Source organism: Thalassophryne amazonica, chromosome 19 (assembly GCF_902500255.1).
Source record: "Thalassophryne amazonica chromosome 19, fThaAma1.1, whole genome shotgun sequence".
In the NCBI taxonomy this organism is placed as follows: Eukaryota; Metazoa; Chordata; class Actinopteri; order Batrachoidiformes; family Batrachoididae; genus Thalassophryne; species Thalassophryne amazonica.
In genome coordinates this window covers 65,495,140-65,567,228 of record NC_047121.1, presented here as the reverse complement: position 1 = coordinate 65,567,228, position 72,089 = coordinate 65,495,140, and the positions used below count along the sequence as shown (strand labels likewise).

The following is a 72,089-nucleotide window of genomic DNA, read 5'->3' as shown; positions in this document are numbered from 1 at the left end:
CAGGCCGACGACGGCGCCTGAAAGCGCTGCGCGACGTCCCGCTCCATGGGAAGTCCTTACACCAACAGAAACACCCCATAATCTCTCATCAGCCGTTAAACTTTTCACCGAAAACCATCTTCCAATCAACCATCAACCAATTTCTTGAATAGTGTCCACTCGGATATTCCTCACAGGTCCAGAAAAAATTTTGATAAAGCAATGCGCGCCGTCTCGAGCAGCGTGTGAAACAAAGGAATTCAGCCCAGAGGGCGGGACCACATCTCACTCAAGGCCTGACCACAGGGAAATGACGTCACTGACACGCGTCAAAAAACTCACGCATGCGCACGAGGGTTCAAGCATGATTGGTGTAATCGCACATCATTCAAATCCATATAGTTAAAAAAAAAATAAAAGTGTCGGTTTCTTATCTAATAGACCTCGTACATGCAAACAAAGTGAAACTGCAAAGAAAAATTGACGATGTGGTGGAAAGTGGACATGTGGTCTGTTTATGACCTGGAGCACAAACGTGTCGAGGCAGTTGTGTAGGTGAGAGAACGCGGCTACTCTCGTTAGCCGTGTAGACTAACACTCACTGACACAACGTCTCCAATTTACCTCATCTTTGCTTCTTCACTGTGAACTGAAAAAACTGCACTTTTCACGACTGCTTCGGTGATTGCAGCCAAAAACAAAACAGTACACCATTTTCCCGTGTGAAGTTATGCTGTGTATATGTTACACAACGTGAGCTCAGGTCCCCATAAGTGGTCAAATCCCGTGATATCACATAGGGTTCAAACGAGAACGCGCTGCCCTACTGCACTGAAAACATACCAAAATGTGATTTTGTGTGTCTGTATCATTACACTATTACATTTTTGATATGTCTTTTTGCAACATAAACCATAGGATGTCCCAAAGTAGACACCCCCCCACCCACCCACCACCTGTGAGCCATCAGGTGGCTGGATTATCTTGACAAAGGCGACATGCTCGCAGATTTTAGCAAATACGCGAGCAAAATCCAACAGAAATAAACCATTTGTGTGCGTAGAAGAATGCTTTAGTATTTTCTTTCAACTCATAGAAAGTGGGAGTGAAAGTAAAAGTGATGCATTTTTATTTCAGTTGGGTGTAGTTAAACTGTGCATCTATGATGTCTCTGTAGATTAAAACTGCAGTGTAATCTACAAAAAAAAAAAATACTACATAATCTGGGTTAACGTTGCTTAATTTCCTCACAGTGACGCCATGCATTCATGCAGCCCAGTGTGCATGAGCATCGATTCACATGTGATTGGTCACATAATTCATAGTCTCAGAGGGCATTTCATCGCTGACAGACGAGCTAATCTAAAATCCCCCAATTTACAAATGAAAATCCCACCATCCAATTGAGCTAATAGAGGGACTTGAATGGGATAATAAGATGTGGTGTAATACTGTGTAAAAAGCCTGTAATGTTGTGTTGGTGTAAGACTGTGTGACTGGATGTTTGACTGTTTGCAGTGATTATGGGGGCCCGCGGGCCTGGCGGCGGCTCCACAGCTGGGACGGGCAGCTTCTCCCTGGGCGAGAGGAGATACGACTGTCTGCCCCTTCTGCTGGAGCTACAGGGACCCGGGAACTCGGGAGAGCGAGGGCTCCCTGTGTGCTCTCCTTCCCCGCTCAGCGGCTGCACTGTTGCAGTGCTTGCAGATGTGCACAAACAAGGGAGGATTAAAGCAAAACGAATCTAAACAGACAAATGGAATTAGAGTGATGGGTGTTGGTGGGCTGGTTCACAGTGATAAACATAATGATGCTCTCTGAATGTGTGTGTGTGTGTGTGTGTGTGTGTGTGTGTGTGTGTGTGTGTGTGTGTGTGTGTGTGTGTGTGTGTGTGTTGTGTCTGGGGGATTATCAGTGGTTAGGTGTACGGTGTGTACAGCTGGGTGACTGCTTCTGGGTGTCTCTGTGTGTTTGCGTATCTTTGTTTTTGTAATTATGTGAATCTATATTTACTCGTTCTCAACTTGCATGTGTGATAAATGTGTTATTGCATATTGCTTTGCAAAAAAAAAAAACAAAAACAAACAAACAAAAAAACCCTCAGCACTGTAGCCTGTGCATGTACAGTGACTGTCCACTTCATTAGGTACCCTTTGTGAGTACTGGATTGTACTCCCTTTTCCCTTCAGGACTGCTTGAATTCTTTGGAGATTAGACTTAACAAAGACTGAGGTTTTGTTCCATTCGGAGGTGATTGAATCACCTCTCCACCATTACACCATCAGCGGCTGAACTCATGAGCTGTTGGGAGTGAGGTTTACTAACTACATATGCACAGTGACACCTGCTGGCCACTCACCCCCCTAAACTCACTCTCATCCGGGTCACGGCACCAATGTAGCAGCTGCACTCTGTGTTGTGTTCTTACAACTCCGCCCATTTGCTGCCCTTGGGGCGCGAACTCACGAGCTGTTGGGAGTGAAGTTTACTAACTACATTTTCACAGCGACACCTGCTGGCCTCTGTTACACGAGGCAGGATGGAACCTTTGTTTTAGCAAAACCTGAGCAATTGAGACTTTTCAGACCAGGCATCTGCTTTACACACTTCCATTCTGTGATTTCTGTGAGTCTGTGCCCACGTGTGGGCTCAGGTTCCTGGTCTTACTGAGGTGGCATCCAGGCATCCAGTTTGGTCTTCAAGCTTCAACTTGTTCTGCTGCAGATTACTTCAAAGCGCGTGATCATTTGGACTTTCTTCTTCTTTTTTGGCAGTTCGGACCAGTCTGCCTGTTCTTTTTTGACCTTTGCCATCAGCAAGGCTTTTTCACCCACAGAACCGCTTTTTACTGGCTTATTTTTGGACCATTTCTTGGAGAAAATCCCTGTAGAATAACTGTTTTTGAAGAACTCAAAGCAATCCATCTGACACAGCAACCATACTATGTTCAAAGTCGTTCATATTAATGTTCTTTGTGCTGTTGTTTGATTCGAAGTTCACCATGTTGGTGGAACCTGTGTTGCATCTGTCCCACACTAGACCCAAACTGGCTAAATCCTCTCACATCTGTTGCTAAATGGATTGTATTTTATTGCACTATTGTGTGTGCACATCAAGAGCAATTAAGGTATGAAGAACTTTGCCCAAGGAACCTTGGTGATTGACCTCCCTGACAGCAAATTGAGCCAAGGATCCACTGGCCTTATACATCTAGACCATCAACACCCCACCTCTCCAGGGCCCGGTTTCATAAAGCACTCTAACCTTCTAGTTTGCTAAATTTACTTAGTCAGCTAAGGTTAGTCACCCAACATTAGCCATCTAATCTCCGTTTCACATCAACAGCTATACTTCTAGATTAGCCGTCCTACGATAGTCGACGATTTTCATGGGTCTAGTGGGCTCACGAGTGCTGTTGCCAAGAAACGCCTCCAATGCGCGAGAGTTTTGTTTACTTCGGGTTCATTGTCTTCTACAACTATGGCCATAAGTGGAGGAAGCTCTCCTTTTGGAGGAATATGAGCAATGTGCCAAACTAACATCCCTCCTTGGAAACGTGGATGGTGTCGCCGATAACCTGCTGAAAGGTCCCACAGGCATAAAACCTCAGCGCAATAAAAACCTGGAGAAGGGCTGGCTGTAAACCTCTCCAATGGATTATCCTGGTCCCGGAACACCCGCTCCCACAGCCATTTTTGAGGTAAGACGCTAAAGTTTTGTCAACAAAAATAAGACTAGCCTACTCTGTACCAGGCTAAAAACTTTAGTCGGGTAACGCAAAACTTTAGCAGACTAAGTGCTTTGTGTAACGACTAACATAAAAAAAAAAAAATATTGTCAACTAAGTGAGTTTATTTGACTAAACAAGATTAGACTGTTTTATGAAACTGGGCCTAGGTGTCAGTAAGTGAGGATTATGCTCCCTTTTGGGTCATGGCACCAGTGTGACCTGACACTGCTTTGTCCTTCACTGGACATGAACTCAGACACACCAACAAGGAGGCTAAAATCAAAAGGCACCTGATACTGTACTGTACTGCATCCTTACATGCATTGATTTTCTTCTACATGATTGGCTAATGTGTGAATATCTTCCCTCTGTGTTGTTTGTCAGAGTTACACATCCTGTATGTAAAGACAACACATTGTTTCTGATTGTTTGTGTGGTCTTGTTTGTGTTGTCGTAGGGTGGTGTGGTGTTTGTTGAAAAGGTTTGGAGTGTGGAGGAGGCAGCAGGGGGCTGGTGATCAACAGTCTGTAGCTTCCCTGCTGAGGAGCTCTGAGATTGTGGCTAAACCCTGCAACGCCAGATGGGCATCTTAAGAACCGCATTCAGCCAACCCTCTCCTCTGCAGAAACTACTGACAATCACTGGTACGCTACTCCGTGTACACTATGAAATCCAAACATCAGCACTCCCACCAGTGGGCCTCAGAGCCCCTTGGAACCTGGGTACTAGAGGTATTTTACAGACTTTAAGTCACACTGGAGTATAAGTTGCACCTACTGGTTGCAACATTGGTGTGCTACACTTGCCACTCACATGCCGGCAATCTCTGGCGTTGACGGCAAGTGCAGGCTTCTGCGCGGCAAGTAACCACTGCTCTTCACATTGTGCAACCCCTGCATGTGCGTGGTGTTCAGTGGTGGTTCCACTTTCTGGCTAATGTTTTATCAACATTCTCTGTTTTCTACCATTTTATCGTTTGGAGTTTCTTTTCTAGTCTGTCACACAGGCAACAGGTGCGTGGGCAGTTAGTGACGTGTATGAAACGACCATGTGACGAGTGAAGTTGAGTGCTGAGTATTTTGAACATGACCAAAACTCTCACCACACTCTTGTGAGGGCTAGTGGCTGTGTGGAACTGTGTGAAGTGTTTGTGGTGGACAATGGAGAGCAGGATGGTGAGTGTAACACACACTTCTAAACAACACCCTCTAAGTGGGAGGGGCTTTTGTCTCAAGAATTCCATTTATACTCCAGAAAGAAAAAAAACCCTTGGTGAAAAGGTTGGCTTGGTGTGGAATAGACGTCTTTATATTTTGAGATGGACTAATTTAAAGATGAAGCTATTGTTAATCTGAGGGATTTTAATCATGATTGTCGGTACGGATCATCACATCCATGATCAAAACTGAAAATGGAGAAGTCTCAGAGTCGGAGATGAAAACAATCACCATGCTGGACTAAATTCTTCAGTCTGACATTTACTACACTGGGGTTTTTTGTTTGTTGGTTTTAAACATTGTAAAACCCAGTGTGTTGTCACGTCATGTAGACATTATAATGTTGAATGATCTCAGGATGATGGCGACAGGAGACACGACTGGTATGAGGATGTCTTCAAAGTGTCATCTTGCGGCCAGAACGGCCAGTCAGCAGGTTCAGCTGTATCAGAAATGAAACTTCCAGGTTGTTTGATGTGCTCGATTTCAGAGCCACAGGCGACAGTGAAACGATTAAGTGTGTGTGCGCATGTGTGCAGCAGTGGCACAGGAATCTACACTTTGATTGCTTCCTATTGGAACTGCCATGCAGCTGCCAGTAAAAGAGAAAATTCGGCAATTTAATTCAGAAATAGTCAAGTCAAAATTTATTCATAGCAACTGCAGGTGACCAAAGTGTTGGACTGATTTAAAATACCAAAACTAAGACAAACAAATGTAAGAATAAAAACACGTAAGATAAGATAAGATAAACTTTATTGATCCCACAGCGGGGAAAATCACTTGTTGCAGCAGCAAGAGGTGTACAGTAGTAAAGAAAAATAAAAATATTGTCATTAAAGAAAGGTGTATAATGTATATTGCAATGTTTCCTGGTGCGTGAATAAATACTGATGTCAATAGATTATGTGAAAAATAGAGTATAGTGAGTATAAGTATGTGTAGATATGGTAAAATTATTGCACAGGTTAAATTGCACAGTTGTGCATGTAATAAAGCACAAAAGGTGGCAGAAGACGTAGTTAATCTTGCAAAACCAGCAGGTAGTTATGGTGCTAAAAACATTTTGAGGTATTATACAGTCTGACTGCTGTTGGAATAAATGACCTGCGGAGGCGTTCTGCCTCACATATTGGACACCAATTTATGCACCTCATTTTTTTTCTAAAATGGACTGTATTTATATAGCGCTTTTCCATCTGCATCAGACACTCAAAGCGCTTTACAATAATGCCTCACATTCACCCCGATGTCAGGGTGCTGCTACACAAGGCAATCACTACACACGGGGAGCAACTCAGGGATTAAGGACCTTGCCTAAGGCCCCTTAGTGATTTTCTGGTCAGGCTGGGGTTTGAATCAAGGATCCTCTGGTCTCAAGCCCGATGCTTAACCACTACACCATCACCTCCCCTTTTCTGATTCAATTATGCCATGATATATGGTTTCTGAATGAAATTTAATTAATTCTGTCCAAAATTCAACCATTTTATCCTGAACTCACACACAACTCTTCCACCGTGTTTAATCCATATTGGACCCAAACTGTTTGATTTACACAGTTTTGATCATTAGTGAGACTTTTCAACGTTGTGTGACCAACAGATCAGTCATGTATAACTTGTTATTAGTCTTTAATACTAACCACATATATATATCTTTAAAGCTACAGTGTGTATTATTTAGGGGTGTTTATTTGCAGAACTGGAATACAGCATTCATAATCATCTGTTCATTAATGTATAATTACCTTTAATAATGAAACAGTCTGTTTTCAAAAATCTTACAATGAGCCATCCATATCTGCATGGCAGCCCTCACGGTGGCTGCCATGTTGCTCTAAAGGGACATACTTAGTCTTTCACATTTTGCAGCACGACTGGAAGACATAAGACGACAGGATAGGAATCAGTGTTTGCTCCCCTATACGCTGTCTACTGGTTGCTAGTGCAGGCTAACAAATTTGAGGACTCCCGTTTTTGTGAAACGTAGGATCGTACATGTTGCGTATCACGAGAGAAGACAAAGAAATGCCAACAAAGAAGCTAAAACATGAAGAGAAACAAAAACATGACCACTGACAGTATAATGCAATCTTCAACTTCACCAATAGATGGCAATAAATTCTACATACTGTAACTTTAACCAGTTCCTCAAACTAGCCATTTTAAATATCCCATGTACTGCATAAGGTCCATATGTGTTTGGACAGTGACACCCCCCCCCCCCCCGCCTTTTTTTTCCTATTTTGCCTCTATGCACCAGCACAATACAGCTGAAATGAGAAAAAATTTGTGTCTTGTGTTGATGTTTAGTGTTAATTCAAAGGATTTAACAAAAATATCACATTGACCATTGAGGAATTACAGCCATTTGTCTGCAAAGTTCCTCCATTTTCAGAGTCTGTGATTTTTTTTTAAATGCAAATCTTCACTTTTACATGCAGTTTTCTTTCAGCAAGTCAGGGGATGGATACTTGAATATTGAAGATATTTTACACATTAATATACAGTGCATCCGGAAGGTATTCAAGCACTTCACTTTCCCCACAATTTGTAATGTTACAGCCTTATTCCAAAATGGACTAAATTAATTTTTTCCCCCAAAATTCTACACACAGCACCCCATAATAACATGTTTTTTTTTGTTTTGTGTTGTTTTTTTTTATTAAAAATCACCCAAGTCTGAGGTCAAAAGTGCTCTGGAGAAGGTTTTCATCCAGGATGTCTCTGCATATTGCGGCATTCATCTTTCCCTCAATCCTGACTAGTCTCCCAGTTCCTGCTACTGAAAAACATCCCCACAGCATGATGCTGTGGGTTGCCATGTGCCTTTTATTAAGGAGTGGCTTCCGTCTGGCCACTCTACCATACAGGCCTGAATGGTGGATTGGTACAGAGATGGTTATCCTTCTGGAAGGTTCTGCTATCTCCACAGAGCAATGCTGGAACTCTGACAGAGTGACCATCGGGTTCTTGGTCACCTCCTTGACTTAGGCCCTTTTTTCTCGTCACATCTCAAAAGTTGACAAGTCGATGCTGCATGCTGAACAGAAGTGGATTTTTCACTTGTACAAAATTTCCTCATGACTGGGCGAAAGCCTTAAGCAACCAAGACTTTCTGTAGAAATACATATAGCTTTTTAATGTGCTATTTTTTTGTGCCACTAGATGTCACACTAGTTCTCCATTTCAGGATTAAAACAAAGCTTCCCACCTCAGCCACTGCTCAGCCTTCCTCCTTTGCATCAAGTAGAAGGAACGCCAGTTGGAGCATTTTAAGAGGTGGATGAGTTTTTCATGTGGGAAAAACCAGATGTATTATGTTGATTTTACAATAAGTACAGTTAAGTCCAATATAGGCTCTGAAGTCTATTCGTGTCAGTGTTCATTTCCAGAGTATTACACAGGATACTTCCCCAACCAGGGTCCAGGTCCACGTATTGGTAGCCCAATGCCTTATCCACTGAGCTGTCTGCATTATCTACAACCCCTGGCAAAAATTATGGAATCACCGGCCTCGGAGGATATTCATTCAGTTGTTTAATTTTGTAGAAAAAAAAAGCAGATCACAGACATGACATTGGACAAGGGGCTATTTTCCATATTTTGTTCTCAATCTCAGGTGATGTCCCTCCAATTTGATTTAGAAGTTGCAGAGTTGGTATCTTGCAGGTCTTTTAGAATATCAGAAGATCCAGTAATAATAAACTAAAACTTACATAAGTTGTTTTACCAACAATCACTGGGCTCGAAAAAATTATTTTCTACAACTGGCTAGGTTTATATGTTAAGTACTGATTGGACTTTCTAAAAACAAATTTGTGAAATACATGATATACTTTATGCCAACATGATGTTTTATGCCCATTAATTCTAGTAAAAACTGTTTATTTCTGTGACTTTAAGAAGTCAAAGCTAATGATTTGGACAGGCTGTGGTGTTTTGCTTTGTATAAAACTCTAAACATGTTGGGTTTGGTTCCTCAAATGGACCCAACATCCGCTGTTGCCCATAGAGTACAGTTTGAGTATTTTTTTTAAACCACTATGAAATCATGTTATTTCAGTCCTGTTACTGGGTAACAAAAGTAAAAGTAAAGTTTTTCATGTGGGAAAAACCAGATGTATTATGTTGATTTTACAATAAGTACAGTTAAGTCCAATATAGGCTCTGAAGTCTATTGGTGTCAGTGTTCATTTCCAGAGTATTACACAGGATACTTCCCCAACCAGGGTCCAGGTCCACGTATTGGTAGCCCAATGCCTTATCCACTGAGCTGTCTGCATTATCTACAACCCCTGGCAAAAATTATGGAATCACCGGCCTCGGAGGATATTCATTCAGTTGTTTAATTTTGTAGGAAAAAAAGCAGATCACAGACATGACACAAAACTAAAGTCATTTCAAATGGCAACTTTCTGGCTTTAAGAAACACTATAAGAAATCAGGAAAAATAATTGTGGCAGTCAGTAATGGTTACTTTTTTAGACCAAGCAGAGGGAAAAAAATATGGAATCACTCAATTCTGAGGAATAAATTATGGAATCACCCTGTAAATTTTCATCCCCAAAACTAACACCTGCATCACACCACTAACACCTGTTAGACCTCACTGCTGCTTTTGATACTGTTGACCATAAAATTTTATTACAGAGATTAGAGCATGCCTTAGGTATAAAAGGCACTGCGCTGCGGTGGTTTGAATCATATTTATCTAATAGATTACAATTTGTTCATGTAAATGGGGAATCTTCTTCACAGACTAAGGTTAATTATGGAGTTCCACAAGGTTCTGTGCTAGGACCAATTTTATTCACTTTATACATGCTTCCCTTAGGCAGTATTATTAGACGGTATTGCTTAAATTTTCATTGTTACGCAGATGATACCCAGCTTTATCTATCCATGAAGCCAGAGGACACACACCAATTAGCTAAACTGCAGGATTGTCTTACAGACATAAAGACATGGATGACCTCTAATTTCCTGCTTTTAAACTCAGATAAAACTGAAGTTATTGTACTTGGCCCCACAAATCTTAGAAACATGGTGTCTAACCAGATCCTTACTCTGGATGGCATTACCCTGACCTCTAGTAATACTGTGAGAAATCTTGGAGTCATTTTTGATCAGGATATGTCATTCAAAGCGCATATTAAACAAATATGTAGGACTGCTTTTTTGCATTTACGCAATATCTCCTCTAGGCTGGACTATTGTAATTCATTATTATCAGGTTGTCCTAAAAGTTCCCTGAAAAGCCTTCAGTTAATTCAAAATGCTGCAGCTAGAGTACTAACGGGGACTAGAAGGAGAGAGCATATCTCACCCATATTGGCCTCTCTTCATTGGCTTCCTGTTAATTCTAGAATAGATATTAAAATTCTTCTTCTTACTTATAAGGTTTTGAATAATCAGGTCCCATCTTATCTTAGGGACCTCATAGTACCATATCACCCCAATAGAGCGCTTCGCTCTCAGACTGCAGGCTTACTTGTAGTTCCTAGGGTTTGTAAGAGTAGAATGGGAGGCAGAGCCTTCAGCTTTCAGGCTCCTCTCCTGTGGAACCAGCTCCCAATTCAGATCAGGGAGACAGACACCCTCTCTACTTTTAAGATTAGGCTTAAAACTTTCCTTTTTGCTAAAGCTTATAGTTAGGGCTGGATCAGGTGACCCTGAACCATCCCTTAGTTATGCTGCTATAGACTTAGACTGCTGGGGGGTTCCCATGATGCACTGAGTGTTTCTTTCTCTTTTTGCTCTGTATGCACCACTCTGCATTTAATCATTAGTGATTGATCTCTGCTCCCCTCCACAGCATGTCTTTTTCCTGGTTCTCTCCCTCAGCCCCAACCAGTCCCAGCAGAAGACTGAGCCTGGTTCTGCTGGAGGTTTCTTCCTGTTAAAAGGGAGTTTTTCCTTCCCACTGTCGCCAAGTGCTTGCTCACAGGGGGTCGTTTTGACCGCTGGGGTTTTTACGTAATTATTGTATGGCCTTGCCTTACAATATAAAGCGCCTTGGGGCAACTGTTTGTTGTGATTTGGCGCTATATAAATAAAATTGATTGAATTGATTGATTAAAAAGGAGTGATCACACCTTGGAGAGCTGTTGCACCAAGTGGACTGACATGAATCATGGCTCCAACACGAGAGATGTCAATTGAAACAAAGGAGAGGATTATCAAACTCTTAAAAGAGGGTAAATCATCACGCAATGTTGCAAAAGATGTTGGTTGTTCACAGTCAGCTGTGTCTAAACTGTGGACCAAATACAAACAACATGGGAAGGTTGTTAAAGGCAAACATACTGGTAGACCAAGGAAGACATCAAAGCGTCAAGACAGAAAACTTAAAGCAATATGTCTCAAAAATTGAAAATGCACAACAAAACAAATGAGAAACGAATGGGAGGAAACTGGAGTCAACGTCTGTGACCGAACTGTAAGAAACCGCCTAAATGAAATGGGATTTACATACAGAAAAGCTAAATGAAAGCCATCATTAACACCTAAACAGAAAAAAACAAGGTTACAATGGGCTAAGGAAAAGCAATCGTGGACTGTGGATGACTGGATGAAAGTCATATTCAGTGATGAATCTCGAATCTGCATTGGGCAAGGTGATGATGCTGGAACTTTTGTTTGGTGCCGTTCCAATGAGATTTATAAAGATGACTGCCTGAAGAGAACATGTAAATTTCCACAGTCATTGATGATATGGGGCTGCATGTCAGGTAAAGGCACTGGGGAGATGGCTGTCATTACATCATCAATAAATGCACAAGTTTACGTTGATATTTTGGACACTTTTCTTATCCCATCAATTGAAAGGATGTTTGGGGATGATGAAATCATTTTTCAAGATGATAATGCATCTTGCTATAGAGCAAAAACTGTGAAAACATTCCTTGCAAAAAGACACATAGGGTCAATGTCATGGCCTGCAAATAGTCCGGATCTTAATCCAATTGAAAGTCTTTGGTGGAAGTTGAAGAAAGTGGTCCATGAAAGGCTCCAACCTGCAAAGCTGATCTGGCAACAGCAATCAGAGAAAGTTGGAGCCAGATTGATGAAGAGTACTGTTTGTCACTCATTAAGTCCATGCCTCAGAGACTGCAAGCTGTTATAAAAGCCAGAGGTGGTGCAACAAAATACTAGTGATGTGTTGGAGCGTTCTTTTGTTTTTCATGATTCCATAATTTTTTCCTCAGAATTGAGTGATTCCATATTTTTTTTTCCCTCTGCTTGGTCTAAAAAAGTAACCGTTACTGACTGCCACAATTATTTTTCCTGATTTCTTATAGTGTTTCTTAAAGCCAGAAAGTTGCCATTTGAAATGACTTTAGTTTTGTGTCATGTCTGTGATCTGCTTTTTTTCTACAAAATTAAACAACTGAATGAATATCCTCCGAGGCCGGTGATTCCATAATTTTTGCCAGGGGTTGTATGTTGATTCTAGGCTGACCGCATTTTTTGGCCAAAGAAAAATGTATTTTTTGGACGAATTTCTGGAAAGTCACTACTGTCTGCCATCGTGAAAAGAAAAATAATGAGGCTGTACCACCGTCTCTTTATAAACGTTAGGAGGAGTAATGATTTCACAATGCGGGTCTTATATGCACTAATTGTGCACGTGTGGCCAGACTGAAAATGTAAATGGGAGAAAAGCTCAGAAAACAACACACAGAGAAGGAGTGTTGCTTCATTCTCTGCACAGAATACCATTAAGCCACTAAATCTTTGCATAGATAGGTAGCTACTACAGTGCACCCAGAAAGTATTCACGGTGCTTTACTTTGCCCACATTTTTTACAAGTTACAGACTTATTCCAAAGTGGATGAAATTAATTTTTTCCTCAAAATTCTACACACAATACCCCATAATGACAATGTGAAATTTTTGTTGAGATTTTTTTCAAATTTATAAAAAAAAAAAAAAATCATAATAATAATAAACTTAAGAAATCACAGGCCAATAAGTATTCAAAGTCTTTGCCATGAAGCTCAAAATTGAGCTCAGGTCATCTTGTTTCCACTGATCATCCCTGAGACGTTTCTACATCTTAATTCAGTTGATTGGACATGATATGGAAAGACACACACCTGTCTACATGTAAGGTCCTACAATTGACAGTACAGACCACAAACCAAGCATGAAGTCAAAGTAATTGTCTGTAGACCACCAAGACAGGATTGTCTTGAGGCATAAATCTGGGGATGGATACAGAAACATTTCTGCTGCTTTGAAGGTCCCAATGAGTACAGTGGCCTCCATTCATCATTCATAAATAGAAGAAATTCGGTCCACCAGGACTCTTCCTAGAGCTGGCTCCCCCTAAACTGACTACACCTGGATGTTGTATCCGTGAGATTCCCAGCATGGCTTTGGGAATCCTCTCCGCATTACTAGAAAGAAGATTACGCGAGACAAGTGTACAAACAAATGAAAGATTACAAGCTGCAAACATGCTTCAGTCGAATGCCCTTTCAACAAGTGGTGCTCGGCACAATGCTTCACTCTCCCGAAGCGAAATTTGGCTTTCCCATATGATGGGAAGGCCTGCTGGCCGGCTGCGTATCCCACCAGAAGCACAACCTCTGGAATGACAGCGTTCCACACGACTGGCCCATCTCCTCCGCTGGTATTAGCTAGGCTTTAGAGTTCAAGTGACTACGGGGTTTAAACACGGATTTTTTAAAAAAAAGGCGAGGGGAAGAAAGACTTGCTGTTGTTCTTGAAAAGCTGTGTTTATCCAGGATTAGAGACACCAACATGTTAATAATTGTTTCTCACAGAACTGCAAAGAAGCACTTTCCTGTAATCCCCTAATCAGGCATTACACCTCTGAGCGAAGCCACAACGCAGGCACGCCACGTCTGTGACGCCGCACGCCCACGCCGTTTAATACGCCCACGTCTTCCCCAATGCCACGCCCTCTGTGTGCAAAAAACATCCACTGCACTTGTCTGCACTCGCCACATCCGTTCACTATCCAATATACAAGTGATTCTACTTCATAATGATACAGCTGCTCCAAATATGTAATAAATAAAATAAATACCACATTGCAAACATTTACAGAAAGGTAGATTAAAAGAGTGCATGCCACAGGATGTGAGTGGCATGCAAATGTTTTGGAACCTCTGGGATTTTGCACATTTAATTTTTTATGTTGTTATTATTTTTTAATAACTAAGGCTTCTCTCCATTAAAATTTCTAAAATGATGATCCTAAAATTTACAGTGAATGCAAATCTCTATCAGTCAAATTAATGGAATGCATATGTATGAGTGCCCTTTAGTGCCCTAGGTTCCAAACCAGGGGTCTGGGAACACCGGGGGGGGGGGGGGGGGGGTCCCCAAAGATCACAGGGAGGGTGGGTGGGATTAAAAGTTATATATGTGTTAATTTTTGCCAAAAACAAACACAAATTGATGGGGGGAGGGGGTCTCCAAGGAAAAAGTTGTGAAGCACTACTTTAGTGTAATGCAACTAAAACATCACTTTTACAGCCATCACTTTCTGCAGACAAGTTAGGAGATGGATACATGAATGCTTCCAAGTCACTGAATATGTCTTGGGCTTCATTTCTATTGATCAAACTGAGTCATGTGCAAATTGGAGACTGGTGAGGGAAGCCACCAAGACACCCAGATATCTTTGAAGGAGTTACAGGTGTCTGGGGCTGGGATTGGAGAATGTTCTTGATAGAGTGACTACGGCTCCTTCCAGCCTGACCCTAGAGCCACCTCTGTTTTAAGTAATTGTTTCTAATTGGACAAGGGGCTATTTTCCATATTTTGTTCTCAATCTCAGGTGATGTCCCTCCAGTTTGATTTAGAAGTTGCAGAGTTGGTATCTTGCAGGTCTTTTAGAATATCAGAAGATCCAGTAATAATAAACTAAAACTTACATAAGTTGTTTTACCAACAATCACTGGGCTCAAAAAAATTATTTTCTACAACTGGCTAGGTTTATATGTTAAGTACTGATTGGACTTTCTAAAAAACAAATTTGTGAAATACATGATATACTTTATGCCAACATGATGTTTTATGCCCATTAATTCTAGTAAAAACTGTTTATTTCTGCGACTTTAAGAAGTCAAAGCTAATGATTTGGACAGGCTGTGGTGTTTTGCTTTGTATAAAACTCTAAACATGTTGGGTTTGGTTCCTCAAATGGACCCAACATCCGCTGTTGCCCATAGAGTACAGTTTGAGTATTTTTTTAAACCACTATGAAATCATGTTATTTCAGTCCTGTTACTGGGTAACAAAAGTAAAAGTAAAGTAAGACTGTTTGGCTGCTCCCTTGTTTTCACTCGGGTTCACCACAGCAGATCCGAGGTGGATCTACATGTAAATTGACACAAGTTCAATAAAGATATATTAATTGACATTAGTTAATGCAGTAATAAGCATTAACAAACAGTTAATTAAGCATTAACTAATGCACTGAGTATGTTTATTAATGGTGTTGAGTATCTTTCTAAATTGTTAAATTTGTAAGTTAACACCTTGGTTAATATGAACACCTTTAATAAATGCACACAGTCAAGTCTGAACTGTTAGTTTATCCTTATTACTGCATTCACTAAGAGTTAATTAAGCATTAACTGTATTTAATAAGTAAGTCCCTTCGGCTGCTTTGTTTTCACTCGGGGTCACCACAGCAGATCCAAGGTGGATCTGCAATTTGAGGTGGATTTGACACTAGTTTTACTTTGGATGCCCTTCGTGTCGCAACACCGTATTATGCGGAGAATGGGCGCACTTAACCGCTTGGCCACTATGCCCATTAACTGTGTTTAGTAATAATTTATTATTGGTGTTCAGCATCTTTATAAACTATTAAATAATGTATAAATTAACACCTTAGTTAACATGAACACCCTGAATAAATGATTACTGAACACAGTGGAGTCTTTTAAGCTTAGTGTTGCATTATTTTTCCCTCATTGTGAAGTGTTACATTTTATTCTTTATGTATTTATTTATTTACATTTTTTTCTATTTGTGGATGGTTTTCCAGGCTGTGCCCTCTGTCTCCTTGCAAGACCCAGTTGCAGAGTGTGATGAGGGGATCGGCTCGGATTAACCCGGAGAATTTAATTACTGGAGCTGTCATCACTGCCCTTAATGTTTCAATCCTGCAGTGCTGAAGCTGAACCTGAGCGGGCCAGGAGTCGGGGTATGTGTGTGTAGAAAGGCGTGGTGTGCAGAGGTGAGGTGCATGTTTAACAAACAGATTAATGAGTTTGTCTGATGGAGGGAAGTAATGGAAAAAAGTGGAAGAGAAAGAGAAATCATAGGCTGGTTTCTAGCCTGTAGTGAGAATTACACATATAACTATCCAGAGGCAGTGCTAGCCAACAGGCAAGATGGGCAACGGCTTGGGGCCCCAGCCCAGTAGGAGGCCCCTGAGGGCTGACAAACTTTAAACTACAGCCACAGGTTAAATATATGCTACGGGTGACAACATAAGGGAGCTTTTTTCTATTTAGTAATGCTATTTTGATACTATTACTGGAGCATTTAATAGTTATTATTCTAAAAAAACAAACAAACATAGAGGTAACAACATGATGACTGATGAAAAGTAATTTAGGCTTCTGTGTATTAATATTTCTAAAACTGTACTCTTTCAATTCACAGTGTAAACAAATCTACATCTGTGTTTCCAAAAGTCTGGGCCCTGGCCCCCTGGTGGGCCATGAAGGTGCTGTATGTGGGTCATGAGACATCAGTAAAAATAAATGTCATTAAAAATAAACAGATAAAGAAACATATTTAATTTTCAATTGTGTTATCAAATGTATATTTGCCCAAAAATATTTGATTATTTTTAAAATGTAATCAAAATGAATAATACAAATACACAGACTATAGATGTAATTTCCTTCTTTAAGAAATTAATTAAATGATTTATATTTTATGTCACAGATGTGTTGTCATTTATAAATAATTTCTTGTGGGCGTGGTGTTATTACTCTGCACGGCTGTGAAGCGGCACAGCGGTGTTGTAATTGGTCCTCTACGTGTGTCTGTTTGTGAATAAGATAACTTAAAAATGGCAGGATGTATTTTCACCAAACGTGGTGGGAATATTATTTGGGCAAATATCTTGAATGAATTTTGGACAGGATCGGGCAAGGTTACAAATCAACAAAAACATGATTTGAAAAACATATTTTCTGCTATATCTCTGTAACCAACAGGGCTACAGAAATGATCTGAAGTTTATATTGATCAGAAAAATATATGTGATGGATTGGTATAAGTTGTGTCATGCTGAAATCAAAAGAAAGTCATAAAAGGAAATTACGTTTTTGAAAAAATACATATCGCAGTGTGCAGAGCGTGCACCGCGCAGCATTTGCATCAGCCCCCTGATACCTTTCATTATATTTTAAATGGGATTATTGTCATCCAGGATCTGTTTTGATGTCTTGTAAATTTTTGTGCTTGTAACCGCACCCTCTGCCACACTGGCGCCGTGGTGCTGCTAGCATGCAGAAGGTTGGAGATGGCGTGAGTGCGATGAACACACACACACACCCCTCCGCTCTCTGGTGCTTGGGGGGGTTGCAAGGGGGCGTGCATGCCCAGCAAATTAAAAAGCTGCTGCAGGAATGTTGCCAACTCCCAACGGAGCAGCCGGAGCCCTCCACCCTCCTCCAGTGATGACCCACTGGTCACCGATGAGTCCCCTGTTTATATTCCACGCACAGCCTCCTGCTCTGGGGAGCCGTCCCAGGAGCCTCCTGTGGGACCGCTGATAATTTAAGTCAAACATTATGTCCCCGCTTGTTTGACACCCATTTAGAGCTTTTCAATCACACGTGTTTGCTGCAGTCCATTGCCTCGGCTTTGAAGACGATCCGTGTCGCACCCTTTTCAAAGACCTCATCAATTTTGTTTGATCGAGCACCTTATGTCACAACAACATGTATCCCATCGACAGGACTGATGATTCAGGATCGGTTTGATTTTAAAATTTGTTTTAAACAATGAACCCAACAGATTTTTAAAGACTTGACACCCCCCCCCCCCCCCCCCCCATCCCCGTTCCCAGTGCACGCTCCTGGTCTGGAGGAGGCACCACTAATTAAGGACTTGTTAGCAAACTGTAGCATCCTTACTGTCCACGAGGTTAGACACAGGAGGGGCGGCTTCAAGGCTGATTGATTTTCAGGGTCAGCTGGTCTTGTGTTTTACTGTTCAGTTGGTGTCCAGATGTTTGAAATCGGACTTTCCTTCTGCTCTCTGATCAGCTTGTAATTGTCACCACTCAGGGTTTCCATGTGTTGTCATATTTTTGCAGTTGTCTTTTAGTACTTCTTCAGGTATTATCCAAGAATAAATTTCATGCTCTTGTAGCTCTACTCATACTAAGTTATTATTCACAATCAGGTCTCTGAGCACTGCAGTCAGCTGTGCCGATTGTTTTGTTTGCGGGAAATACTTAAGAAAAATTTGTTTAGAAATTAATGAACAAGAGTGTGTGGGGAACCTGCAGCAAGAATGGTGCAAGTCTAGCCAACGCTCAAATTAGCAACAAAATAGCAACTTACTTGATAGTGTTTGGCTTGTTACTGGTAGATCCAGCCCAGTCTCACGTTTTTTTTCATCCTCCCATCACAAAATGATTCAAATTTTCGTGACAGGTTTTTTTGTTAACTCACTATTACTAACCCTACTCCTTCCCTAACCTTAATCATAACCACCCCGGACCCCCCGCTGCACTTTTAATTACGTGTACCCATCACGGAATGAATTAGAATAAATTCGTGCTCCCATGATAAAAATTTTGCACTTTTTGTGACAATATGATGAACCAATAGATTGCTGTATATTTCGTGCTGCTGAATCACGACATAGCCGTGAGACTGGGTTAGGTAGATCACAATCAAGTCAGGTCTGGGACAGTGCACTGGTACTGTGCGTCACTGCATCCTCCACACTGTGGGCCATGGATGGCAACCACCCAGGCAGTCAACTGGACCATCACCAGCTCTTACATACAAGTGATGAGCCAGCACTAGTCTCATCCAACGGAAATCTTCTACGACAAAGAGATCCCAGCAGGTAGACATATGGAAAGAGGTGCAACAAAACCTGATACTGTCATCTGGAACAAGCAAGAGAAAACAGTCAAAATTATTGGTATAACAGTCCCCAATGACTATGGCCTAAATAGGGCTGAAAGGGACAAAATCACGAAATACCAAGGCCCTTAAAAATGACTTATAAACAACATGGTCATTGAAAGAAATAGATATAATACCAGTTGTAGTGGGGCAACAGGGATTATGAAGAAGAACCTGAAGAAATAACGAGGCAATCTTTGGTCACCCAAGTGCCCATGAGGTGCAGTTATCCACAGTTAAGGGAATGGTCACCATCTTGAAGAGAGCCCTCAGATACAATGCCAGTAATGTTTGGGTCCATTGCGTGCTATTAACAAGAAATCCAAGAGAAGTGATACTCCTTATGAGTTTCGCTAAGTAACCGTTTGTTTGACACAAAGTCATTCCAGTGGTTCCCAAGGATCCTCCAAACAGACCTAGTGCCAAAGACATCCAGTTGTCACCTTAGGTTACTGGTTAGCACTCCAGTCTCACAACCATACAATAACACAGGAAGCACAAGGACCCAAAAGATTTGAACCTTTGTGCTACTGCAAAGCTATTGACATCGCCAAACCCCTCTGTCCAGTGACTTCATGACGCTATAAGCTCCTCCCACGTCTCTTAATCTGTATGATTGAAGGCACCCAGAGAAAGGAATATCACTGCCGAGATAAGTGACCTGCCTGTCGTACCCACCTGTCTGTTGGTCACGCCCCATCTGGCTATCCAATCACTGCATTTCACACAGTACAGGCCTAGAATTTTTCAAAACCTAGCTTTATTTTGGAAGTAATTGTACAAAACAAGGCCAAATTAATACTCTGCAGTATGCATTTTTAAACTTTAGAAAAAATCAGGTTGAGTTCTACTGTAGGTAGCCTATTTAAAAAAAAAAAAATCTGTGACACGACACAGAATGGTCAAGTTGTGTAGAGAGCTCATAAACTTGGAACTAAATGCGTTTTTAAGATGAATAAACCTGTGGAAAAATGAACCCTAACTTGTCCGTTACATGTTTTCAGTCGTCCGACCAGCAGGTCTCCTCCCTGACCCCCCCTCCCCCTCCCCCAAAAGCTCCAACTGTCCAATTGTTTACTCCATTTTCATGGAAATGAAAACAACACAAATGGTCATGTTTGTCTCCATGAAAGTAGGCCAAACAACCGCTGACAAACAAGAGGGGGAGTTGTAGGTCAGAGCGCCACAAGCCGCGTGTAACCGCGACTGTCGACACGACACGCTGTAGTAAACAACACAGTAACATACAAACACACCAGCTGGAATGATGTCATCAAACACACACACACACACACACACACACACACACACACACACACACACACACACACACACACACACACACACACACACACACACACGTCATTTTGAAAGAAGTACATTGAAGCTCCACAATAACAACTATTTATTTGCTGTTTGTAAATAACGAACCTCAGATACTTATGTTTAACATGATTATTTTTATGATTCATTGATTAGACATTTGAAAGGTTAAAAGAAGTTACCCACCAAAATTGAATGAATTGAATAAATTATAACACTGTGTTGGTTGAATTGCTGTATTTTCTGGAGTATAAGTTATGTTTTTTTTTTTGTTGTTGTTTGTTTGTTTGTTTTTTTACTAGTTTGGGAGGTCCTCCAACTTATACTTAAATGCAACTTATATACACATAAAATAAGCTAATAATAATAATAACAATAGGCTGATAATACAGAGGAAAGGTGCAACTTATATGTTTTTTTTTCTCTTCAAGAGCCAGTCTTTCAACAGGTGCAACTCTGGAAAATACAGTATTATAAAAATGACTTCAAATTGTTTTCTCAAGTTCAGTCAACTTAAAATTTTAAAGCAGCCTGAACAAACTTTTTTTAGTTGAAACTTTTTTTTTTTTTTTTAACAGAATCAGTTTAGAACAGATGATCTCCTGGTGCTCAGGTTCTCCCCAGTCCTGCATAGTTAACATCTTTCCAGGCTCCCTGGCCGTTGATTGGTTGAACACAACCAATCAACGGCCAGGAGGTGCCAGCTTTAACCAATCAGATGTGGGTAGAGCTCAATTTGAGAAACACTGTTTTGTAAAAATGATTAAAAAAAAAAACCCACTTCAAAATTAAATCAGTCTGTCCTTTGTTGTAAAAAACAGTGTTGAACCAAAAATCAAAAATATATGAAAAGTTATTTCTTTATAAACGACATAAGCAACTGACTAATGATTAAAAAAAAATAAATAGTTGATTTTTCATTCATATGTCAAATTAGTTAAATCAAGTCTTTTGGCTTCTCCATTTTCACTTCTGCATGGTTTTATGCTATTTGCCCAGATCCAGATGTTCATGGAGAATGGGCGGGTGTGGTCGTGAACCACTGAGGACCTTCAGCTTTTATTGATTGCCACTTTTAGAAGAAACACATTAATGCATTCATCTCAGGCTGAGGCAGGTGACATCACTTTATGTGGCTGAGATGTGATGGGAGTGCAGGAGAAGAAGGTGCACAAAGTCGTCCAGCGCAGCAGGTTTGGACATGTGATGTGAAGAGAAAATGAATAAGCCAGTGAAAGACAGACGAGACTAGAGGTACAAGAGAACAGAAAGAAGGAAAAGCAAAGTGGAGCTAGATGGATGGATAGAGTAAACAAAGATATGAAGCAAAAGGAGCGAGTGAGAAGAAGGTTCAGGATCATCAGGCCCTGTGCAAAAAAAATCCATCAGATGCATGGACGCCCACAGAGACGAGGGAAAAGATGAAGACAAAGAAGACCTTTGTCATGTAAATAACCATGTATGGTGTCCTGATCACGACAGAGATTCTTCTGATGCCTCAAAAGAAGTTGTCTGTTGGAATCCTGCTCCTCACTCGGGTCGTCTTTCAGTTGGACATGTTGGACACGTTGGACGGGGGACCACCAGCTCCAGCCTTTGTTTGCTGGAACAGTTTGCATTATTTTCTACATTGCTTCATTTTCACTGCTGACCCAGAGGTCAACGTCCTCCCAGGCTGGAGAGACTCGACTTGACCTGACCTTGGTAACCCTTGGTGACCTCACTGACCTGACCATGATGACCCCGCCATATCAACGTGTCACTTCCCGCTGGAGTTCATAAATCACACAGCAGCACAGTCACCAGGAAACTGCCAATCTGAATGACCTAATCATTGTTTGTTTGAACTGATCAATTTTATTGATCTGTAAAGCGATGTGGTTGTGAAAGGACCAATCCAAGAGTTAAACTAGTTGAAGTGTTATAGTATGTTAATTCTGTAGTGCTGCAGCTTGTTACTATGTTATATGATGAAATAATGAAAGGCTGAGTTGGGATGTTTTATACTACATTATGCAGACAACTTACTGCTTTATAAAATCTATTGATCAACACAAAGATGGCTTTTTCCATGAATTACCAGATTTCCAGATCCAGGCCATCATATACTATTTACCAGACAATGGAGTGTTGACAAGTATTAGGACTCCATATTAAAGGAAACTGTTGTGTGGGCCGCCAGAAGAGGAGGTACTGCTGGCCCACCACCAGGGGGCGCCCTGCCTGAAGTGCAGGCTTCAGGCATGAGAGGGCGCTGCCGCCACGGACACAGCCGGGGGTGACAGCTGTCACTCATTATCTCATGACAGCTGTCACCCATCTACACTTCGTCATACTACTCCATAAAACCCGGACGTCATCTCCACCTTGTTGCCGAGATATCATCGACCTGTGAAGGTAATATCCTCAGCCAGAATCTAATTGTGTCTTAGTCTGAATTCATTTTGCAGCTGCTTTCCTGTGGAGTGCCTTATCAGTGAGGTTGGTGTAATCAGCGACGGCTTCGCTTCACACCCCAGCCAGATAAGTGTTGAGACAGGAGCTGCACGAGTGTGTGTGAGAGGTGGAGGTGGAATCTCCACCATTGTTGTTACTGGGTGTACACACACCCACTTCTTATTGTTTCTGCTCCTCGCCAGCAGTACCAGATCCGACATTCGGAAACGGTGGCCACTTGGGGACTCGGGACTTGGCGGCTCCAGTATTCTCCAGGTTCGGTGGCGGAGGAAATCGTGTGGTTCCGGTTCTTCTCAGGACAGACGTCTTCTATCCTTGAGCCTGCCCACACGTCACCTTTGTGGATTGACTGTTTGCAAAATTCTGTATTCCTCTGTATTGTGGTTGTGCTCATTCACAACAGTAAAGTGTTCATATTCGACTCTTTCATTGTCCGTTCATTTGCGCCCCCTGTTGTGGGTCCGTGTCACTACACTTTCCCAACAGAAACACTCACCGTCGCGAGCATTAGCATAAGCATATGTAGTTACACTAACGGCGTCCTTCATTCATCATTAAATACAGTTAGTTTCAACCACTAACGACAACATCAACTGAGGTTGATGTGGGTTAATGTGGCTGCAAATGCTAGCACTAACCCCAGTTAGTGTTTTCTTTGAAGATACTATGAATGATTTCTCTGCCATTGGATAATGTACATAAACAATGCTTCCCTCCTCAGCCACACCTCCTCAACCCTCCCTCCTCTACACTCAGCAGAACAATAAGCAGTTGGAGCCTTTTAACCTCTAACTTCTTAAAAGCCAAATATATGTAGGTTCTAGTATCGCAACATTATTAGCCTGAGGTATTTTTTTTAGCCTTCTAACATTTTTTAAATGTATTTCTGGAAAGTTGTTGCCACCGGTACAGCTATGCATTGAATAATGAGCACTGCCCTCACTTTATAAAGGAGGGGAGGAGCAATGATTCACCACGCAGGACTCACATGCAATAAATATGCATAAAGTCGCTACATTTGAACATGTAACCAGACCAAAAAATTAAAAGGATGATGGAAAAGTTCAGAGCACAGAGGGAGTGTTGATTTTCTTGACTGTTGGATAAGCTGAATGTGTAAATTCCCATTTGTAACACCTTTAATACGGCTATCAATAGCCAAACATCACAGTAGCCTTAAGTTCTATATCTGGAAATCTGTTATTAAAATGCTGGAAAACACAAATTTTTGTCAACAGATTTCAACCTGGTAGTAGTTTGCACAGTAATTGCACTGTTGCTCATATCAGACTTATATATATATATATATATATATATATATATATATATATATATATATATATATATATATATAAAAGATGTTAAATCAAAAAATTGTTATGGCTGTTATAACACAAATGCCCCTTATAATTTTACAGGACCAAAGTGATTTTTTCACGTTGCTTTGTCTGATCCACAATTTAAAGCTATAATGTGTAGGATTTAGGGGCGTTTGTGAGCAGACAGTGAATATAGCGTTCATATCCATCTGTTCATTTGTGTAAGATTTGCATCCAGCAATGAAGCAATGTGTTTTTTGTAAGCTTAGAACTACTCTTTCATATCTACATGGGAGGGATCCCCCTTATGGAGGCCGCCATGCTGCACCACTATGTTGCTGCAGTAGCCCAAAACGGACTTACTCCACATTTTGCAGCACGGCTGGAAAACTGAAGAAAAAACAAGAGGAATCAGTGGTTGCTCCTGTAGCCAATGATTACTGGTTTTTGTGAAATGGAGGATCTCTCTCTCTCACACACACACACACACACACACACACACACACACACACACACACACACACACACACACATATATATATATATATATATATATATATATATATATATATAGCTTATCACAAGAGAAGGCAAAGGAGCCAAAGAAGTGAATCTGCAATGTGCAACCTCACCACTAGATGGCATTAAATCCTACACACTGTAGCTTTAACCCCGTTTTTTTTTTAAAGTATAAACAAATACAAAATGGTTAAAGATAGAAAATTCTTTAATTGGAGGAGTCCACAGTAGTTACCCTTAATATTTTTACTGATAAAATAAGCCACATGGCAAAATAGGTGACACTTATTTCATCAAATTGGTAATTGTTTCAGAACTAGTATAACAAGTTACTAAATATTCCTGTTTGAATCTCATTAGCAGCTGAAGTTGACCTGGTATTAAATTAACTGCAACCTATTCAAGTGTAGACCTCATTTAATTATAATAGATGCGATTGTTTTGAAGTCCCTCCCGCCCATTCTAGCCCCGTCTCTCACACAAACATGCACACCCACACGTCATGTTCTTTGTCCTACATCTGGCATAATACCTCAGGTTAGACACACACACAACAGATGCCCCCTGACGCTCACTCGTATAAGCGGGCACGTGATGGACGGCCCCGAGTCCACGGGCCTGCCAGCCTCACGCCATTGTGCTCCCCTCGGGCAGGCAGCCGGCCTCCCTAAATACCCTTTTGTCTCGGGTGGGATAACAAAGCAGTGGCCAAGCGGCTGGTGTGGCACGCGCACATGCAGCCACTCGTCCCCCTGGTCTGTGACCCAAACAGGTGGATCGGAGGGAAGGGCCGGCTGGGCCAGGAGGCGGGGGGAGGGCTGCATCTGTCCCCACACTCAACGACTCCGCGGCTCCATATGCTCTCCGGAGAGAGGGAGGCGCACAAGCACACCCAGGCTAACAGGTGGAGGGGTAAAGGCGGATTAAGAGAGGTAAAACTGATCAGAGGAGGATAGAGGGATTTTTCAAATTAGCTACATAAGAACATTTGAGATTTGACTATTGCCGGAAGATTTCACTTAAGAGATTCTTTCCCCTTAAACTGTATTAAATATTTGGCCCCACAGTGAGAGTGGCTGTTTATGTGCTCCTGGCTGCCATACTGACTCTCAGGCCCTAAAGCGTTGTTGCCTCAACAGGCAACTGTTGCTGTTGCTGCAGTTTGGCTGCTTTCAAGACAAAAACTCACACGAGACTCTTTTTCGGGTCATTTTTACCGTATACACTAGCAGCACAGCGTACTGTCTGTATGTGTTCTTATCCATCCATTTTCTTCCGCTTTATCCGGAGTCGGGTCGCGGGGGCAGCAGCTCAAGCAAAGCCGCCCAGACCTCCCGATCCACATACACCTCCACCAGCTCCTCCGGGGGAACCCCAAGGCGTTCCCAAGCCAGCCAAGAGATGTAATCCTTCCAGTGTGTCCTGGGTCTTCCCCGGGGCCTCCTCCCAATGGTACGTGCCCGGAACACCTCTCCAGCGAGGCGTCCAGGGGGCATCTGGAAAAGATGCCCGAGCCACCTCAACTGACTCCTTTCGACATGGAGGAGCAGCGGCTCGACTCCGAGCTCCTCCCGAGTGACCGAGCTCCTCACCCTATCTCTAAGGGAGCGCCCAGCCACCCTGCGGAGGAAACTCATCTCGGCCGCTTGTACCCGCAATCTCGTTCTTTCGGTCATGAGCCAAATCTCATGACCATAGGTGAGTATCGGAACGTAGATCGATCGGTAAATCGAGAGCTTTGCCCCCCTACTCAGCTCTCTCTTCACCACGACGGTCCGATACAGCGACCGCATCACTGCAGACGCTGCACCGATCCGTCTATCCGTCTATGTGTTCTTATGTAAAAAACAAACAAACAAACAAAGAAAAAAACCTCAAACAGGTGAGCCCATTTTCACCAAGCTAGGTAGGAATATTTCTTGGGTGAATTTATCTCAGTGATTCGGTTTTAGAGCAGATCCGTCAAAAGTCAAGGGTAAGATAATCCAAATTTTATGCCTGGAAATTGGACCCAAAATGCAGACAACTACACCCTGAAATATGTGATTTTATTTACCAACAGAAAAGACTTGAAGCCCAAAATCTTGGTATGTGTCAAAGCAGCTCAAGGTGAATCGTGTGGGCAGAGGGTCAGCGGGTCTGAAGGCTAGCAGTGGGCAACACAGGCAGCGAGGAGGCTGGGCACAGCCAGCAAAGGAGGTAAGTCAATGAACTAGCGAGGAGTGGATGAATGAGCCGGTCTTTTAAACTGCACTGGAGCAGATGATTGATTGCAAGTCGCAAGCAGGTCAGCCACGCCCAGCCTAAGGTTCACAGGACACACAGACATGCAGGGGGAGGGAAGCACAACAGAGGATACAAACAGAAAAAGGTAAAATCCAAACAATATTGGTCTGAAAATCATTTGTCATTATGTGGTATAAGTGATGATGTCAGATGTTATGTGCATGCAGGATGTGCATCGGCTTTGCAATGAATTCCACTTTTTCTGTGTATAGTGAATTGGCTCTTTTAGTTTTTCCTGTGACAAGAAAAGAGGCACATGTCTCACACATATTCCCAACTTCTAGGTTTTCTGAACAAAATGCAGAAAAATAGCCTGGATGCAGGCTATATATATATATATACTGCCAAATTGGTACTCTTTCAGTGATTTCATGCATGCGCACCATTGCATAACAATATGTAGCATTATGGGTAATGACAAAAATGCTGAATACTGCCTGACATCAATGAAATGTGCCATGCCAGTGGGACACTATCTGTTGTAAAAAGTCATCCAGAAATTGTGGAATTTCTGGAAGACCTTTATCAGTGAGTTTGGGAACACAAACCTTTAGTAATAACTGTCCTCTTGTACAGGACAAACTACAACTGCAAATGCTAAGAGTAAAGCAATATCTTAAATTTAAAAAATGACATTTCTTGAATCAGTTAGTCCTGAACCACGTTATCTTATATTTTCTTTAAAAACATTTCAAACATCATTATTGTTATTACTTTGAATGCGGCACTGCGTGCTGTGTAAATGTTGCTGATTGCCCTGCACAAAATCCTCCTGAATTTTTGCAGCTCTGATATTTAATTGTCCCACAACAGAAACAGTGGCCCTGCTCACTGTGTGGATTAACTTTTTTCTTTAAAGTATTAAACCCACATGCAAAATGTTAGTAATTTTAATGTAAAGGTTTTAAAGTTGCCAGATTTCTCCAAAGTTGCAGTATAGATGAGATCCAATCCAGTCGAAGATGTCCTTGCAAAATTGTGCCATGCACGAGTTTCCCATGTAGGCAGACTGACTACCTGCCACATCAGCTGCAGATTTGTGCACGGCGTGCACTTTGATACCTTTGACCTTTGCTTCCTGACAATACCTGAATAATTTCACCTAAAAATGCCGCCTGCTGCATTGAAAACCTGATCAATGTTGGAACGTAGCGGCGGATTTATAATCTGTGAGATTCCTGTAATGGAAAGCGCTGGCGCGAGAAAAGAGGCTGCGGATGTTGATGTTTCGAGAAGTTGAATGTTTAGGAGTTTGGTGACGGAGGCTCTTGCTTTCATGTGTTCACGCCACACTGGATGAAGGCATAGACTTGCGGGCTGAATTCCAAAGGCTTAGCTTCTGCCCGGCAACACTCTGAAACAGTTCATTGATGTATAACACTCAATGAAATATTGAAATAAGCAAAAAGCAGATGCAGCCTCAGAGCTGATTTGCCTTTTTGTCTGTCTGCAGGGAGTCTCTGAGCTCCGATCTGTTGGATTCTTTCATTCTCGCTTTGGCCGCTGTTTAGTGTTGTAAAGGTGCAGCACCTCATTGTTCTAACGGGGCCTCTTGGCTACAATTCCCTTACCCACTATGGCATTACGGGAATTGGTGGTAACAAAATGCATGAAGGAAAAAAAAAAGGATTGTGTGTTGCCTGTTGTGTTGAATTACACTTCTTTGGCTTTTATGAATGAATTTATTGATGCTGCTGAATGCACATTGCAGTGGATTAACAAGTAACGATTAAATGATGCCTTTGCACTGTACTTCTGCTTTTGGAGATAGAGTGCCGCTGTTTTTTTGATACACCGTTTAGCCTGTGGTGACGACACTCTGGGAAAACGGAGGGCAATTGGCTCCGTTCACCATGAAGTCATTAAATTTGCAAAGCTATTTGTGATCAAAAGGTGTATTTCAGGCTGTTAACTATAGAGTCTGATCTCACTCAAATGTTATGTCAAATGTCAGTTGATCCTGCCATTTTGCCCATTTTAAGCTGTTATCAAAAGCTTTTGGTGCAGGTTTTGCTGAATATTACAGCTGAAGTGTTTTCTTTGTGATCGATGCTTGGTGCTCACAATGCTCCATTTGTGTGCGCTCATTGGATTTTAGAGGTTAAATCCATCGACTCTCAGGCTGTGTGACATGAGAGAACTAAAAATTTAACTGTGCCAGGAGTTCTTGAGTTTAATTACATGCTCTCATGGAAAACCTTGGTGCACAATCTTCCATCCAAAACAGCATGAAGCCCAATGCGTGTTGCGCGCTTCAACAGAAAACAGTTTTTGAGATGTGACCAGAAACATTTTTAGCTTTTTGGAAAAGTGGGATGACAACAGAGAAGTCACCCCAGCGCATAAACGATAGTGTAATGGGAATCGAGCGCAAGTATCCATTCAGCTGCTCCCTCATTTTCTCTTGGGGTCACCACAGCAGATCTAAAGTGGGTCTGCATGTTAGTTTTTGGCACACGTTTTACACCGGATGCCCTTCCTGATGTAACTCCACGTTACATGGAGAAATGTGGCCAGGGTGGGGTTTGAACTGGGAACCTTCTACACAGGAACCAAGTGCACTAACCACTTGTCCGCCACCCCTGCTAATGGGAATCGTACGTACGCGGTTATATTTAGCAATATTCAGTTATTCTCAGATGACAATGGATATAAAATAGTATACAAAAAATGAATGTTTATGAGTACAATAGTAAAAATATTTCATGAGGTGGAAGATGGACTGTTCCATTCAACGATGTGGAGAAAAAGGACTTACATTTTTGCTGTGCGTCACTGGTTCTTTGAGGTCAAAAGATTCCAAACAGTCCAATATGAACTATAAATAGCAATCCACTGCAATCTATTTCAAAACAGTCCTGACGATGTAGTCCACACCTGACGCCGTGCACTTTCTTCATGTACAGACCGCCATCTGCCGTCTCGGTTCAACGAAAAATCGTGACAGAAATATATTGAGCTTTTCATCTGACACCAGTTGTATTTCAGCTACAGACGTCCCAGTGAATACTTCAAATGCCTCCAGACAGTTTACAGCGTACTGATAATAATAATAAGCTCATTCAAATTGTCATCTGTCACCAAAACAAACCCTGCCATGTTTGTTTCTAAGCTAAATGCTGTCACCGCTAGTGTGAGCACGCCCGGTGGTTGTGGCATGCAATAGCACAAAAAGTATAGTACCAAAATTGCACGCTAAATGGAACACAATGGCAAATACTATGAATAATCCATGTCACGTGACATACAAGCCACCAATCACATGACAAGGATCTATTCAAGCGTTATATAATGGATATATGAATTTTCTCTGCTATTTTTAAAAATTGGTCCTGATTTACGGGACAGAAATTGTGGAAAATAATCTGCAATGGGAGACCACCTTAAACCACCAAAAACAGGACTAAACTCCAACACTGCCTAACACTGTATAATAGGGGTCACCAACCCTGTTCCTGGAGGGCACCTACCCTGCATGTTTTCTAACTCTCCCTGGTCCACGCCTAGGCAATTAACTCTATCACGTGTGCTCAGCCAATCAAGAGTTGGAAAACACTTCTTTTAAAAAATCAGGTGTGATTTGAGTAGGTAGACATGGAAAACATGCAGGACAGGTGCCCTTCAGGAACAGGGTTGGTGACCCCTGCTGTATAATGAAGGCAAAACTCAGATGCACCTTACATAAGCTGGTTCACAAGACACTTTCTGTTCACGGCCACTTGCAGTAACATATAAGACCATGAAACTGAACTGAGCACAGCAATTAATAATGAAACATAATTGTAATAACTGATGGGGAAAAAGAGAACGGGGGGGCATTTATTTTTTACAGGGGGTCCAGCCTTTGGGCATGGTTTGAAACAAAACCATAGATCCTGTTAATACACACTGCAGGCTGTATTTTAAAGGAGAAGCCTTGTAATAATCCTTGCTTTGAGACAAACCACATTAGAGACATTAATCATACATAGACCAGAGAAAAGTGCATGTCTGTGCCAAACTGCAGAGTGTGCATAGCAGTGTGCAGGGCAGAAAAAGTTGAGTTTAGGACAGACTGAATGGTTGTTGCACTTACCTTAAACAAAACAGTGCAGGTGAGAGGTGATGCAGGTTTGTGTGTGAGGTCACTTCAGTGGATGAAACTGCTGCACCCTGATCAGTAAACAAAAGCGTCATACATCCAGTAATGGTGGACGTCACCGGTAATCGTACCTGTCACTATCACGGCCTTCTGACTGCTAATTCCACTCGTGCATACTTTCCTCGGCAGTAAACCACTTGCTTCTGCGTTTGTCTTCTGAACAGCAGGGCACCAAGCTCCTGCACGTCTTTGCTGTTAAAGGTGAAGAGAGACAAAAATGTAATTGTTTGATTTTATGATAAATGCCCCTGAATAGTGGGGCTCAATAAACCAGAACCTTTGCACCCTGCACCCTCATTTCTACCTGCCTAAGTAGCCGTGAGCACCTGGACACACCCTAAATGGATTTTCTGAATGTGAGCAACTTATTTTTGCATCATATTTAGTTTGTTATGGGAAGTCTGCATGGTTGCTTTAAAGTTTCACTGCACATATTTAGGAGCTTCAGTGCCATTAGTCAACAGTTATGGAGGGATTTTGTCAGGAGGAGGGCAGAGGTTATGTGGTCATGTGTGTGTCTGTGCAAAGATGCAAATAAATAAATAAAAAAGGTAACACACAAATGAATTAAGTTTATCCAAATTAAATTTACAAGTAATATTTACACCAGTTTGTTCAATTGATTTGGACAAACTTGATTAACCAAACAACAGAACAAGTGTTGAATTAATAACCTCATGTACACACAATGTGAAATGGCGGCTTTACTTAAAAAATGTTGAGTTCCAAGTGTTAACTTATTCCATCTTTTACTTTTAAGTTTATCTGGAGTTAATGATACGTTTTTTCATGTTTCAGAATGATGAATTTTAGATTAAAAACAAACAAACAAACAAACAAAAAAACAGCCTATCTCACAATAAAATAAAGCTAAAATAGAATTTTTCATCGTTTCCCTGATCCAAGAAGCTTCTCTCCACCCTCCGCCCCCCCCAAATCCACCCAGTACATTCTGAGATACACTGATAAATAAATAATAAATAAATAAAAGTGAATTGTTGGAGAAGCCTAAAAACTGCTTCAGTTGGTTTCAAATAATTTGATTAGGTTTGTCCATATAACTTAACAATTAATATTTATGCCACTTTGTTAAATTAAACAAAACAAAGAAAAGAGATTGTGTGTATCCAGTTTAAGCACTTTTTCATTGGTACAGCAATTCATTTTTTAGTGTATCTCAGAAAATCAAAAAGATTGGTGGAGGCATGATTAAACGTTTTGAAGAAGATTCAAAACTAAAAAACAAACAAAAAATTACCAACCCCCCCCCCCCCCCCCCCCAAAAAAAAACCCTTTAAGGTGGGGAGCTTTTCAATAATTTCAATTTAGAATTCTAAAACTGAAAAAATAAATAAATGCTGGGAAATAAAATGCATTTTCACCAAGTAAACTTAGAAGTAAAATCCAAATTAAGTTCATACATTAATTTGCACTTTATGCTGATGGGACTTCGGCATAATCCACTATGAGAATATTTCCATTTGTTTCCCGAGATTTTTTTTAAATTAATATTAAAATATTAGTATGGAACATCCAAGCAGGTTTTTTAAATGCAATTTTAAAGTGGGAGCAACACTTTCAGCGAGTCATCCAGATACGTTTTGTCTGCATTAACAGACATTACAGTTGGTATCCATTATTTCCATAATACTGTTGTGCTGTATCTGTAAAACATTTCAATAGAACAAAATCTTTCAATAACCATTAACTTGACCCATAAGGATAGTAATGATGTTTTTTGACATATGCTGAGAAATCTGGTAATCTTCTTATGAGTTTTGAGTGTATTTTTGAATCACTCTTAATATCTTTATAAAATTTGCCTCAGTAGTGGTCACGTGTCAGACTCCTCCCACCGTGACCTGGTGTGACAACTAACACGTCATCAGGTGACGAATGACCCGTCAGCTTTCTGAACGCTGTCACACATTTATCTCTTGCGCATCTTCTGTCTCATGTTTGCAGGAGAACGAAAACCGCGTTTCATTTTCAAACTTGGCTGGAGCGCTGACGTCACTTCTCCATTTGACCTTTAACCACCAACTTGTATCTTTATCACTTTACATCTGTGTAAATCCATGGATTTGTAACCAGTCTGAAAAATTAAAATACCCCCCCCCCCCCCCCCCCCCCGGCACTTATACTTCAAATCTCTTTAGAATTCATTTTTTTAAAACATCTAAATCTGTTATTATTTAGCCTGTGTACAAAAAACCCTTTTAATTTAATCTTTGACAAGATTATCAAACGCATTGATGATGTCACAAATTTAAATAATTTCTGAGAATGTCTACTAATCCTGGATAAGCACTTTCAAGGGAGTAAGGCTGGATTATCTTTAAAATGTGATTTATTTCTGTTTGTTAGTTTTTGGCATATTTTTGATATAATTTTACAATATCCAGTAAAAATGCACATGCACGTACGTGCGAGGCAGGCTCAAAAACGCTCGTATTAAAAAAAAACAAATTATGGTCAAATAAATGATTACAAAGCCCATTTCTGCAGTTTCAAAGCACTTTCACCTGAATAGAATGGCACTCGGAGAGCGCGTTCCTCTGCCAACACCTGTAGTGCTCGAACACGTATTCTTGTATTTATTTTTTTCAATTGAAATAAATAAATAAAATATTGGATTCCCTGTATTTGTATATGCTTCAGAATTCATCTTTATATATATGTATCGTATATGTATATGATAATATTTGTGATTTTTAAAACTTTCTTTTACATTGTGACAGGGTATTTTTTTAAAACATTTGCGTGAATTTCGCTTGAGATAATTCACGGATCTTTTAGAAAAAAAAGCATGTGCAGAGTGTTAATATCTGACAATGGAAAACATTTGATGCTGATCCAGATAATAATCCAGATTTTACAACTCAAGGTGATCAAATGTTTTTTTCTCCCTCAAAAAAGATCTGTACATTGATTGTCTTTTGAGAAATTCACGAAAATGCATTTTGCAGTGTTAAAAAAGTAAATAAATAAAAATTTCAGGATGATCCACTCCAAACGTTAATGGTTTCTTCACTCGTAAGAAATAAAATGTAGAATTTAAATGATAAAGTTAAGGTAACTTTTTCCACATAACTTTTAGTCTTTTAAGTGCAAAACAATATTGGGATTTAAGTAATAATGTTTCATTTGATTTAATTAATTTCAACTACAATATTGTTGTAGTTGACAATGTTATGTGGAAAAGTAACTTAATTAAATTCAGCGTATTATGCCTAAGAGTATGTTTCATTTCTTGTGTTCTTTAATTGGCCCACATCACACTCTTTCACCAGATTTCACCAAAATGGGTTCAGTAGTTCTGTTTTGTTTTGTTTTGTTTTCCCCACCCTGTAAACAAACAGCAATGATAACATATTCCTCCTTGGCAGAGGCTCCATCCATCCATCCATCCCACTTGCTTCCTTCATGTTCGTTTATGGCGCCCTGCAGTTTGACTTGCTTTAGAAATAAAAATAATAAATGTTCCTGCAGGGTTTTGCTGACGTCATAAAGCACGGGAGTTCCTCTGTCATTATTTGTAAATTAACTGGCATATGTTATTGATATTTCAAATTTGGGCCAAATAACCAACCAGTCTTCATTGTTGCAGCAGGATCCCCTTCAGGCCGACCTGCGCACATCTGAACCAAGCAGACAGCAACCGGAGCGCAGGACCGGGGCCGCCGCCGGGTCCACCAAACGGATTAACGCAGCGTCTGTTGGTCCCATATGTCCTCAGCAGCGCTTTGGTCTTGATTAAAACTAGTCTGAAGCACCGCAGGAGGCCGCACGTCCAGTGTGACCTGTGCGATTTGAAGACTTGAGGCTGCGAGAAGGAGCAGTGACGCGTCTCAGCCACGCGCAGCATGAAAACCAACATTCAATTGTGATTGTGAATTTATGGATTTGGTAGTATGCAAAATATATGACTTATCTTTTTTGTCTTTTTTGTTTTTTTGGAGGGGGAGGGGAGAAATTCTGTGATTTTTCAAGAGGGTTTTTTTTTTTTTTTTTTTTTTTTTTTTTTTACAAATAAATAAGATGGCCAAGAAGATCCTGTCTCTGTTTAGAATGTTTGAATCTGACCTCTCAGTCCAAAACACTTTTCTGTGCTGCACAAATCTCATGATCGTTCGAACTTTTTACAGCTCCAAACTGTTCCAAGTTCAAATGTTTCACCAAAAAACAAAAAAAGTTCCCCAACAGCAATATATTTTTGATGTAATGAAGCTGAGAACTGGCCTGTGTGATAAATCAAAGTCCACCCGTGAACTTTGCAGTAATGATGTTCCCCCACAAACACACGCACGTCCTATTTTGCGCGCGCGCGTGCACAGAGGCGGAGTCTTGTCTTCTGCGCTTCGATTATTTCGAGCGGCGCTTTTAATTAGTGCGCTGCTTTTAGCGGAGACGCCGCTGAAAGGGAGATTATTGGCAATGTCAAGGATGCTAATTGAATGTCGGACTTCGAACAATTAACCCGCAGCAGCACAGCCACGTGCACGGATCGGATTCGCCGTGGGCATCAATTTAAAAGCACATTTACAGGAATATTTCTGCGGGTTTCTCGTTGCTATTTTCGTTCAGAGTTAACAGAAGAAGTGTCATGTTTGCACAAATCCACTATTACACGTCATAAGGAGTAATATCACGCTTTATAAATTAATTTCACCATACTTTTCATTTTCTGCCAACTATAATTTGAAGTGTTTGCACGAACATCTGAATTTTAGGGATATTTTAATTCAAAGTGCAAGCTGTACAGATGTTACAGATGTTAATTTTACTATCACTGCCCCCCCCCCCCCACCACCACCACAACTTTCTGTCAGCCATAACGTTTACATTTTTCTCAAACATCTGTATTTTAGGGATATGTTCTTCAGCAATCAGATCTACTTTACAGGACAAATGGTATTCTGAGAAAAACACGTCATAAAGGTAAGAAAGAATTTGCCTTTACTATTACTGTTTTCCACTTTCTATCAACCCCTTCTTTACAAATATACAGAGTTGTCAAGCATATTCTTTTAAAGGACATTTTCATTCAAATTGCATCTCTTTGTCTAAACAAAAAATGAATTTTGAGCAAAAATAACCTAATAAAAAGTAATACCCCCCCCCCCCCCCCAACTCTTTTTTAATCAGCCATCTTTAAATATTCCTCACTGCATCCTCGAATGAATGACTTATGGATATTTTAGTTCAGTCGTCAGCTCGAATTTAGTGGAAAATTGTAATACTGAGCAAAAATTACGTCATAAAGAGCAACCACCTTTAAAGTTAATCATCACCCCCCCCCCGTTTGTTTTAACTGTAATATTTTAAAAAAAATCACCGACCTCCAAATGTGCTTTTAGCACATTTCTAACCTCCAGTGAAACTTTGTAAAAATTACACACTGTTTTTTCCTCTGAAGTGTGTGAAAGTAAAAAAAAGAAAAAAAGCCTCACTAAAATACATCATTTACTGATTTCTTTGCTGATGGCTGTAGAAAATGTAAAAATTCAAATTCAGATTGTGATTTTTTTTTTTTTTTTTTTGCAAAATCTGGAAATATCCGTTAGAATAAATGACGCGCGAAGAGACAGAAACGTGATCAAGCACAGAGGCAGTAATTATTGATCTAATTATTACCCCTCTCTGTTTGGACTACATGTGGTCTGCAATCCAAATGTATAATAATATAACCTCAATTATAGAGTAAAATCAACCTTGTCACAGCAAAAACTGACTCTTATTGCAGTTGAACATGTTTTAGCACTGTGATACAATTGATTTCAATTTATATCAGTCTATTTTGAGTGGGATCATGAATAAAGTAACCCAGAAATTTGCTGTATATTTTTAGCAGCATAAATATTGTCATTAATTTAAAAAAAACCCACAAACAACAACAGCAAAACTCCTTCGATTTCAACAGACACTAAATCCCCCCAATCCTCCGCCCACTCCCCCCTAAAAAGGACAGATCGTATAAGAATATAAATTTGACACGGGCACGCGCGCGCACACACACAGATTTGATTTCCCAATGAAAGAGTTCGCTCACAGGACCTTTATTCGTCTTTTCACCATCTTTGGAGCCCCCCCAAAAAAGGATCCACAATGGGGGGAGTGTTGGGGGAGGGGGGGGTGAGGAGCTCTCAGCAACCGAGAGTCTTTTTTTTCTTCTTCTTCTTCTTTTTTCTTCCAGTATGGCCTTAACCCCTTTTTAATTTATTAAAACCGCGTGGAGAGTCTTTTCTCTCTTTGTGATGCTTTAACCGTGAGCATCTGTCAAAAAGAAAAGTTAGAAATCTATTAAAATCACAGCAGAGTCTGGTGCGAGGGGGGGTGGGGGGGGGGGGGGGCTCACAAATTGCATACAATACAACATATCACAGTTTGAAGTCTAGCACAGATTAAAAAAAGAAAGCATGTACCATTGATATAAGACACACACTGATTGTCTCTGAGAAACTACATATTGATTCCTTATAAACACTTTTTTATCATCCTTAAATAAAATAGTGCATCCGTGTCCGCACATCGTCACCGGCTCCCGTCCCAAAGGACATTTCATTTTAGTTCCGTGGCTGTTTTTCTTTGCGTTTTCCTCAACAGGTGTTTTTACGCACAGAGGCGAGAATTTCAAATAAATTAAACATCTCCTCGAGTCCTCTAGGACTGAAGACCGTCGTGGCAAAAAGAAAAGTAAGAATACTGAAGGCCCCTGAGAGCCCTGGATGTCTGATGTAATCGTCACTGTCACTTTTATTAATTTATTTTATTTTTCTCTCGCTCTTTGTTCACAGGACCTGGAATTTCCACGAGGGCGTTTGATCCTTATAATCCAAGCAATCGGCATTGAAGTTCAGTTTCCAGGACGCCGCCTGCTCCTTATAATCCAAGCAGTCCGCTGTGGAGTTGAAGCCCAGGCCGGATGTCCCGTAGCCCTGACCGGACAGGGACGCCGGAGACTGGTTCAGATGGCCCGTCACCGCGTTCGTGCTCATCGGACTGAGCGTCGAACCGGGACCCGACAACTGGTGGTGCATGGGGGTGAGGTAAGAGCCGCAGTCCATGCCGCCGAAGTAGGACGTGGAGCCTGCGTAGCTCTGGCTGTAGCCCGAGGCCTGCGTGTAGGTCATGGGGTAGGACCTCTGCATGCACGAGGAGGAGGTAGAGAGCGGGTCCGACAGCGGAGAGATGGACGCGGGGCTCCAGATGGACACCGGGGCGGTGCTGGTGGAGATGGCGGGGACGGTGGTGGTGCTGGTGGGAGGCGTGAACTGTCCGCTGGTCCCGCTCTCCGAGCTCGCCTCTCTGCTCGGAGAACTTTTCTTTTTGGCCGGTCGAACCTTGTTCTGGCCTCCGTTCTGCTGCTGCTGCTGCTGCTGGCGGCACTTTGCCCGTCGGTTCTTAAACCACACCTGGAAGAATCCTTAAATTAATTTCTCTTAAATTACAAGACCAAAATCAAACATGAACATCGTGCAGTGTTTTTTTTAAATTAGAGACGTGTGTTTTTTTCCTTTTCCTTTAAGTGAAAACATGACGCGATTCTTTTAAATTTGTTTCCAAATCACGTTGTTTCTTGACTTTTTTCCCCCTGCTTTAATCAAGTTATACATTTTGGCACAAGCGGTCTGATCCGTATCATTTCATTTTGCGAAAATTTGACTGGAGTTGCCCCCTGGCAAAAGTTTTTCCACTTGATTTAAAGACAAGATGATGAGATACTGCCAGTCACAAGTTAAGGTGATTGTTTTTGCAGTTACCGATTTCAGGAAAATGTTTTCATTTCATGTTCATCATCTCAAAAATTTATTTTGCATCGACTTGAGTATTTAACCATTAAATCAGATGCATAGCGCCAATCTTATTTTGTGGCACCGCCTGCATTGTTTTCCTCAGTTGAAAGATTTTTATGCAAACACTCACCTGCACGCGGGACTCAGGTAGGTTGATTTTCAGCGCAACCTCCTCGCGCATGAATATGTCCGGGTACCGAGTTTTGGCGAATAACGCCTCCAAAACGTCGAGCTGAGCGCGCGTAAAAGTAGTCCTTTCCCGCCTCTGCTTGCGCGGCGTCGCTGCAAAGACAGTGCAAATTCAGAATATGCATTTACAATAAAAACAGCAAATAAAAGATCTAAATTAATAAAGTGAACAGACGTGTGGCTCATGGGGAGTACTTTGTTTTGTGCGTAATTACGCACGGACCCGTGCCAAATTGTAAATTGCAAGACAATTTTTTGATATCAAAATAAGTTTTGGAGGTCATTTGTAAGGAGTCCACACAGGAGGAGAATTCAGGATGAATATCCTCTCTTGGGTAGTGGTAGTTTACACTAGAACATTGGTGAATTTATTTATAAAATGACTCAAATTCACAAATAATATATTCGTCACCTCGCTTTGTCTATTAAAAATCAGATATTTTTTGTCCATTATTATGGCAAACAGTTTTTTTCTTCCCAATTTTAAATCCCGTTATTTTTTCTGCAAAACCCCCACCTGGATAACCCACTGATGGGTGCAGGAGGTCCATCCCTGAAGTGGTTAAACTCAGGCCGTTGACCGTGTAAGGTGGTTGCTTGAGATACGACATCATGCTAATGTTTGTCTGAGGGCTGAAGTTGGGAAAAATTTTGAAAATTAATGAAGCTCCCGAGGTGCACTTAAAGTCCGGTGCGCGTCCTCCGGTCCCTGCTTGACACCTATTAAAAAAAAAGAAAAAAAAAGAAAAAAAAAGAAAAAGAAAATATTAGTGGCTGCGCAGCTTTCTGATCGACGTACACTTCTATTTGTCTAATGGGGGAGGGAAAAAAAACCCTCTCCAAAATGCACTAACCCCATTTGCAGCCAACCTCATGCATCCCCGCCCCACACGCGAAAAAGACAATCATTTACTTGCAACAAGTCACTTAAAAATCACAAACCAGACTAATTGGCTCGTGCCCACGTTTCACAATTAAAAGAAAACCTAAGCCTTTAAATATCACCTAGTAAAACTAAAATAATTGAAACGAACAAATCGGGAGAAGAGAAAAATTATTTTTATTTCATTTTGAGTTTGTTCTGGTCAAAATTTGAAAACAAAAACTGGATTAACACGGTTATAAAACATCATGTTAAAAATAAAGTGAAACCTTCGAAACTCAATGTAAAAAAATATCGAGCATTTTGAGACCAAAGTCATTGATAATATAATAACAATAAAAAAAACTTAATAAGTCCTAGTGTCCTCTTGAAAACCAGTAAACCCTGATGATCGGTAAACGCGTGCTTGGTGTCGGTGACTCTCAGCTTTTATCCCTACACGCGCGTCTTGATTAGTTTCATTTTTTTTCTTCTCCCCAACGGTTTTAACCCCCTCATCCCAATCTGTCACACTTAAAACACACCCGTCTACCAGTTGCTCGATAATAATTATCCCAGGGCAAGAATTAATTATGATAAATATCTTTCTGGTGATGAATTAACGAGTTCATCTGAGTGGCATCTCACTGGAAATGCACTTTGGATTTCTTACAGTCCAAAGTGTTCCAGGCTCCGGTAGCAAGCAAACATGTGTTTGATTAGATTTTTTTCAAAAGTGTCAGTGTTTGGCATTAAGAAGCACATTTGATCTTATAATGTTTTATAAATACTCATTTAATGATCAGGAAGTATAAAGTCGCAGTGCACATTTTATTTTCAAATGCATACATCGCATTTGTGATTGATCCTGGACAATTTGTAATGTAAAATAATATATTTTCCTCACAGGACAGAAAAGGCCCCGAATCATTTTATTTTTAATATTAATAGTAGATAGCAGGGCCTCATTACTTTATGAAAAGTTCCACTGCAAACTTAATTTTCATATAAATGTAGTCTTTTCTATTTGTCGATAATAATAATAATAATAATAATAATAATAATAATAATATGGCTCAAGTTGTATTAAAACATGAGCCAGTCAGCTGTGGATCCGGTGTTCACCAGATTACAACCAAACAGTGTGAAATATCATGTCCACAAAATTATTGTAACTTCAGAAGAACTTTTATTATTATTATTATTATTATTATTATTATTATTATTATTATTATTATTATTATTTAATTTATGTAATAATAGTTTTTAGGTTCATAAGCGCCTTGGGGCAACTATTTGTTGTGATTTGGCGCTATATAAGAAAAAAGTTGATTGATTGATTGATAATCAGTCTTTAATTCCACTTAACACAGTTCAGTTATTGAACGCTCTCGACGTGGAATTTCCGAACTAAAATTTAATTCTAAAACGGAGTAACAAAATATTCATTTCTGCACTTAAAATAATTTATTGACACTTTCTAGAACTTCTGAATGAGAAACGTTATTTTTTCGATGTTTTCACTGTTTAATAATAATGATAACAACAACAACAATAATAATAATAATAATAATAATAATAATAATAATAATGTAAAACTTACTGAGGTATTGACGAGTGGAGAGTTTCTCTTTGTGTAGCTGGTTTCCTCCAGCAGAAATAAAATTACATGTAGATTAACGACGTCAAATTCGAGATTAAGAACACACACGCGCGCGCGCCCCCCCCCCACACACACACACATACATGCACACAAAAGGAGCCCAAATTTGAAGCAGTCGTCTTCAGCTGTAGAACAAAACTGTGCAAAAAAAGTCGAAGGTTGCGCGCTTTTATCAGCTTTTGGAGCGGTGCGTCAGTGACGGAGGAGGCTGCATGTGCGCGTTCGGATTTGTTGCTGTGTTGTGAGCAAAGTGGTTCCACTTGGATTTTGTACAAACTGCCAGCCAATGAGAGCGAGCTGAGGTCTGTGTCTGTCTCCGTCTCTCACACTGGTGGGGAGGACTTTTTTTTTAAATTTCCTGGGAAACAAATGTCTGCAGCTACTTTTTTTGACGCACAGTTTCTCAGCCAGTAGCAGTGAGAGAGCGACTGTCAACATCCCCATCCCACCGCACAGAGAGGACACTGATGACAAACGTCTGCTCGTCACCACAATCCACTTTAAAGACGTTCACTTTAAGTTTCTTGTCGATCTCGTATAAACGCCGCTTTTATTCAGTGAAAACTAACAAAAATGAAGGCGCACAAAACAGCATGACTTTAAAATCAAGAGCAATAGAACCGAGCTCCGTGCGCACAAACATTCTGTTTATTGTCGTCACGAAAAAAAGAATATATATATATATATATATATATATATATATATATATATATATATATATACATATATAAATTACTAAGCACATTAAGTTTTTTTAAAATATTGTATATCTTCAAGAAATTGACTCATCTTTTGTGCGTAAAAGAGCTAAACGTGGAAGGAAAAAAATACATTTTGAGTTTTTAAGTTAATTTTTTTAAGCAGTGCAGCCTGCACAATGTTCTCACATTCCAGCGCGTCGTCACGCACACACGCACACGCACACAAAGGTGGATTTAGGGGGAGTTATTCCTTAAAACTGTCCTCCCGTCCACAGAGGCAACCAGTGTGCTCCCATCAGGCCAAAAAGGAAAGAAAAGAAAAGAAAAATTACGGAGGAATCCCATGAACCCAAACCGGCACTGCAGCGCGCATGAAGATAAAAGTGCACGAAGCAGGAGGCGACAATAAAACTTTGCTTTATTCTCAAAGGAGCACAACTGATTTACAAGAAGGTAAGTGAATAACAATACATTTTATTTTTACGGGGTAATCCAGCCTCACCGACGTCACTCTGGAACCAGCGCGCCGTAGAATGTATCGTCTTTGATCGCTTTAAAGAGGCTTTGTGGAACACCTACACATTTACGCGCGCGCACGCGGTGCGCCTGCACGGGCGCACTCGCTGACTGTGAGCAGATTTGAATAATGATTTAGATTTATAAACGCGCGCGCAGCGTGCATTCGTGTGAATACCTCCATGTGCGTCTCGTGGAAAGGCCAGTGTCAAAAGAGCGCGCGTCATAAAGGCGATGACATCTCCGTTGACTGAAGAGAACAGATCACCACGGATTACGACTGCTGGACTTTTATTTTCTTTAAATTTTTTTTAAACAAATTAAAAAAATGGATCTGATGTGAATCTTTTTGCAGCCCGTGGATGCAAACAGATGAAGGTATTTCTTTAATATGTTTTCTTTTCAAAATAATTTCAAGTATTCCTCAAATATTTTAAGAAAAAACTGTTAGGTTGATGTAAAAATACCTGGAATTATTTCACACCTCAGATTTTAAAGTTGAAATGAAATTGGATTTTAAATGTATTTATTTTATGAACATCTGAGGTCCTGTGCAGCTTTTTACAACACTGATAGATGAAATTAATCAACAGTAATTTAGCTGCACGTGTCATTATTCCGCAAAGAGCACAGGACTAAAAACAAAACAAAACAAAAACAAACCTCAGCAGTTGTTAATTTTACGCAAAAATTCAACAAACAAGTTAAAAACAAAGCAACTAAAGTAAAAAAAAAAAAAAGAAAGAAAGAAATGTACAATTTTCAAATTGTCATACATTCTATTTTTTTTCAAAAGCGATTGAGTAATAAATGAGTTGAAATGAGTCGTTTTAAAAAAAGCTAAATAATTTATGGAACGTTTAAATCCACGCATGCCGCGGGGACTTGGTGTGTTTAAAACGCCTCTGGGCCAGCAGCTCCCACCGACGACTCCTTTTATCTCCTCCTCTGCTCCTCTCCACCTGAGGGCGAGGATTTCACCAACCTGTGATCTGCGTTAATGCGCATCCTGCGCACGTTTAAAAGAGCGCACAGGGCGACATGTGTGACCCTTGTTTGATAGATTAAAAAAAAAAAATAGATTGGCTAATTAATAGGGAAACCTCTGTGCGTCATCCACGCGTAAAAGAGTCATTTAGTGAAATAGAATTATTTTGCTGCAGTTGTCAGATCTCAGTTGAAACTGTGTAATTTCTCTGTCTTTTCTCCCTGCTTTTTTAATATATAAAAAAGGGACAAAAATAGAAAAATCATAATAAATTTAATTTGAAATTAAAACTGGGCTTAATCATTAGCGTTGTTTAATTATGTCACAATTTTTCTTTCTTTCTGTGTACAACAACAACACATTTGTTACACACAAATCAGAATGCAGAAATACTAAATCATACAGGAAAAACACTGCAGGTGTCAAATCAAGTATAACATTTAGTTATTTCTCTCTTTAAAAAAAAACAAACAAAAAAGAGAGACATTTGGACACTATGAAAAATCCAAATAATTGCATCAAATTATATTTTAAAAACATGCTCACGTAAAAAAAAAAATCACACCAGAGTGCACAATGACATTTTCCATTATTTATCTGAATGCAACATTTAGAGTTTAATGCAAATATTTCTGTAATGCTTCATATTTTTTGAAGTTGATAGTGACTTTCTGTATTAAATCTGATTTGTACACTTACATGTGTGTTTGTGAGATGAGCCTGGCAGGTCTGATGGGTGTGCACTGAGCAGCATACCTGCACACTCCTGCTCTTATCATGAAGGAGGTAAACCTTTGTGTAATGTGACCCTGAAAGTTATCCGCCTGCATTAATGGAGAAGAAACTATTTATTGTTAGTTTGTGTTTGGAGCACCTGCATAGGCTTTTATCTCCAGAAACCTTCACAATTTTGTGTATACTTAATTTGGTCACTGCTTCTCTGTTTCACAGTTAATTAAACACTATCCTGATATTTAAAACAAAATATACAGTTTGCTTTCTGAGCAGATTTTCCTCAGCGTTGCTGTGTGTCAACTCAGCACTTTCCATTAACGTGCCTTTTAATTAGCACCATAATTGTTTGTGTTGTGTTTGTGCAGGAGTTTGCCAGCAAACAATCAGATGCAATTAAACACACTCGACATCGGATCATCAATGCAGAGACAAAGTCAAGTGATGAGGACGGGAGAAGAGTCAGAGTCCTGCTGCAGCGGCCTCAAGGTTGATGTGTAGAAAAGGGGCTGATGTAGTTTTTCAAAATGACACATTCTCTTTGCTGTAACATTTAAAGGAGTCATATTATTCACATTTTTTAAGCTAGCTCATATATTTCATTGTTTGTTAAACACATATAAAGACTGAGGTGATACATCTTAAAAAAAAGAAAAGAAAAAGTTATAAGAAACCATCTGTTTGTGTGGTTGTTGCTTTAAATGAAAAGGAGCTGCTGCTAACCACGCCCCTTTTCTCTCACTAAAGGTATGGGCGTGTTACAGAGTGCAGGTCAGTGGGCGTGTCTAACAGAGGACTTCTGTTGCATATGATGTGGAATTGTAAAATGAGGCACTTCAAGCTTAAAGCTACAGTGTGTAGAATTTAGTGCCATCAAGTGGTGAGGTTGCACATTGCATTATGCCATAGCTGGTCATGATTATGTTTCCCGTCATGTTTTCACTTCTTTGGTAATGGGGATTCATGCTCTTTTGCCTTCTCTCATGATTAACAATGCCACCCTCCTTTTCACAAAAATAAACGAAGCTAATGTTTTCGTTAGCGGATTAGCTGGTAAGAAGACAAGAAGTTACACTGTGGACAAAAACAGCATGTAAGCAGCTCAAAAGTCAGTATTTTTGTTTTGTGCATTTGTTTTGTGTTTGTGAACAATATGCAGTTTCCTGTTTATAAATATATAATATAGAGATGAACTGTGACTTATAATACTGCGATTTACTGCTTTTGATAAAGATGATGACAGTGTTTGGGGTTTTATTTTTTATTTATTTATTTTTTGTGTGTTTGTTTTGTGTTTGTGATCACCTTTAAATTTACCCAGCAGCCCCTGGGGCACTTAAACTGGCTTATCAGTAGCCAACAGTGTACTTAGTCAATGCTAAAAGTTAGCGGTTAGCAGTAACTTCAGCTAAAATTTTTTTAGCGGTTTATCAATTTAGCGTTATAAAAGTTAACTTTTCAGTTAGCAGTTTAACGGTTATCAAAGCTAACTTTTCGGTTAGTGGTCCCCACCACCGCAGGTAATTTATACACTAATGAACAAATTGTTAGAAATGCAATACTCCATTTCTATTCAGCGCCGTTAAATTCTGCACACTGTAGCTTTAAAAGTTGCTCATAGCAGGAGATTTTCTGCATTAAAAACCAATTTGTGATTCTGGAAACGTTTAATATGAAGCCAAGTATAAGAAACATTAAACAACAGACACAGACAGATAATGCATAATGTGCCCCCCTCACCCCATGCTTTTTTTTTTTCGTGTCCACTTCAGAATTGTTGTCAGTCCTGTTGATCTTTGGAATTCATCAAACAAATGATCTAATAAAGACATCTGTGTGAGACATCCATCCTGCATGCGTCTCTCTCTCTCTCTCTCTCTCTCTCTCTCTCTCTCTCTCTCTCTTCTCTCTCTTTCCTCCACCTTTAGCCGTCACTCGTCTTCCTCTCTCCGTGCCGAGGTGTCTGCATGGCGTGGTAAAACCTGCCCTGCAGACCGGACCTCTCAAGTCTTCAAAGGAGGCAGAACTCAATGGTGGGGATTTGTTCAGGCTTATTTGGTAACCTAGGATTTGAATTGGATTCTGGGAGGCATTCATAACACATTTGAAAATGTTACATTGTGTGATTTTGGTGTGTAATCCCCATAATAAATTTTAGAAATGGTCACAGCATCTTGCACAACTGTGACTATTCATGATGTATCAAACGGTTTTCTTGTCTTGCCTCTCGGAAGCGGGTGGGATGGGGTGGGGGGTTTGGGGGGGTCCGCAGTCAACGGGACGGTCTCAGCCGCTGGGAGAACTGCCGAATTTAACCTTTCTCTCAGCTCCGTTTTGTTTATTTGACCTGAATGTGTGATTGGGTTAGACATCGTGTGTCCGCAGGGATTCTCCCAGCAGCACTGGAGCGCTGTCGCCGGGTGGATTACACCATCCCTCCCTGTGAGGTGGCCTAGGCTTCACTGTAGGTACAGTGTATTAAATTTGGGGTGCATTTTCTTTTCCTTATGTTTTGCAAAGCTCTGTGAATTCTCACTTAAAGCAAAGTGAACAAATGCTCATCTGCCAAAAGTATGTCCAGCAGTGGTGTCAAGCCCAAAGTGCTCAGAAGTTTACATTCAATCATCATGGACATGATGATTGGATTTATGTATTTGAACTGTTCTTTGGGGAAGAATGATTGTGCAACATATATCTGTAATACAAAAAAACAAACAAAAAACAATAATTTTGTGCATGTTTGAATATATTTAGCGTTTTCCGAGATCAACATGGGGTTAAAATAGTATATAGAGGACACCTATTTAGCACATTTCACCTTAACCCAACAACTACGGTAGCCATCAAGTTTCTGGCAGAAGTCTTGTTGGATGTTTGACTGCCCTTCCTGGTAAAATTGATAGTGTTGCTTTAAATTTACAGCCCAGATATTTTGGGTAAGGTTGATGTCAGGAATTTGGGAAGGCCATTCCCAAAAGTTTTTTAGGTTAGCCTGTTTTATCCACCATCAGCATTAATGTGTTTGGGGCATTGTCCTGTTGGAATAGCTAATTTGTGCCTAGGTTTCAACCATCTAGCTGATGTTTGAGGTTTTGCTGAAGAATTCACAGGTAGTCCTTCTCCATGATTCCATCTACTTTGCACAATGCACCAGTTTCACTGGCAGACAAACAGGCCCAGAACTTGATGGTACCGCCACCATGTGTAACACTTGGTACAGTGTTCTTGGGATTGAATGTTTCGCGTTTATGCCTCCAAACATCTGAGCCTAGTTTCATAAAGCAGTCTAATCTTGTTTAGTGGACTAAACTCACTTAGTCGACTCATATCTTTTGACGTTAGTCATTACGCAAAGTGCTCAGTCGGCTAAAATTTTGCGTTACCTGATGAAAGTTTTTAGCCTGGTACAGTGGAGGCTAATTTTGTTTTAGTCAACAAAACTTCAGTGTCTTACCTCAAAAATGGTGGCTATCATGTACCACCACTTGATGGAGGAGGAAGGAAGGAGAGACTTGCAATGGGAGCGGGTGTTCCAGGACCGGAATATGTTTAGCAGACGGACTAACCCGTAAGTAAACAAAACTGTCGCACAATGGAGGCATTTCTTGTGGGGCTGCTATGACTGTGAAAATAATCAACTAACGTAAGATAGCTAATCTACAAGTTTAGCTGTCAATGTGAAATGGCGATTAGACGGATATTGTTGGGCGACTAACCTTAGTCGACTAAGATTTGTAGACTAAAAGATTAGACTGCTTTATGAAACCGAGCCCTGGTCATTGTGGCCAGACAACTCAGACTTTGTCTCATCTGACCATCAAACATACCTCAAGAAGGTTTTCTAAATTTATTTTTTTGTCTATGTGCTCAGCTGCAGAATTTAGTAGAACTTGAAGCAGTTTTGGAGCACAGGCATGTTCTCAGTCCACGGTGATGTAACACTGGCTTGACTGTATAGTAACCCTGATGTTCCAGCAGCTTCCAGTTCACAGTTGGCTTGTGCCTTGGTGGTTCCTGTATTGATGAGGACCATCTTCCACATGTTGGCAAAGTGGGTACACCTCCCAGTAACTTGTACAGTTGTTTGAAGAGATGATCTTTGATTCTCCAGCTGTTTAGAAATGGCTACAAGAGACACTTCTGACTACAATTCTCTTTCTCACATCTGTACTGAGCTCCTTAGACTTTACCATTTTGATACGAGTTGGCCAATCCATTGAGCGCTGTCAAACAAACTCTTCTCATGTTACTACAGAGAAGCTACCATCGGTGTTCAATCATCACAAAAAGGAATTTAAAAGGTCTTTATCAGTCAATACAATACCACAAATTTTGAGGGAGTGTTCAGTTGGCAGCCTGACTGCAGGAATGCCCACCAGAGCTGGTGCCTGTGAATTGAATCTTCATTTAAGTACCACAAGATGCCTTCAATGTCAATTTTAACCTGTCTTCCAACTGCAGATTGTGCTAACCCAGGACTGCTTCACCTAATGAAGATCTTTTTAGAAAGTCAGTGTGTGCAATAATCATGCTGCACAATCAGCATCTTCATATACCACACCTGCCAGGTGGAGGTGAAGATGTGAGCAAAATTCAAGAAAAAGAAGAGTTTTATATGTGCAGAAGAAATTTGACAGTATTTTTGATGAGTATAAATACCTGAATTTTGAATTCCTTGGGTAACGCTGAATTGCCTTTGTAAGAAACTAACAATTTCTTAGGGAGACTAAGAGGAGGAGTATCACTTGCGTGTTGGGGGAACGCCAGCACCAACATTTTGCTCATGTGGTGCCTTTCTCTGGGCATGATCCAGCACTCATGTGCTTCAGGTTTGAGGACTCCAGTGACTGGAAAAGGCCAAGGGGGCACCCAGGTTTCAACTGGCTGCAGAAGATAAATGGTTGTTTTCAAGAGGTACACCTGGATTGGATATATGCCTGGATGGTTGCCATCCAGGGTCTGGGGCAGTTCTATGGTGCAGTGGATGTGGGTGACCAACCCAATCTCACGGCAGGTCTCGAGACTGGGGAATAAAAGTACATTAATCTATCGGTTTGTGACGGGGTTTGATAATGGTGCGCTTTTTGTAACGGGACCGCTAATTAATTTCATGATGAGGGCCAGAAAATGTGGGGTGGAGGGGGGGTTCTGGGGGGGGGGGGGGTTATGGTTAGGGTTAGGAGAGGGGAAGATTCTAAATAGCAAAATAAAAAAGGGGCCGTGAAACGTGGACGCTAAAAGTGACAGAGGCACGAAAAAAACTGGTTGGGGTGACACATGGCTCCATGCACATTCTCCCAGACCTGAATTGACTTGAGTTTGTTGGATCCTTTGCAGTGATGGTTGAGAGCTGTGCCAAAGGTTTTCTGTATATGCACATTCTGAACTGCGTAATGAAAATGTTAATGAAATATTAAAATTTCCTGGTCTTATCTGGCCCTGTGCCACCAGTTTGAGACCCCTGATGTGTGGTACGTATGTGTCTTATGTGTCTTAGAATTTTGAGGAGATGCTGGCTTTAAAATAAGAAGATGTAACTCTTGTTTGAGCTGAAGTGTGAATGAGTCTAATTCTTCGCTCGGTTTGGTTTGGTTGGAGTTCTGATTTGGTTGGATGGTAAGACCTCGGCGAACACTGAGAGAAATGTTGGATACTGTGCATATCTGTGTGTGTGTGTGTGTGTGTGTAAACGAGTGTTTGCACCCTGTCCAAACCCCACTTTGCTTTGAATGACATCTTGGCGTTGCCCCCAGCTCCCCACTTCGTCTTCTCAAGCGTTACCCCCCTGTTAGTGCCAACTCTGCCAATTCCTCTCATGTCTTTAATATCTCTCTTTGGGCCCTTGAGTTTTGCCAGTGAAGGCTCCCCCATGACAGTTGGACATCGCCGTCACATTTAGGAGACAGTGGCTGGTGTTTGTAGCGTTACCAGCTCCAAGCCTGTGGGGAATCTGTGATGGCTCGCCTGTCAGTCGGCCCCTCCCCTGTAATTAGGAGAGTAAACACAGCGCCTGGCTCAGCGTGGGGGGGGGACGAGGAGGACGAGGGGAGCTGGTGGAGGGGTGGGGGTGGGGGGGCTGGCTTGTCCAGGACTCCTGTCCTGTACTGCTACTTAAGCTGTTCCAGCTTTGGCCCGCCGTTGCCTCCCTGAGATGCTCGGCCCATCACATCCCTGTGAAGGAGCGAGATGTGGCGCAGTCTGTTGACATGCTGGGAAACATGAGATTTCCATCTGCACTGTGTTGGATATCAATAATGAACCACAGAGGAGGCATTTCATTGAACTGACCCTGGTTGTGAAACCCAAAAGAAAAATATTGCTCAGCGTCGTCCACAAAATTGACAAAAAGAAATGGTTTTGCCCGTAAGGTATAAAGCTCACGATGAGCAGCAGATCATAGGAACGATAGCGCCGCTAAGCCCTCCTCTCTTCACCTCTCTCCTGGTTGCTAGGGGCTATCGGTCATTAGCTTGTGGAATGCGTTGTAGCCGTAGCATGGGACTAGCTCGGGGCGGGGGAGCGTCATCCCACCCAACCCTGTCAGCCAGTACGTTTTGCCCAGGCAGGGAAACTGGCTATGGGAATGCCGAGACCAGGGGGATGGAATTTATCTGGAGAAACCTGCCAGAGAAATGCCATGCGGGAAGCGATGAAGAGAGAAACCTAAAGGAGATCTTAGCCATTTGAATCCCAGCCTGTTAGCATCTTAGTTTTTCAGGATGTTTACTGATGACCAGCCAGTTGCTGAGTGAGTCGGTCGCCTCACAGACATGGTGGCACCGCGTCCGGCTCAGATCTCTTGGGGCTTAACTGAGGTAGCTTGTAATAATGTAAAGGCTTCAGAATTCTGGTCATCCATCTGTTTGCTTACCTCCGTTGCATGAGCATAATTACATGCACCGCTTCTTGTGTAAGTACATTTTAAATCGGACATGTGGGAGGGGTGCTTGACAGCACCGTGCACTTGCCAAAGTCTTTATGGCGCCTAGAGAGCCATGCTGCAGCATCATGGTCCACAGCATGGAGAGACGTGGGGCAGATGGGTGCAGTGTAGCAGCACAACCTCCCCCTTCTCCTCCCAAATGTGAGGCAGCAGTGGTGGGAATGGCACAGTGTGACAGGCCGCCTGGTCTCATGGCTGGAGCAGAAAATCTGTTGGAGTGGCATTTTGGGGGTTGGGAGCTAGGGGGGGCTGAAAGCTGTTTGAGAGGGGGCTTTGGTGGGGTCGGGCTCCAGCAAGGGGGAAGGATAGCCAGTCCCCCTGCCACCTCTCTTTGAAATCCAAGTGCAGGGGCATGAGCCCAGGGAGGAGTGGCAGCGTGGGCCCGCGCCTGGGCAGACAGGCAGTCATCGCACTGGGCCGCGGTCCAGCTCGCCTCGCCTGGCCTCTTCCCACCCCAGCCCACCCCGTCTGGCCGGGGCTTACGAGAGTCAGGCAGCCAACCCCCAGCGGACAGGCCGGAGCTCTACACCGCTGAGTCCAATAGCAGAGCCTCTCCCCGCTTTGATACGGGCTCAGCATCCACCTGTGACAGAGGCCCTGGAGTGACGGAGCCGCCGCTGCCTCCGAGTGCACGCAGAGCTCTGGATGCGTCCCAGCGGAGTCAGCTGCTGATGATAACCTCCACCGCCGTTCTGCCTTCAGGGTCTGCGCAGGCCCTTGCATCCCCATGGCAACAGTGGCAGTGCCGTCCGCACAATGTGAGTGGGCAACCAGCCAAGTGCTGCCAAATTGGGATGAGGTTTGACATTTTTTTTGTCCATCCTGAATCGTGCCACCTTTATTTTGCCTCCGGGTGTTTCCGTTTTTGGCTCCACTGATCTAATATCAGACACTTGAGCAACATTTAGAATTTGAGCTGCTTGTTGCTTCCGTATTTTCCTTCTTGACTAAACCATTTTTATGACTGCTGTAGACCCCATAAAATGTGACATAAACAGTCAACCAGTCAGATTTAACTTGTTTAAATAGGTTTTGAGCTTTTTGTGAAACAGTAATATCTGGTTTAATATATGTTTTAAAGCACTTTACAACCAGGTTCTGTTTAATTTAGCCACATGAAAACTTCTTGTCATTTTTCGATTCTTTGAAATGATATAAACCCATAAGAAATACATTTACTGCTTTAACCCTCTGGGGCTGACGCCGTCGTATACGACGGCTAAGACCAAGCTTTACTAAATTATAAATAATTTTTAATGATATGAGATAGAAACTTACTTTTGTTGCTGAAAAGTTAACTCCGCAGACTTTCGAGCCAGCCATCGGCCATCTTTGTACTCCTCATAGAAGCTGTGTGATGACGTGTCCAGTCGGAATTGGTTCACCGTCACATGGTTTTCCAAAAATCCAATCGTAGGGCAGATTTACCTCACATGAAAAGCAAAAGATCGTTTTCAGGAGTGATATGTTACTAGTTGGCCCGTTTGAATAGCCCCCTGGGTGCTCCAATGAGTACATACTATTAGTACATACTCAGTGCGCCCTGCGCCATTACGCACAGCGATCAGTGAAAGCAGGAGCACACGGAGAGCCTCTGATGACAATCTCACGTGCTCAAACAAAGAGTGTGTAACCATCAGGATTGCTCCACTAGTTTGCATGTGAATGTTACTGGATAACTCTGTTGCTTTCTCTGCGTAAAGCACTGTTTACCATATCAATGGACAACAAAACGCATAGACCATTTTGTATATATTGTTCAAAATGTGCATTTGTGTTTATTGTTTGATCCTTTTTGTTGTACAGTCTTTCACACAAAACCTCAAATTACTTTAATAAAGTGTCAAAACAGTTGTTTATTATAGTTTGCTGTGTGTTTTGAATAAATGTGTGTGGAAAATTATTTTTCGCTTTATTTTTTCCTTGCCTATTTTTGATTGTAAACCTTTATTACCTCCGCCAAGGAGGTTATGTTTTCGGTCGCGTTTGTTTGTTTGTCAGCAGGATAACTCAAAACGTTTTTAACGGATTTTGATGAAATTTTGTGGAGTGGTTGGAAATGACAAGAGGAACAAATGATTAAATTTTAGTGGTGATCCCGATGCTAATGCGTTAGCATGTCTATGGCATTTTCAATGTTAAAAGTTAGCATTAAGCAGTTGCAGTTGTCATCATGTTCGGGTGCATTTGTTTTCAAATTGTAATATTTCTTAAATTTATTTTTGTTTATATATTAATAATCTAATGATTATTATATGCAATTTTAGATAAACAGACAAAAAGAAATAGATCACTGTGCCAAGGAGGGAATCTCTTTAGGGTCAGTGACCCTATGGCCTTGTTTAGAGAAGTGTTTCATAAATGTTAAAAGATTCATATATTTGCAGTTTAGTTGAATAATAAATTGAATTTTGTCTCTTATTTGTTTTTGTCTATAAGCACATGCAATATCAATATCAGTGCTCAGATGACAGTAGCTTCTGGGAAAGGTGCAAGTTGCAATAAATTGTGATGCCAAGCGCTAAGGATACATGCTATCCAGTCACAGCAGATTAAACTTTTTTTTACTACTGAGCAAACATCATTGTTAGACTTTTTTAGGTTCAATGATTCCACGGCATGTAGATGTTATGGCGTCAGTGACCCCATGGCCTTGGCGGAGGTTTGCACTCTCTGAGTGCTTCTAGTTACACTTATAAAACACAACAAAAACATACATATTCTGAAAGGACAGGTTGTCCTGAAAAAAAGAGACATAAAACTTGATTGTTGGATGCAGGGAGAGCTGTTAACAGCAATAATAAAACATTTATGCCAGGCGAGTGAACTGTCCAAAAAATGCCCTCGGACCCCAGAGGGTTAAAACAGCTTAAAATATATTTGAAAGTGTTTAAAAACAGTTGGTACCAACCTACTGTCTCAAGTGTAAGTAAAACAGAAAACCACCATTTGAAAAGCTGGATAAGACTGATTTTTTTTTTCTTTTTTAATTTTTCTTACTAAATGACCAATGAATTGGTGCTCACAGGTGGTAGTGATTGTGTTTTATTAATTGGCTAATTTATTAACCAAATAATCCTTTTGAGTCAACGTTTCAGGCTCTGAAAATATGTTTCTGTGGTCATTTTATTTGTTGACCTGAAGCTACATCAGCAATAAAAATTTTGTGGGAATTACCAGAATTGCTACATTGACATAAAACATTTGACTTAAATAAATTCTAACCATAGCTAACATTAATATATGTGCTGATCATTTAGTGGTTAGCATATGCCATTATGCTCACCATGGGTGATGGACAACATTTATGATTAATATTTCCCGTGATTATAAGGGATGTGGTTACTGCATGTAGCAGTTAGCATGGCTGCATAAGCTAATGCTAACCGCAGTCAGTGTTTTCTTTATATAGCCCCTCAGTAGTAAAACACAGCTAGCTTAGCAATTACCCAATATAAATTGACAGAAACGTTTCTCCTACTGGTTCTGACAGCAAATCAATCAATGATATTGATTGATTAATCATATGTTATTTATTGAGGAATTGTGTCAAAGCTCATCGGGTGTAAGCATTTGCTGCTTTTCTCAGATTATTTTTACTTCTGCCGATGAACAGAGGGGATGGAGGTTGTGTGACTGTCTGTGTTTGTCTCTTTGAAAGGAAGATATCTTAAAAAGATATGGAGAAATTTTGTAAGATACTTGTGTAGAGATGGTCACCATCACCAGTAAGTGATCAAAGTTTGGTGGGAATTTAAATTTGCCTCAAAATGCTTCCCCCCATTATTCTGACCTTATGACATCACATAGATCTGACTTTGAACTCCTTTGTTGGTTGGCAAGAGTAATAAAAGGTTTTCCATCATTACTCCAGGAGAAGGCCAGTTGGTAATGATGGCAGATAGATGTTAAATTGAGAGGTGAGGCTGGACCAGCTGTCCGTTTGGGTGATTGCCATCCATGACCCAAGATGGTTCCATAGTTTGGTGGATGTGGCGACGTGTGTTGGCAGCGCATTCTCCCAGACCTGACCTGAGCTGCTTCTTATTGCAGTGTATGTATTTGTATTGTCAGTAATCTGAGTATACTAACCACTAAGTGCTAACGGGTTGGTTTGATCTCCAGCGGACACACTGATGACCTCACAGGAACATGGGAAATGAAGAAAGAGATGAGAAAGATGTCACGTGTTGACATGCTGGGAAACGTGTTTAAATAGACCTTGTCACAGCAATATTAAGCCTCAGTAAACACAAGCAGTTCAGTGACATTCACAACAGCCGCCTAAAGTTGACTCTCCGCCCACTCTAAGCCACCAGGAAGATACCGCCTAAGTGGTCGGGTGGTGTTTACTGAAAATGGATATCTACTGTTTGTTTTGTTGTTCTGCTTTCCAACCGTAAACACTGCATAGAGTTCCTTGAGTAGCGTTTGAAACGTGTGTGCGCGTGTTTGCGTGTGCCATGTGTTATATTTGCTGATAACAGGATTTACTCAAATTGCGACTCAACTGGTTGAAGAAGGTTAATTGTCAGTGCAACTGGTAGAACGGGTATACACGCAATAATTATTAGTCTAAGTTGCTTTATTATTTGGGGATGCTAATTAGGCATTAGCTGTGGTCGCCTTTTTGGATCACAACTTCAATTGCAAGACAAATTGCATTAAGTTCACTTTGACATCCATTTTTCAAACTAAACGAATGCTGGTTTGTAGATGTCCTTAGTGTATTTGTTACTGTGAAACTCATCTTTTCTTGAGGTCTTGACTGGAAACTTAGCAGAGGGATTTTCGGGAAATTGCTCAGTGGAGTCATCTGTCATTTTATTTGCAAATAGGCCAATCCATGACTGACGTGTCTTTGGGGTGGTTTGATAATTTAAGCTCGGAGGATATTTGATACTGTACGTTTAAACGAAATGCCAAAGCAAAGAATTGAAGTGTATTCAGAGCCACGCCAATTATCCCTCCACGTATAACCTCCATTTTTTATTTTATTTATTAATTTTTTTTTGCGCCACCCATGCAGTCAAGGCTGCCATGATTCTGGCACATAGGTTGAGGTGGAAAGTGACAAGTGAAGAAAGCAAGAGATCAAGGCGTGACTGCCAGTGCATGTCATTGCCCTACACTCTCATCAAATAGCCCCGTGCTGCTTATGCTGCTGCTGCCCAGACGCAAATTAATTTGGATGCCTGGAAAGACTGCAGAGCCCTGGACTCATCTCTATTCTTTAAAAAAGAAAAGACACCAGCGGTGAGCACTCCTCCAAAAAAGAGAGGGGCGTCAGGGGTGAGGAGACGGTTTTTGATGGATTTCAGCGGAGGGGCAATGCAGTGTTTGGAATCAGATGGGAGGGTACAGAGGACACGGTTCAGTGTTCTTGTCCCGCTATGATGACAAGACGGCTGAGCAACCACAGAGTCATGAGCCGCCCATCTTCTCTCGCGGTGCTCCCCCCTCAGGGACGCCAGTGAAGTGGAAGGGAGCGATGAAGGCAGGAGGAGAGTTAGCCCCCATTTAATCTTCTCTTTGGCAGGGACCAGTTTATCTACTCCCAAAATGTGTACCTGTTAGTGGTGAGCATAGCTAAGAAAAGTTAGGTTTGGTAACTGTTAAAAGTTAGCTGTGATAAGCCTCCCCTCCTGTACACCAGCATGGACTCCCAAATCTTTGTATTATATGAGTGAAGCACCACAAAGACTAAGGCACAAACCATAAATGGCACAAAACAATCCAGAAATGGCACAAAACAATCTGCCCATAGGGGATAAAGCCGCAAACCGGACAACACTGTCGTAAAAATCTGTAAAAAGCCACAAACCGGAAATGGCACAAAAAATCTGATGGTGTCAATTTCACTTGAATTAGCTTATAAGTTCCAGGAGGAACAAACATGATTTTATGGTTTACAAATACTTTTGACCATTACTTTTTATTTTAAAACTAGTTAGCTGGGCTTAAAGCCAGCAGAACCAAATTTAGTCAAAGCCAACTGATCCGCTAATGGTTTTCACAGTTAGCTGAAAAGCTAATTCACTGACAAAAACGTTAGCATTGCTACATAGTGATTAGCTGAACTCTTGATCAGGGAGGTGATGGAGAATGGCCTCTGTCACACGCCCAAAATAAGATCAGATTTCCTGGGACTAAAACATGAGAGTTTAGCGAGAATAGAGGTGGTGTTGATGACGCTGGTAAAAAGCAGCCACCAAGAAATGAGCTGCAAAGGGACACAAACACCCTAAATACATGTTCTGGTATGGATTTGGCTGAGAGAGGAAGGATGAGGGAGAGGTCTTGGTCTCCACTGGCATATCGTTAACCTCCCAGGGATCAGGGGAAAAGATTCAGGCTTTAAAACCCAGGCTTTGTTTGCAGGGTGCCTGGAGATCTGGACCCCTGCTGGAGGACGAGGTAACAAAGCAGCGCCATGCTGACTGGAGGAGGGACGGACACTGGAATAAAATAAAAACACATGCTGAGTCACAAACTGGGTCCTGGCGTTTGGTATTACATCCGGAAAGTATTCACAGCACTTCAATTTTTCCAAATTTTATGTTACAGCCATATTTCAAAATGGAGTAAATTCATTTTTTCCCCTCATAATTCTACTCACAACACCCCATAATGACAACATGAATTTTTTTTTTTTTTTGCAAGTTTATTAAAAATAAAATAAAAAAAACTAAAAAAAATCACGTGCACCTGTCAAGCTCCATCAGGTTGGATGGGGAGCGTTGGTGCACAGACATTTTCAGATCTCTCAGATGTCCAATCGGAACCAGGTCTGGGCTCTGGCTGGGCCACTCAAGGATATTCACAGAGTTGTCCTCAAGCCACACCTTTGATATCTTGGCTGTGTGATTAGGGTCATTGTCCTGCTGAAAGATGAATCGCCACCCCTGAGGTCAAGAGTACTCTGGAGCAGGTTTTCATCCAGGATGTCTCTGTACATTGCTGCAATAATCTTTCCCTCAATCCTGACTAGTCTCCCAGTTCCTGCTGCTGAAAAACATCCCTACAGCATGATGCTGCCACCACATGAACCGCCAAAGAGTTCAATCTTTGTCTCATCTGCCCAGAGAATTTTGTTTCTCATGGTCTGAGAATCTTTCGGGTACCTTTTGGCAAACTCCAGGTGGGCTGCCATGTGCCTTTTTACTAAGGAGTGGGTTCCGTCTGGCCACTCTACCATACAGGCCTGATTGATGGATTGCTGTATTGATGGTTGTCCTTCTGGAAGGTTCTCCTCTCTCCACAGAGGAATGCTGGAGCTCTGACAGAGTGACCATTGGGTCCTTGGTCGCCTCCCTGACTAAGGCCCTTCTCCCCGATCGCTCAGTTTAGATGGGCAGCCAGCTCTAGGAAGAATCCTGGTGGATCTGAACTTCTATTTACGGATGATGGAGGCCACTGTGCTCATTGGGACCTTCAAAGCAGCAGAAATTTTTCTGTACCCTTCCCCAGATTTGTGCTTTGTGACAATCCTGTCTTGGAGGTCTGCAGACAATTCCTTTGACTTCATGCTTGGTTTGTGCTCTGACATGCACTGTCAACTGTGAACCTTATATGTAGACAGGTGTGTGCCTCTCCAAATCATGTCCAGTCAACTGAATTTACCCCAGGTGGACTCCAATTAAGCTGTAGAAACATCTCAAGGATGGTCAGTGGAAACAGGATGCACCTGAGCTCCATTTTGAGCTTCATGGCAAAGCTGGGGATACTTATTTAGACCTCAGCCAGATGTGGATCCTCGGGTTTATGAGTGGATCCAGACCCCCCGTCTTAGGTGTAGTGGATCTAGGTTGTGTGGAACTATTTTCTTTTGGCCATCTTTGTTTCAGTCAGCGCGTAATATAAATTTGTCTTCTGCTCACATCAAAACAAACAAAATGTCAGACTTGTCAACCTCCAAGATACCGCCTGAAAATGATGATTTCTAATCTTGTTTTACATATCATTTCTGAGGTATAAAAAGCAAAACACGCAATATGACCAGCTCTACTTTGTTGGGTGAAGTGGTCGGATGCAGACGGCGGACGGATACAGATGGATCACCATCACTTCCGGTTGAATAATCTTGTTTGACGTATCAGTTTCGTAAAACACAGTCACTGTTGAGGCATAAAAACAAACACCCCTCATCTGGTGAGCAATGTGAGCAGATGATCCAGTTCGTTGGGTATGGTGGAGGGATCATCCTCTGGCAAAGGTGATCTCTCTGCCATCCCCAACTCACTGCATCTGCTCACATTACTCCCCAGATGAGGGGTGTTTTGTCATTGTACATGTGACTTCTTAGTTTGTTTATTTTTTTTTAAAATTGCAAAAATCTAAAAAAAAAAAAAAAAAAAAAAAAACTTTTCACATTGTCATTATGGGGTATTGTGTGTAGAATTTTGAGAGAAAAAAATTAATCCATTTTGGAAAAAGGTTGTAACATAAAATATGGAAAAAGTGAAGTGTTGTGAATACTTTCCGGATGCACTATATGACAAGGTATCAAACTCCAAATTTGGACCTTCCAGGATGCATATCTGTGAAACTGACAACGGGACTTCATGATCAGCGACATGCACAACATGGCCGTAATGTTGCAGCCGATGTTCCCTCAACAATGTAAGTAGTGTGTGTCATCTGAGTCTCCCTAAGTCACAGCTCATTTGCACACAATTATTATCGGGGTACCCAACCTCGCACCGTATGATACACATGGGAAACGCTATGTAGCCATTTTGCGTCTGTTTTCAGTTTCTAATTTTACAGGTTGATGTGAGGCAAGTTAATGAGCTCAAAGCTGGAAAAGGGGGGAATAAGGCATCCAGAGTCAGAACAAGAGCTTGGAAACTCTTTCTTTAGTCTTGTGATCAAACACCAGCGGTGCCACGGTTAACTTCGATCCCCTTTTCAGCATGTCTCCTTGCCGCCCCCTTCTTTCTACAGTAGTAATGCCCCTCACTATTTCTCTACATCTTATCCCTTTTAATTAGAAAGCAAATTCTACGGCCCTGAGAGACCTAATCCCCTACAACCCAACAATGCATAGAGTGGCTTTGAACAGCCGACCTGCAGCCCTCAACCCCCAACGCCTCAACCCCCTCACTGCTGCTGCGCCTTAAAGGGGGAAGGGGTCCCATCTTTTTTTTTTTTTTTACCCGAATACATGTGCTGCTGTACTTTCAGAGCTAAATATTTACTTTTAGGAAATGTTAACAGTAATTAACAACTAAATGACATATGTGACACAAATGATATGAGTATATGCCATCACGCTCTATCTCTCCTGCAGGGACGGAGCGCAAATGCAGCCTCAGCTGATTTGCATATATATTAATGTCCCTTATTGTACAGATTAGATCCCATTAGTTGTGGTGATTCTGGAAGAAGGTGCAGATAGGATGCTAAAAGTCCTGTTATTATGGTTAAAGCATGTTTAAATTGTTGGAGGGCAAGGGGAAAAGAAGGGGTTAGGACCCCGATGCAAGGTTAAGGGTGATTAGACACCCTGACCGTGCTGACAATAGGCTACAGATAAGATTGTGAAGGTCCAAAAGGAAAAGGCCTCTCTAAAATGGAACTCCATTAGCTCTCTGTGAGTGTCTTCTGCTTGTATCTAAAATGACCAGCTTTCATTTCTTAATAAAAGTGTATCTAGGTGTAGCGGGGGGTGCTGATATTAAATTCTGGCCTCTGTACCGTTCGTGCAGGGCCAATCCTTTACTGAGCAGGAGAATTATGAAGCCATCAGCGCCTGCGCTCATGTCACTGGTGGACAAGAGGTCATCTGATAGCAGCTGAAATGAGAGAGGAGGAAATCAGGCACACGGTCTTCCGACAGCACTTTAATCTGCTGATTGCTGCTTTTGGTTTTTGCACGAAACCAAAATGTCAGAAAGTTACATTTCATCAGTGGCCCCTTAGTGAATGAAATCCCACTTTAATTACCCTGCTGGCAGGCCAAGCAGTGACGCAGCAATGCAGGGTTTTGTTTTCACAGGCGTGTTTGTTTGTGTGACTGTGGACAAGATAACTCAAAAAGAGCTGGACATAATTTTGTCAAACTTGGTGGGAATATTACTTGGATAGATTTCTAGATGTGATTAGCTTTTGGAGTAGTTTGGACCAACAATAAAGGTGAAGGTCAAGGAAAACATCATGTAAAAAACTCTTTTTTTGTGTGTGTATATCAACAATCAAGAAGCCTAGATGGATATCCAAAGCATATATTTATCAGTAAAACACATTTTTTCATCATGAAGTCATATGATAAAGTCATAGATTTTCCGTAGTTTAAGTTACTTAAAAATAGTTTGGTAGGTCCTGCCACTTATATTTCATATTCATATAATAAACAAAATAAACTCCAATAATAAATTAATTAATGCCAATCATGAAAGTACACTACAAAAATGCACACCAAATTAAAGAGCTGATAATACAGAAAAAAGGTGCGACTTACATATGTTAAATCTCCAAAAGGTCAGTCATTGGGGTCAAGGTCATTCAAATCAAATCAAATCAATTTTATTTATATAGCGCCAAATCACAACAAACAGCTGCCCCAAGGCGCTTTATATTGTAAGGCAAGGCCATACAATAATTACGTAAAAACCCCAACGGTCAAAACGACCCCCTGTGAGCAAGCACTTGGCGACAGTGGGAAGGAAAAACTCCCTTTTAACAGGAAGAAACCTCCAGCAGAACCAGGCTCAGAGAGGGGCAGTCTTCTGCTGGGACTGGTTGGGGCTGAGGGAGAGAACCAGGAAAAAGACATGCTGTGGAGGGGAGCATGATTAAATGCAGAGTGGTGCATACAGAGCAAAAAGAGAAAGAAACACTCAGTGCATCATGGGAACCCCCAAGCAGTCTAAGTCTATAGCAGCATAACTAAGGGATGGTTCAGGGTCACCTGATCCAGCCCTAACTATAAGCTTTAGTAAAAAGGAAAGCATTGGGTCAAAATAGAAGTCTTGCCTCTAAATTGCACTAAAATTGTTACAAAAATGGAGGTGGCTTCCCGAGTTGCCCAAGAGGGTAAAATTTGGGTGAAGATCATTAAGGTCAAATGTCATATCATATTACTATAGTTGTGGTGCTATTACTGTACCTAGTTTTATTCCATTTACTAATACACATTCATGCATTCATTTTCTGAACCTGCTTATTCCAAGGGTCACGGGGGCGCTGGCTGGAGCCTATCTCTGAGGTCACTGGGTGAGAGGAGGGCACATCCTGGAAAGGTCGCCACTCTCTCACAGGGTCGATTATACACAATATCTACTTATTCTTTCTCTTATTTGATCAGACTGTGGATCCTCTGATCACAAGTGGACTTCTCTGTGTTCATTTATAAAATGTAAGATTGATATTCAGCTATGATTTAAAAACAAATCTTCTAAGTTTATTCCCTAAATATGTTAAAATAAGCATGTAGACATTACTGACCTGTTACTGAAATACAGCATGCGGCCGTTTCATCAGGGTTTAATATCAAAACAGGCTTTTCCAGATATTTTAAGGAAAAATGTTTAACTGAAGCAAACACAAAATTGTTGTTTCTGTAGTATTATAACACCACAATCTGCTCTGTCCACTCAGTGGAATACTAACTTCTGAGTAGTGGGTGAACGCTGGTGTTTTTGGTCATCATTGTCATGGCAGCACATTAGTTTCTGACAAAGTGTTGCATTAGATTGAAGCGAAAACTGAATCTTGCAGGTATATTGACATTGACACTAAAATTAAGATGTATGACCTGCAGTTCTTGCGATATCAAGCCCCCAGATGCACGGACGCTGTAGATTATATAATGATCTACACCAGGGGTTTTCAAAGTGTGGGACAGTGAGCCCCCCCCTGACACACATACACACAATTTCAACATCTTTGTGTGTTTCTTTTTATTCTTTTACACGTTAAACACATTTTAAATATATTTATGTGTTTTTAACAGTGTTGTCAAAGTAACTTTGAAAAGTAACTTTTTTAGTTACTTTTTTAGTTGCTTTATACAGTTACTTCATCAGCAGCTTCATGCAATTACTTTATTAGAATCTGACGAAAACTTGCAACTAAGAAGTAATGTAACCAGTAATCTAACTTGGTTACTCTTAAGATTGAGCAATTAGCAAAGTAACTAATCAGCAAAGTAACTCATAGTTACTTTTCTGAGAACTAAATCTTAAAAATAGCAACGTTAGACGATGGGTTACTTCATTAATTACAGTCAGCAGCTGCTGACAATTTGACAATTTGTCCGCTGCTGCTAATGAAGTAACTGTATAAAGTAACTGTAAAATATAGTAACTGTATAAAGTAACTAATGAAGTAACTTTTCAAAGTAACTTTGACAACACTGGTTTTTAAGGAACTGTCTATGTATTTACACATTTTACAGCCTTTGTAAACATTTTAAACATATTTTTAAAGAACTTTCTATTCTTTCACACATTTTACACCATTTTCAAACATTTTAAATGTGTTTTAAAAAAAATGTTATATTCTTCAATTTTTAACCATTTGTCATATTTTTAACATTGTTTTTTTAAAACATCTCTGTGTGTTTTTAAATGTCTGACATAACTAACACATTTTCAACATAAATAATATTAATTAAAATTTAATACATATTTAGTCTCTCATCTCGTCTCACTTCTTGTTTAGTGAGTCTGGGTCTTTGACGCACACAGGCGGCTGATGTGAGGATGCACTGTGGAGAGGAGCAAACGAAGATCGTGCTCTACTAAATGGTAAATGGACTGCATTTATATAGCGCTTTTCCATCTGCATCAGACGCTCAAAGCGCTTTACAATCATGCCTCACATTCACCCCGATGTCAGGGTGCTGCCATACAAGGCGCTCACTACACACCGGGAGCAATAGGGGATTAAAGGCCTTGCTCAAGGGCCCTTAGTGATTTTCCAGTCAGGCGGGGATTTGAGCCCATGATCTTCTGGACTCAAGCCCAACACCTTAACCACTAGACCATCACCTCTACTTTCTTCTTTTTTGGTTGCCCCAAACTCTGTCTTCTCACTGGTAGATTTACGCACAAAAATTTTGCCACTTTGCTCTTGGAATGTTAGCGAACAATGTTTTTGTTTTCCTTTTCCCCTTCTTTTTTTGTTGGTTAACAGTATTTACAGTTTTTTTGGGGGGCCCCCCCAAAGAACTCTGGCGTCCCAAGGGGGAGCACACCTCACAGTTTGAAAACCACTGCTCTACACCAAACGTCTTGGGTCAGGTCAGGTCTGGGAGCATGCACTGGTGCTGTGTGTTACCACATCTACTGTGCCGAGTTCTGGATGGCACAAACCCAGACAGACACCTGGTCCATCTTGATTTCTTGAAAGACATCATCTACCTGCTGCACCCGGGTGAAACATGGCGTCCCCTTGACCTTCTCCAACTGCAGTGATTCTCAGTGCTGAGGCACCTGCTTCACAGGATCATGCCCACAGAAACACACCAGATGGACAAAATATCAAGGCTCATGATGCTTGTGATACTCCTCTCTGAGTCTCAAATAAAGCCTCATTTCCACCGAGTTGGTATGGCACGGTACTGAATGCTATTTTATGCATTTTCACATTCACATTTAGAGACTAGTACCAAAATAACCAACCCGTACCATACCACTTTTTGGCCCCCTGTGCTAGGGGTACCAAAATAATGGAATGGTAACAAAAGGGAGGAGCTAACCCACTGCTGCCCAATGACTGGCTCATAGCAACATAGGAATGTGTCATCACTGTACAGAATATTGTTGAACATATATATGTGGCAGGTTCAATATCCACACAAAGAATGTCAGCAAAAAGCAGTCAAGCTTGGTTAAACGAGGAAGTGCAGACTTTCCTGGTGATCATTGAGAAGGAACAACGATATAACATCTCTCTGCCAGTCTTGATGATGCACATGGTGACATCTACCAAACAAAGGGTACTGCTGGCAGTGGAAAATGCAAGCCAAGCCATGCTTAACCATTCCGAACCGTACCATACCGTGTCGCACCGACCACTCGGTGGAGTAACAGCTCATTTGACTCAAAGTCATTCCAGCAGTACCCAAGGATCCTCCAAAGTGACCTCGTACCATCGACATCCAGTCATTGCCTTAGGTCACCGGTTGGCGTCCCAGTCTCACAACCACAGACAGGAAGATGTTGTTTCTCCTGTAAAGGTACTGCATCTCCAGACTCCTTTGTCCAGTGACTTCATGACTCTATACCCCCCCGATGTATCTGGTTGAAGGAACCAGAGACAAGAACGTCACAGCTGAGTTTTGGGTAAAGTCATGAAATAATTTTGTATGTTTGTAGGCTAACAGAAAGATGGTTACAAATCACATGGAACTTAATCATGTAGTTTTTTCTGTGTGGGACTAAATATGGTCTGTTTTGACAACGAGGCAACCTACAGGTCCTCTGATGTACGTCTGTTCATATGAACAAGTTGACAAAATTATCTTTGTCCTAGAAGAGTAAACCAGATGTGTGTCGATTCTTCATAGCTGGATTTCGTCTTCTTCGCTGTTTCTTGCCGTAGCGTTGTTGTCTTGAAGTAATTCAAACACTGATATTAACATAATGAACAATCTTCCAAAGGAAACACAGATTACATGAAATAACTCCATTTAGCTTCCGTGTTAATCACTGCTCAGCTAATTAACATTGATTAAGGTGCCCTGAGCAGGGATCGGGCTCAGGGAGACAAGGGCATTCTCCCACTTCCATTTACTTAAGGCTCAGAGGAGCCGTCTCGCTAAGTTATTCAAGCTGTCACTCTGTCTGTCACATCCCGGTGTGTCAAGCTGAAGTGACTCTGGAGTGGGCTGCCTGCATCAACAAACAAGTCCAAGTGCGAATGCGTGGGTCACACTTTCGCCGAAGGCCACCATATTCCTTTCCTGCTCAGGGGTTCAATTTTCACAAAGCTACTTAGGTAATGTTCTAATCCTTGCACAGCTTTTTCCCCCCTGAGGCCAAAACCTCAAGTTACCATTTTGGGCACTTGATTGGGCACAGTGCAGGAGTTTGGAGGTGCCCACCACGATTTATCTGGTTGCAACACGGTTTATGGCATAAGAAGCCAACAATGCTAGATTTCAAGTGTTCAATATGAGCTCCACTCTGTCTACAAGCAGGATCTGGATCCATCCTGCAATGGAGCTGTTGGTTCCCTGCAGCATTTGGTATAGCTAACATAAACCTTAGCATTAATAGTGTCAGCGGTATTCCAAGGATCTCTCAAAATGAGAGAGCATCGTCCGCCACTATGATATATACTGTTGACGAATGCAACCTTCAAAGGATGCAGCCCCTGAATTGAGACACAGCCAGTTCTGCTTATTGGCTTATTGTATATGGAGAGATTCGGTTTCCCAGTTGGTTTGGGAATGACACTTAATCCCCTAGAAAGGGATAAAAGACATAGCAGAGAATAGGGACCTATGGGATGATCTTCTGCCATTGCAACCCCAACTCGAATAAACAGCAGAAAATGAATGAATGAATGAATTAATTAATGAGGATTAGCATACAAACCCCAACAGGAAAAACCATGTACGATTTTAAGGTTTACAAGAATTTTTGAGCTTTAAACTTTATTCAAAAAGATGTCATCTGATGTAACGTTAGTATAACTAAATTTAGTGGAAGCTAATTGGTCCGCTAATGGTTTTCAAAGTTATCTGTAAAGCTAATCTACAAACGAAAACATTAGCATCCCTATTTAGCTGTTAGCTGACTAGCTGAAATGCGCCCAACAATGGTTATCCATGACCACTTGGATGAAGAAGAGATGCCAGTTTTTCCTCTAAGGAAGCAAACACCAACTTATTAATAAATCATAATCTCTTAATTTACAGTAGCAACACATTAGCTTTGGAAAATTTTTCAGTTTTGATGAGGAATTCATGTATTTCTGATCATATTTACAGTTCTGTTGGGCCTGTATGTGGTCTTGGGGGAGGGGCAATGAAGGTCGCGATGAGGAGCGCTAGGAATTGAGGCGACGATTGCCTCCACAGGACGATTTTTCCTCTTGTACAGTTTTGTGTTCTAAACGTTTGATAAACTTAATTGGCATTCCCGAGGGAAAGCTGCCAGCTGTCTGCCTGATGGCGAGGGTTCTAATTTGGTGCGTGGCAAAGGCTAGCTGCCGGAGTAGCTACCGGAGCGAAGCACGGCGCACTTCACGGTGCGAGCTGCACATGCCTGATCAAGCTGTTGTGTGTTGGGGGGTTTGGCTGGGCATTGTTTTGCTGTTTTTGTGTTTATTTTCCTCCCAGGTGGTTTGGGGCTGATCTCTGGGGAGAGTGTGCTGCAGAAGAGTCTCTCACCTCTGTTACGGTGATCTGCTGCACCTGTTGCACTCACGTGCGGCTCTCTATCAGGATGATCTACGATACCTGTGGCATTCACGTGCAGATCTAAGGACTCTCAGCTGGTGCCAATGAAGAAATGAAGAGCTGCATTTAAGCCAGCAGTGATCAGGGCTGAATTGCCGGAGAATACGACCATGTGACGATCGTTTGGGGACGCTGAGGGCTACTCCAGATTGTGACATTGCGCCTGTGAAGGAGGACGAGGATGAGAGGCAAATGCGGTCAGCACACGTCAGAGGTGATTATTCTGCAAGGCTTATCTGTAATTGTAATTTGGCGTTTTTGCTCAGCTATAATTAAATATTGGTGAAAATTGTCTGGTTTGCTCCTCACGGCAGTGGCGCTGTGAGCAGCAGCCCTTTTGAACTAAATCCGAAAGCAGACCTGAACGTGTAGCTGATAAGTGTGCCTCTAAATAATATTTCGTGGTAACAGTGTTGAATAACCTCACCTCTGTTCCTCCTTCACAGAGTACAGTCCTGGGAAAAGCCACCTGGGGGGTGTCGGCGGAATTCCTGAGTCCAAAATGTTCGGGCTCTGATCTATTGAGACACTGAAAAGCGCGCCGCCTCTTCACCTCACCAGTTTCGTTTAGTATTTCATGTACAGCACTAGGGGAAAAAATAAATAAAACTTGTTTCTTTTGGAACTGCTTCTGGTTATTTGACGCTGGGTTCAGTCAGATGCTGGATCGCTCCTCAATCCGCGTCCAAACCATAACACAAGCCCAGGGTTTGTTTGTTTGTGTGTTTGTCTCTCGTTTGTTGTTCAACAGATAGCGCTTTCACCACAACAGAGCACAACAGCTGCCATCAAAGACGCAGACTGCAGAGGGAGGCCGGCCGCGAGGTTTTGGCAAGAGTTGACCGGCTCCCGGTTCCACGCTTAGAAAGACAATCATGACCCAGCACATTATCACAGCCAACTTATAGACACGTCTTAGTCCAAGCAGTATATACCTTTAATTTTCTACTTGTATGTAAAGAAGGATTTAGTAACGGTTTCCTATCAAGATCTCATTTCTTGGCTGCAGCAACTACAGTAGGTGAAAAGTTCTTTTTCATTATTCACTCATCTCATCTCAGGTGAAGCTCTTAATTAGGTAAGTCCTGTACTCAACGTCTTCATTCACCCTGAAATTGACATTCTGAAGCTGTCAAGGGATTTCAAAGATCAAGGTACTGCTTTAAAAAGTCAAACTCAGCTCCATTTCTGCTTCAAATACTAATTAATACAATAAAGTGGACTAAAGAGCTTTTGAGTATTATAGGTTTAGTTAATGAATGATAGTGGATAGGAAAATGCTGACATTAAAGGGCCATATCAGCTATTTGGAAGTTTTAGCCCCAAATTTAAAATGGACAGTTTCTTAAACTATATAACTCCCCCACCCCAGACAAATCAATATTAACATCAGCTTGCTGATTCTTGGAACCTTCTTGGGCTCAGAAATGACCACCATGCCCATATGGGTTTTTGCTTTGGTCACAGATTTTTGCATGATCAAAATGTAGCGTAGCGACTTATCAGAATCAGAATCGAATTTATTGCCAAATAAGTTTGCACATACAAGGGATTTGATCTGGTGCTACTGGTGCATAAACAATAAGAAAAAGAAAAGAAAAAAACACTTGTAAAAGCCATCTTCCTTGTTTGGCTCAGGGCCCTGGAGAGATACAGGTCCGGTAGGGATGGCAGACTGCAGTTGATCATCTTCTCTGCTGCATGGATGATATGCTGCAGTCTGCTCCTGTCTTTGGCAGTGGCAGCAGCGTACCAGACGGTGATGAAAGAGGAGATGATGGACTCAGTGATGGCAGTGTAGAAGTTCACCATTATGGTTTTTGGCATGTTGAACTTCCTCAGCTACCGCAGTACATCCTCTGTTGTGCTGTCTTGATGAGAGAGCTGACATTTAGCTCCCATTTACGGTCCTGGGTAATGGTGATCCCCAGGTAATGGAAGGACTCCACAATGGCAACTGGGGAGTCACACAGGGTGATGGGGCAGCCAGGACTGGGTTCTTTCTGAAGTCAACAACCATCTCCACTGTCTTGAGGTTGTTGATCTCCAGGTTGTCAGAGATTAGTCCGATGAGGGATGTATCGTCCGCGAACTTCAGGAACTTCACAGACTGGTGAATGGAGATGCAGCTGTCGGTCCATAGGGAGAAGAATAAAGGAGAAAAGAAAGCAGCCTTGGAGGATCCGGTGCTGATGGACCTTATGTCGGAGAAGTGCCGTCCCAGCTTCACATGCTGCCTCCTGTTGGACAGGAAGTCAGTGATCCACCTCAGGTGGAGTCAGGCATGCCAAACTGAGAGAGCTTGTCCTGCAGCAGGGCTGGGATGATTGTATTGAAAGCAGAGCTGAAGTCCACAAACAGAATCCTGGCATAGGTTCCTGGGGAGTCCAGATGCTGGAGGATGAAGTGGAGGGCTGTGTTGACAGTATCATCTACAGACCTGTTGACTCTGTAGGTGGCCCTTTTGGGTCAGAGATGGCCTTGTGGTGTGTGAGGACAAGGCACTGGAAGGTCTTCATCACCACAGAGGTCAGGGCAATGGGTCTATAGTCATTAACGTCTGTAGTATTTGGGGGGATGGGGATGATGGTGGAGGCCTTGAAGCATGCTGGCACCTGCCATGTCTCCAGTGAGGTGTTCAAGATGTCTGTGAACACTGGGGATAGTTGGTTTGCACACTTCTTCAGTATGGATGGAGAGACAGAGTCAGGTCCGGCTGCTTTGTATAGGTCCTGTCTCTTGAAGAGCTTGTTGACATCCCTCTCATGAATGGAGAGAAGTGTGGTGGGGGAGGAGGTGGGGCGTCTTACTGTGAGCAGTTATATGGGGGAGCAGATCCCAGTTGGGGAGTTGAGGTTGGGGTTAGGGTTAGGATTTAGGGTTAGGGGAAATTGCAATTAGAGCTTCTGGCATGGAACCCAGCGATAGAGTCCGAAGCATGGGTTTGGGATTGGTGGTTGGGACTAGAGTTAAGGTGTTTGAGGTTCAGGTTCGTGTTCAGATTTAGGGTTTGGGCCAGGGCTAGAATTAGGGTTTAGGGTTTAGGTTTAGGGTTAGGGGTTAGAGTTAGGATTAGAGTTAGTGTTACGGTTACGGTTAGGTTAGGGGTTATGGTTTAGGGTTAGGGGAAATTGCAATTGGAGCTTCTGGCCCCGGAACCCAGTGACAGAGTCCGACACACAGGTGAGGTTAGGGCTAGGGGTTAAGGTTAGGAGAAATTGCAACTGGAGCTTCAGGCACTGTAACCCAGTGAAAGAATCTCACCCATGGTTGGATTCTTAGGGTTTAGGATTTAGGGTTAGTGGAAAATGACCTGATTCACAGCCAGTGTTGCGCCCTAGTGGGAGTGTGGGGACTGGTTGGGGTTAGGAAGGATCTGGGATGGGGGGGGGGGGAGGAGAAATTTGGGGAAAGGGGAAATTACAATTGGAACTTCTGGCACCAGAACTCAGAGACAGAGTCCAACCCACATGTAGGGTTAGGGTTATGGTTATGGTTTAGGGTTAGGCGTTAGGGTAGGGGTTAGGTTTAGGGTTGGGTTAGGGGGAATTGCAATTGTCACTAACCCTAACCTCAATCCTTAACCCTAACCTTAACTTTGTAACCTTAAATTGTAAATCTTTTTTTGTTTTGTTGTTTTTTGCCACGTCCAAATCAATTGTTCCCAAACACTATTTTAGATCACATCACGTGACTTTCAGTTCTAGGAGTCCTTAAGGTGGATGAGGCAGACACTGCTCTGACGCAGAAGCAAACCGGAAGTGACGTCGGTGTGACCGGGTCTTCATGGCGGATGAAATGGATGGTATTGGCACATGTGACCATTCAAAATTCTAGGTATCCTCATGATGATGACGTGGATGGCCCAGTTGGATTTATTTATTTATTTCGGCCTCACTCGATGTTCGGTATGAAATCATGAATCCTTTATTTGAACACGAAGGAAGAAAACCATCTTTATACTAAAAATGGTTTTAAAAAAAAATCAAGGGGGACTACAACTTTAATCTTTTTGGAAGCAGTATTTTTTAACCCAAATGGGAAGTGAGTCCCCACAATACGACTGTGCAAACAGGTTTTAAATTCTCATAACATGATGAATACATTTCCACATACGTGCACAGCCTGCAGCCCTGCTGCAGTGACCTGCATGAATGG

At 41.5% G+C, this 72,089-nt stretch overlaps 1 protein-coding gene across 1 annotated transcript; it reads right to left on the bottom strand.

Annotated features, from left to right (window-relative positions):
• Positions 1–37,624: 37,624 nt before the first annotated feature.
• On the bottom strand, positions 37,625–42,185 carry otx2b (orthodenticle homeobox 2b). The gene is made up of 4 exons (XM_034159834.1): positions 41,578–42,185; positions 39,630–39,832; positions 39,054–39,205; positions 37,625–38,542 (listed from the first exon to the last, which is right to left on the bottom strand). Exons 2-4 carry the CDS (start codon positions 39,724–39,726, stop codon positions 37,919–37,921), a joined length of 873 nt encoding a protein of 290 aa, XP_034015725.1. The 5' UTR covers positions 39,727–39,832; positions 41,578–42,185; the 3' UTR covers positions 37,625–37,918.
• Positions 42,186–72,089: the final 29,904 nt, after the last annotated feature.

Coding starts and splice junctions, on each gene's coding strand:
- otx2b (XM_034159834.1), bottom strand. CDS start 39,726: ATGATGTCGTATCTCAAGCAACCACCTTACACGGTCAACGGCCTGAGT. Junction 39,206..39,629: donor CCCATCAGTGGGTTATCCAG/GTGGGGGTTTTG, acceptor CTGTCTTTGCAG/CGACGCCGCGCAAGCAGAGG. Junction 38,543..39,053: donor TACCTGAGTCCCGCGTGCAG/GTGAGTGTTTGC, acceptor GGATTCTTCCAG/GTGTGGTTTAAGAACCGACG.